The sequence below is a fragment of the Electrona antarctica genome (genome assembly GCF_951216825.1).
Source record: "Electrona antarctica genome assembly, chromosome: 6".
In the NCBI taxonomy this organism is placed as follows: Eukaryota; Metazoa; Chordata; class Actinopteri; order Myctophiformes; family Myctophidae; genus Electrona; species Electrona antarctica.
The window spans coordinates 53,467,325-53,539,413 of NC_136811.1; the positions used below are offsets into that span (position 1 = coordinate 53,467,325).

The 72,089-nt window shown below is 39.7% G+C and overlaps 1 protein-coding gene and 1 long non-coding RNA gene across 2 annotated transcripts; both read right to left on the reverse strand.

Annotated features, from left to right (window-relative positions):
* Positions 1-27,489: 27,489 nt before the first annotated feature.
* LOC306924423 lies at positions 27,490-27,885 on the reverse strand. Its single transcript, XR_013790159.1, has 3 exons — positions 27,816-27,885; positions 27,639-27,716; positions 27,490-27,553 (listed from the first exon to the last, which is right to left on the reverse strand). It is a non-coding gene; the product is annotated as an uncharacterized lncRNA (long non-coding RNA).
* A 10,152-nt stretch (positions 27,886-38,037) lies between these two features.
* LOC306925152 (uncharacterized protein) lies at positions 38,038-55,006 on the reverse strand (the record flags this gene model as incomplete). Its single annotated transcript, XM_079503834.1, has 4 exons — positions 54,972-55,006; positions 51,379-51,458; positions 49,727-51,121; positions 38,038-38,042 (listed from the first exon to the last, which is right to left on the reverse strand). The coding sequence occupies exons 2-4, from the start codon at positions 51,443-51,445 to the stop codon at positions 38,038-38,040; spliced, it is 1,467 nt and encodes a 488-aa protein (XP_079359960.1). The 5' UTR covers positions 51,446-51,458; positions 54,972-55,006.
* Positions 55,007-72,089: the final 17,083 nt, after the last annotated feature.

The following is a 72,089-nucleotide window of genomic DNA, read 5'->3' on the forward strand; positions in this document are numbered from 1 at the left end:
CTGCGGAGGAGGGCAACCAAAGCAAGTGAAATCTATCCCACAGCCTACTAGGCTACAATGAGTGAGTAATGAGTTTGTGACACGATGTGCTGCGCGCCCGCAGATCTGCCCTTCATGCAACGAACGTTGGTTCTATAAACGGCAGATCGCATGGGGCTATTGGGGCTGCTGCAGCCCCATGCGCGTTGTGGATCTGTCGTTTCATGGATCATGGAACGAACGTACCGGTATGCTGTTAGCTTGTTGCTAACGGGACCCCCCTCCCCCTCTCTCTCCTTAGAGAGAGACGCTCTCTCTCTCTCTCCCGTTGAAGCCTTGGATTTTTACAGTCTATGGTTGGATCACTGCAGTGTTGCACTGTTAGGATTTGATTTTATATGAAATAGCCTATCATACATTTTATTTTATTTTTATGTTATTATTTGCATCTGAACTTGTCAGTAGCCTAACTGTAGGCCTTTACCACAGTACTGTGGTAGTCTATCTCAGTTGAAGTTATATACCAGTATGTTTGTGACCAGATTTGACTGAGGGACTACCATTGTATTATTATTTTTTTCATGTCTGAAAGCAGGGAATCATATAGCTTCAAATGACAATGACATTGGTTGTTCAAGTTAAATTGATGTGTTGATGTTATTATGGTATTCACCATAGGCAATATGCCAATAATGGAAAAACAGTTAAAATGACCATTGAGCACCTGCAACTGCACTGTTTAATATTTCATGAGGACTTGGTTTCAATAGGCTACATGAGCCCAATACATTTTACTGGGTTCTAACTGACCCAAAATGTGATTTGTTCATTATGATCAGTTTGAAAAGTAGAAATAAAGGCCTCCTTCTTATAGCTGCCTCCTTCCAATAATAGTCCGGTATCGGAATCGGTTGAGACAAATATGTTGTCCTAAAAGAGGATTTACGGTATATACTCCTTAATACCATTGCAGTCACTGCATTGTTATGGCAAGGCACATTGTGTGGCTAGCTGCACTGCTAAATTGCTAGCAGAAAGTAGACAGTAGGCCTAGAGCTAATACTAACAACTGACACTGAACTGGGCCATACTAAACACATTGTCATAGTAGCTAATTCAAATACAAAACGAAATCATTAAACACACATTCTGACTCTTTTCTGTTGACAAAACTTACAAAGCAGTTTTCAAAAATAATAAAACAATAAACTGTGCAGGAACCCACATTGCATTACTTCACACTTTGATTGATTGATTGAAGAATTTATTAACAGTTTGCAGAATTACAGTACATTTCAAGCACAAACTCAATACAAAGGCTGTTAACTGTGAGTGGACGACCCAATTAAGCATTACACTTGTTTCCAATAGGGTCCACCATGTTCAAATCATCAAAACATTTAGAGACGTACAAATAGACACTTCTATAGACAGAACAGGAATTCATCATAAAACAGTCATTAAATCAACACAAAACGTCATCATCTTTACATCAAACTGAAGCTAAGTGAATTATCTTCATCATGGAATTATTTGTGTTGCAAATACAGTGGTTTTGAGGTCATAACTAACCTGGAATACAGGACACAGGAATGAACAACAGAAACGTGTCGTCTCTTTGGCAAGATCCATTAGATAATGGCGTCTTGCAGGAAATCACGTCAGTACACTGTGGTTCCCCCAGCATGTAACAGACGGACACTGCCCCCTACTGTCCCCACAGTACTAGTACACAAACTAGTACTGCAGTGAGGGAGATGTCACTCTAAAGAAATAAGTTTCATGTCCAATTGAAAAACAAGGCCTACATGTTGTCAATAGTTTAACCAATATGCCTACTTCTACAATACATTATATATCTGATAAAAAATGAACACTCATACATTTTGTCATGCATTCATGACGAGCAGGTGTGTAAATGCAGCCTAACACAGCATTATATTTTGGATTTAAATATTTGAACGTACACGTGTAAGTAACACACACATAGCTTAATATAGAGTAATCTTGCACAAACATGTGAATTGCCCACATTACCATTTGCACATGAACATACTGGTTTATCAATATGCTGTTGTAAATATGTATATATCTTTTATATTGATGCATTTGAATCTACTTAGGCCTATAAAGAATATCTGACCTGCATGATTTCCTTGCTCTTTCAAGGATTTCATCGCTGGGTGGGGGGCAGGGAGGGAGGCAGGGAGGCGAGGGGGGCAGGGAGGGAGGCAGGGGGGGGCAGGGAGGTGGGCAGGGAGGGGGGCAGGGAGGGAGGCAGGGAGGGGGGCAGGGGGGGAGGGAGGCAGGGGGGGAGGGCGGGCAGGCACAGAAGGGTAACAAGACAACTCACCCCTTTTCTGTTTTCCTCCCGGAATTTTCCCCAGTGAGGGGTGGGAGAGGCTGGACAGTAGACGGCTGGACTTTGAATTTCTCTAACTATAAACTTTCACGACAGCAGACAGCCTAAGTACAAATATATTTATGAAAAGGCTACAACAGTGAAGTAGTAGAAGTAGAAGTTGTTGTAGGCTATGTGGGGATTATCTGACGAGGTACCATTTGAGTGGGAAAAACCTTACATAATCTAAATTATACTAAATTGTTTATAGGGTCAATATAAGTAAAATAATATAGCCTTTCCATAGGAGTATCTTTTTATATTTTTCCAAAAAGAATACAAACAGCCAATAGCATATTACAAAGTTATCCCCCTCACTGGGGAAAATTCCGGGAGGAACAACGGGCAAGCACCGGGGTGAGTTGTCCAGTATTCCACAGAAGCAGGCACAGACAGACAGACATGCACCGAAGCAGAGAGACAGACAGAAGCTTCTATTGTTGTGAATGAATGTGCAACACTGCAAAGGTGAGTGAAATTACTTTGAATAGTGTTATTATCCATCCACAATGTGACCATTAACAGGTGATCATCATCGTTTAACCTATGTGCATTTTAACCTGCTAGTGAAAGAACGTGTTTCTTCCGCCATTTACATTCGAAAGGCCTTGAAATGAAACACAGTCAGAACCCTATTGGAAGGAATTCCATACCTGAGTGCTGCTCATTCCTTCAGAACAATAGCAGCTGGTGTTCTATGGAGGAACAACAGCTTGCTGCACTATGTGAGGAGACTCTTCAATGAGCTCCATTCATTCTTTTATAATTCAAAACATTTTCAGAGGTAAACATGACCTTTAGTCTTCATAACTGTTACGGCCCTTTAAAATTGGCTCGAACAGCAAGGACCATAACATAATCAGGACACAAAGCCAGGTCAAAAGTTTACCAAAAATATAACCAATTTATTTAAAATTGAAATCGGGCATTAAATAGCACTGAACACTTAACCCCAACCAAGTCAGGAATGTAACACACAAGGAAACACTGAATAAATATAGGGTTAAAGTAATAAATGCCGAAAACAATAATAAAGATAAACTCAAGACCTAACTAGGCATCCTACAAACAAACATATGGGCTAGCAAACTAATACATGAGGGAGCCTGGGGAGCTATGCACTATGTGCATGTCGGAGTCCCCAGACTCCCCATAAACTACCAAAACAAAATAAGAACTAAACTAAACAGAAACCAAACGGTAAACAAATACTCACTACCAGCCCAGTAACTGAAAGTAAAGAAAGCGCAACAGAACACAGGGGAACACAACTTTTCAGGTTGGGTGTTTGGGAGACAAATGATCTGCTCTCCACAGCTCGTCTTTATAGCCTGCTCCTAATCATACAACAAGGCACAGCTGACACAGGGTGTGGCAGCCAGAGCCATCAGGTGATTGACAGGTGTCTGTCTCTTTAGACCAGCAGAGGTCAGCAATGTCTTATGTCACAGGCACTATACAACAGAAGAAAGACAACATTAGTGAACCAACAGATAAACAACATAGAGTCTTATGTGCAAGCACCTAACACCCCCACACTAAGTTATTAAATGCTGGTGAAACCCATCATTTGATATACATTTTCCTAGACTAATCAAAATCTCCAAAGAAACAAAACAAACATCTTTGCTACATAAGAATGTCACTTTCCAAAATACTCTCAAAATGTATGTTACTATACTTAACCATTACTAATTACATGTATGTCCGGTTTCAAGAAAGAGTAACGTTAATGAACAGAATAGACAGATGCTAGAGTATAATAAAGTATAGGTAGAGAGAGTGTATAGTGTACCAGCACACACCATGCTTTGATGCCATGTGTGCATAATGTGCAAGCACCCAACACCCCCACCCTATGTTATTTGGTTTCCAAGTGCTTCACCCCCCCTGGGTCAAACACCTGCACCCTTAAATTGGACTTCTGGTCTGCCTGAAAGACTGGCAAGCCACAAGATGAGTCAACCCGAGAGAGAGCACAAACAACAACACCTGTTGGTGTAATTTGGACCCACTCCAATTGCTCCCCCACCAGATTTAGAAAGAAAACAGCAGGAGCAATGGATTCCTTTGGTTTCTCATGAGCCAGATTCAAGATGCCACGCCTATCCCGACGTGGTGCTATAATTTGCCTAACCACACCCCAGTCATCCTGACCGGATGCATCAAGTGGAGACCATTTTTGCATGACCAGGTTGTCAGTTAGACAATCCCCCTTTGACATGCACTCCACCTCAGTAGAGCCGTCAACCAGCTCTGTCACCGCCACCTTCTCCTCAGACATGAGCTTCACTTTAGACAGGGCCACGCCTCCTGACTCACCGGACAGGGACACCTCTGTCTCACATGGGGTACTGGCCTGCTGCGTCTCCACCGAAACCACGTCGGCCCCACCCACAACAGCACCATTAGTCCCACCCCCATCTAGATCTACAAGAAAGCTCTCACTCAAGTCAATTTCATCATAATAGCTTACCAGCTTCTCATCAGAACAGTTTACCTCAAAAGAGGCAAAAACAGTTGGAACAGTCACCCCCACCTCATGTTCACTTTGTGCCATAGGGACTGGCACCACCTCAGGGGTCACCAACAACGTTCCACCAGGTACATTAACCTCAGTACATGTTTCTCCTGGAAATATTGGAACCACCCTCTCAAAAGAAACACCAGGTTGAGGAGCCAGACCAAACTCTAATTCAGTCAAACAAATGGCCTTTGTGTACTCCTCCCTAAGCCGCACTAATTCAAGTTTAGCATTCTCTCTGCTTCTCTCGAGATTACTACGCATCCTTTTGAGCTCCAACTCCTTCAGCCGAACGAGATTCTCCATAGACAGTTCAACCACAAACTTTGATGATTCAGGACTAGAAGGACCAGGAAGCACCCCCTTATCACTCAAGCCCACCCACAACACCTGTTTGAGAACTCGCTTTCTCTCTTGTGCACTCACAGGTATCTTGTAGTGATCTGCAATTAAACCCAAATGCGCTTTGGCACAGTGATGAAAAACCTCTAATGTAGGGTCTCTCACAAAACCATCAAGTTTGAACTCCATGATTATTCACCTCCAAAACAAAGAAGTCAACCTTCACAAGAACAGGCTATACCTGCACAGACCAACTTAAGGTCAACCAAAACAAAAGGTTACTGAAATATAAGATAACTAGGTTACCCCAACACGAAAACAGTACACCTTAGACTACAGTAGAAACTTGGGGGAAAAAAACAAAATGGGATGTCACTCAACAGGTCACTGCATACACTTAAAGGGTTACAAAACCACACAACCGCACCTGACAAACTCCCTCTCAAACTAGAGACTCTTACTGCCACTAGAGCTCTGCTAGTTATCAGTTTTACGACCAACTGTTTACACTACACAAACATAAGCATATTTTGCAAAATCTCCCAATTAAATTATGTTTGTGCAAAATTAGCTTTTGACGAGCCCCCAATTAATAAATTAATAAATTAATAAACATAAGACATTGCTGACCTCTGCTGGTCTAAAGAGACAGACACCTGTCTCTTTAGACCAGCAGAGGTCAGCAATGTCTTATGTCACAGGCACTATACAACAGAAGAAAGACAACATTAGTGAACCAACAGATAAACAACATAGAGTCTTATGTGCAAGCACCTAACAATAACACACAAGGACACATGTGTGTGGTCACAGTTAACTAAAACTTCCCAAATATGTAAACCAAATAACATATTCACTACAATATCTAACTAAAGTCAAGTTTTATTCTTTGGCCATTTATTATATGAGCCATTCTACCGAATTCGTTCAAATTGCAGTCCCACAATGTAAATTTTTTTTTAAACAATTAAGTAGACCTTACATGTACGTACAAATATCATCTTATCTATTTAATCACAATACATTAAAACAAAAGTAGTAGTAGTTTTCTACCAAACACTCTCCAACTGGTGACTTTATAGACCTGGTTCAGACTTTGCATTTCAAATGTTCAATACATCTTAGGTGTCGATGGGCTGGTTCTGCATTTGCATCCTGGATGATCAAAAGTGGAATCTCATAATGCAGTTAAATGTCCCCAAATTGAACAATCACTACCTCTAATAGGGGGAAAGAAATAAGGCTGTCTAATATTAATCATTTGTTTTGTAACCATGTTAATACTAAAAGGAACAACTCAAGAGTCTCCATCAATAGCACAATTGAACAAGGACATTTAACTTTATGTACTTTTGTAGATCGGCTATTTTCAAATGGCCAAAATGTATATAGGGCAAGTGATACATGCATATGTTTTGTAATAATAATCATCATGTAACTAGTAACAAAAGTTATCAAATAAATGTAGTGGAGTAAAAGTACAATAGGCATATTTGCCTCTGAGATGTAGTGAAGTAGACATAAAAGTACTCGCTTCACACAGGTGTGATTGTATACTTATGTTTTAAATATTGTGTATACCTTATATTCATTGCCATGTAGGCCTATACTGTCCTTTTTTTTGCCATGTCCTATATTATCTGTACTGCAATTGCTGTTATTAATATTTTGCATTGTTTTTATTTAGACTATTTGAGTACTATAGACGACTAACAGTTTAAGTCCAAATTTTATTCTGACCCCTCCAGGAAAAGGCCTTGTTGTCCTGACCCCTTATCCATCATTTATACGTTATGGATAATTAGTGTGGACTTAACTGTTATTCGTCTATAGTACGAGCGGAACACACAAAGCCAGGCGTTGGTCTCAAAAAAGAAACCACAGCCAACAAGAAATGGGGAAAGAATTCGCACACGAATGTTGCTGTGTTTTGGATCCCTGGCATCAAAGCTGCTCTGTAAAGACACATACAGTATATCTAAGTTACATTGAATTGCAATAAATGTAGCAATAATAGCAAAAAACATGTCAGGTTAATAGTTTTTTATTGTGGGTAAGTAAAAACAAGAAATAATACAATGCATCAATTACAGTCCAAGTACCAAGGAAACAATAAGAACATATTTGTTGAGTGGCTGACCAAGCAACCAAATATTCTGTGATCCCAATACTATGTCCAAAAGGAGACGTTTATATACACTCAAAACTGTGTTGAAAATAACATTATGATTAGTATATATGTAACTAGCATGTAGTATGATTGTAACTTCAAAAAGCAAAACATGAAGCCTATACAACAAATCTAATAATAGCCTAAATAAGGACAAATATTAAAAAAATGTGCACAAAAAAAAGGTTGCACAATTATTTTATGTAGGCTAAACGATAAGAAATAACCCATTTAGGACTGAGACCAATTCTAAAAATGCCTTTTACATCCTGACATAGGTTTGCTGAAAACCTTAAAATATTTATTCAAAAATGACACAATGTTGCTATATACTGTACATAGCAACAACTACCCCAAAAGGGGTTCCCGTCCTGTAAGGTATAGTTACAAAAGGGGTTCCCGTCCTTAATTGGATAAAGAACAGTCTAAATTAATTCCATTTCACTGCGTGTGTGCATTTAGGAACACCAGCTGCCTGACTTTTGTTGGATTAATCCGATCCAATCTATCTGAAATCTCTAAAAATCAGCTCCTCTGAGTTGCCAAAGAGACTCTCTGATACTACTAAAAATAAGAGTTCATTCAAACAATATGTTAAGTTTACTTGCAATTAATCACCACATCTGGAAACATTTGTTTCATCGCCATCCTCTTAATCTAAAATCAGCATGCTCATATACATGTAATGTGTTTAAAACAATAATAAATCTTAATAAACAATTGCTTTAAAATACCATATGGATCATCATGATAGACACATTACACAATTACTTAGGTTTCTCTCCAGTGTGGATTCTCTTGTGTTTTTTAAGGTTTGACATTTGAGAGAAGTGTTTTCCACACTGATCACATCCATAGGGTTTCTCTCCAGTGTGGATTATCTGGTGTGTTTTAAGGTGTGTAATTTGAGAGAAGTGTTTTCCACACTGATCACATCCATAGGGTTTTTCTCCAGTGTGAATTATCTTGTGTGTTTTAAGGCTGTTCATCTGAGAGAAGTGTTGTCCACACTGATCACATCCATATGGCTTCTCCCCAGTGTGGATTCTCTTGTGTGTTTGAAGGTTTGACATTCGAGAGAAGTGTTTTCCACACTGATCACATCCATAGGGTTTTTCTCCAGTGTGAATTCTCTTGTGTGTTTTAAGGCTGTTCATTTGAGAGAAGTGTTGTCCACACTGATCACATCCATAGGGTTTCTCTCCAGTGTGGATTCTCTTGTGTTTTTGAAGTGTTGACATTTGAGAAAAGTGTTGTCCACACTGATCACATCCATAGGGTTTCTCTCCAGTGTGGATTCTCTTGTGTTTTTGAAGGCTGGACAAATCAGAGAAGTGTTGCCCACACTGATCACATCCATAGGGTTTCTCTCCAGTGTGAATTCTCTGGTGTGTTTTAAGGCTGTTCATGTGAGTGAAGTGTTGTCCACACTGATCACATCCATAGGGTTTCTCTCCAGTGTGAATTCTCTGGTGTGTTTTAAGGTGTGCAATTTGAGAGAAGTGTTTTCCACACTGATCACATCCATAGGGTTTTTCTCCAGTGTGAATTCTCTTGTGTTTTTGAAGGCCGGACGAATCAGAGAAGTGTTGTCCACACTGATCACATCCATAGGGTTTCTCTCCAGTGTGAATTCTCTGGTGTGTTTTAAGGCTGACCATGTGAGAGAAGTGTTGTCCACACTGATGACATCCATAGGGTTTTTCTCCAGTGTGAATTCTCTGGTGTGTTTTAAGGCTGTTCATGTGAGTGAAGTGTTGTCCACACTGATCACATCCATAGGGTTTCTCTCCAGTGTGAATTCTCTGGTGTGTTTTAAGGCTGACCATGTGAGAGAAGTGTTGTCCACACTGATGACATCCATAGGGTTTCTCTCCAGTGTGAATTCTCTGGTGTGTTTTAAGGCTTTTCATGTGAGTGAAGTGTTGTCCACACTGATCACATCCATAGGGTTTCTCTCCAGTGTGGATTCTCTTGTGTTCTTGAAGGTGTGACATTTGAGAGAAGTGTTGTCCACACTGATCACATCCATAGGGTTTCTCTCCAGTGTGGATTATCTTGTGTTTTTGAAGGTTTGACATTTGAGAGAAGTGTTTCCCACACAGATCACATCCGAAGGGTTTCTCTCCAGTGTGGATTTTCTTGTGTTTTTGAAGACTGGCAATGTGAGAGAAGTGTTGTCCACACTGATCACATCCATAGGGTTTTTCCCCAGTGTGAATTCTCTGGTGCGTTTTAAGGTTGTTCATGTGAGAGAAGTGTTGTCCATTCACGTCCAACACTGAATTAGAATCAGACAAAGGCAAAGGAAATATTGTTTAGAGGTAGGCACTACTTCATAGACTTAAAAATAGCAAAACTAGCTAATTATCACAATTCATATTTTACCAGATATTTATAATTTGTTTCTACAATCTACATTGTTGTGCATTTTAGAAAAAACAGGTTGTCTTTTAAAGCAATACTAATGTTAAATCAAAACAAATGCACATGACTAGATAAAACACACCCTTATGACATGCTGTAGCCTATATACCCATATAGAAACAGTAAGTAACTTACAGAGGTCTTGGTGATCATTGGGTCCTCCCTGTTGAGCAGAATTGTTCCTGGTGTCAAGAGAGTTCATCTTCACCTGAAGCCTGGAGTCTACAGTCAGATGTGATCAGAAATGGTTGATATCCTGGAAGAGTTGTGGATAACTGACAACTACAAACTCTTCTTATACTAGAGAGCCTGAGTTGGAAACATTAACTGCTTGGTATTGATTGGCCAAAGAGGAGAACAATAGAACCATCTATCCACCAATCACAACCGAACTAGCCTGGGCACCATTTCATTTAGGTATATGATCCTGTCGGGAGCGGATGATAGTCGACAGGCAGGAGCAACAGGCGGCAACTTCCTTTTCCCTCAAACCGATTTTTCTCAATAAAAGCTACAGGCTACTAGAGCTTTTATTGTTTGAGGGAAAGAGAAGTTGCCGCCTGTTGTTCCTGCCTGTCGCCTACAAAACAATACTACAACATGACGTAACGATATCATCCGCTCCCGACAGGATCATACAGACTTTTGAAACAGAGACCAGGCTTTCCTCCGAGGTGGTGGAAAGCCTGGTGAGGCGAGGTTACAACCGAACAAACTGCTGCATGTGCGCCACCCCTCTCTAGCTCCTCCCTCAGGTCATGTTCTATGCAACATTCTAGAGATTAACTGCTAACTGTGAGATTTCTTTGTACGATTCATGTTTAATGAATCTAACTATATCCAAATTATGATACATTGACGTGATACATCCTATTAGTATGTGAATGTGACTAAAGTCAAAGCAGGAGTGAGCATAAATCTAAAAGAACAGAATCAAAGCATATCGAAAACGTGATTATTATCACAATTATTCGATAGTAAATTTCAACAAGGCAATTCAATATAAATGTTACAGGTCCCAGGTTTGGGTACCCGAGGTGCAGTTTATAGATTACCCTGGAATACAGGACACAGGAATGAACAGAAACGTGTCGTCTCTTTGGCAAGATCCATTAGATAATTTATTTACTCAAACTGTTTTCTGTCTTTCTTTTTCTATTTTCAATGTTCATATTTTGTCTTTTCAACAATAATCATACAATATAACATTCATGTTGTCATTGCAATACATTCACATTCCATAACACCATTCTTATTCTACAGCATAACCCATATTATCTCTTTTTACTTTACAGTATAATACTACCGTAAATCCTCCAATAAAGGCCTCCTTTCTATTAATTACCGGGCCCCTATTAATCACCGGGGATGTTTTTTTTGTGTTTTGTTTTTTTCAAGTGCCATATCTGTTACCTTCACTGCTCTGGCTGGCTGTGCCTGTCACGTCAGTGTCCACTGTCCAGATGCCGGTGGCCGCGGTGCTCGGCTCGCGCACAATACATTACAACTACACGCCAATGGCGGCCAAAAAGCACTGTTCATGGCCACCGACAATAAAACTACCGGTAATGAGCGCAGCAGTCTAACTGCGGAGGAGGGCAACCAAAGCAAGTGAAATCTATCCCACAGCCTACTAGGCTACAATGAGTGAGTAATGAGTTTGTGACACGATGTGCTGCGCGCCCGCAGATCTGCCCTTCATGCAACGAACGTTGGTTCTATAAACGGCAGAGCGCATGGGGCTATTGGGGCTGCTGCAGCCCCATGCGCGTTGTGGATCTGTCGTTTTATGGATCATGGAACGAACGTACCGGTATGCTGTTAGCTTGTTGCTAACGGGACCCCCCTCCCTCCCTCTCTCTCTCGTTAGAGAGACGCTCTCTCTAACACGTCTCTCTCTCTCTAACACGCGTTAGAGAGAGACGTCTCTCTCTCCCCCGTTGAAGCCTTGTATTTTTACAGTCTATGGTTGGATCACTGCAGTGTTGCACTGTTAGGATTTGATATTATATGAAATAGCCTATCATACATTTTATTTTATTTTTATGTTATTATTTGCATCTGAACTTGTCAGTAGCCTAACTGTAGGCCTTTACCACAGTACTGTGTAGGCCTTTACCACAGTACTGTGGTAGTCTATCTCAGTTGAAGTTATATACCGGTATATTTGTGACCAGATTTGACTGAGAGACTGCCATTGTATTTTTATTTTTTTTCATGTCTGAAAGCAGGGAATCATATAGCTTCAAATGACAATGACATTGGTTGTTCAAGTTAAATTGATGTGATTATGGTATTCACCATAGGCAATATGCCAATAATGGAAAAACAGTTAAAATGACCATTGAGCAACTGCACTGTTTAATATTTCATGAGGACTTGGTTTCAATAGGCTACATGAGCCCAATACATTGTATTGGGTTCTAACTGACCCAAAATGTGATTTGTTCATTATGATCAGTTTGAAAAGTAGAAATAAAGGCCTCCTTCTTATAGCTGCCTCCTTCCAATAATAGTCCGGTATCGGGATCGGTTGAGACAAATAATAGCCCGGGTTCCTAAAAGAGGATTTGCGGTATATACTCTTAAATACCATTGCAGTCACTGCATTGTTATGGCAAGGCACATTGTGTGGCTAGCTGCACTGCTAAATTGCTAGCAGAAAGTAGGCCTAGAGCTAATACTAACAACTGACACTGAACTGGGCCATACTAAACACATTTTCATTGTAGCTAATTCAAATACAAAACGAAATCATTAAACACACATTCTGACTCTTTTCTGTTGACAAAACTTACAAAGCTGTTTCAAAAATAATAAAACAATAAACTGTGCAGGAACCCACATTGCATTACTTCACACAGTCATTAAATCAACACAAAACGTCATCATCTTTACATCAAACTGAAGCTAAGTGAATTATCTTCATCATGGAATTATTTGTGTTGCAAATACAGTGGTTTTGAGGTCATAACAAACCTGGAATACAGGACACAGGAATGAACAACAGAAACGTGTCGTCTCTTTGGCAAGATCCATTAGATAATGGCGTCTTGCAGGAAATCACGTCAGTACACTGTGGTTCCCCCAGCATGTAACAGACGGCACTGCCCCCTACTGTCCATAGTGGCTATTATTCAAAACATGTATGTCACAGTATTAAACATGATCACATTAATCATCAATACTATAAAAAATAAAACGAATTACACAAATAAACAATCACTCTTTTGTTGGTGCCACATAAACATAACGATAAGTTACATTTTTAATATAACAAAAACAAGTGCAGATGAGAAAGAAAGTGGGAATAATCAAAGGCAGTGGGAAACAGAACAGTCTTTAATTGTGATTTAAAATAAATATGAGTGGCAGCATACCTGCTGTTTTCTGAGACTTTGTTCCAGATATGTGGTACATTAAAATAAACCTTAAAAACCTTAAAGTAGTATAGTTCATAACAAAAATAACTAATTTTCTTCCAAAACACTCTCCATTGGGACTCCTACTGGCGACTTAGACCTGGTCAGACTTTGCATTTCAATACATCTTAGGTGTCGATGGGCTGATTCTGCATTTGCATCCTGGATGATCAAAAGTGGAATCTCATAATGCTGTTAAATGTCACCAAAGAAAACAATCACTACCTCTAATAGGGGGAAAAAATAAGGCTGTCTAATATTAATCATTTGTTTTGTAACCATGTTATTACTAAAAGGAACATGTGGACAATTGAACAAGGACATTTAACTTCATGTACTTTCCTATTTTCAAATGGCCAAAATGTATATAGGGCTGAAGTGATACATGTGTTTGTTTTGTAATAATAATCATCATGTAACTAGTAACAAAAGTTATCAAATAAGTATGGCAAGCCATAGGCCTATTTGATGTCTATTGAGATGTAGTGGAGTAGAAGTAAAAGTACTCACTTCACACAGGTGTGATTTTATACTTGTGTTTTAACTATGTGTGTGTGTATACCTTAATCTTCAATGCCATGTATACTGTACTTATTTTGACATGTCCTATATTATCTGTACTGCAATTGCTGTACCTTAATAACATCAGGTATAACATCTTAGATAAATGCTATGGCAATATTAAAAACGCCTATACAGCCAAGGCTAAACCTCCCTGTGTAATGCAGATCATAATGTTGTTCATTTAATTCCCACATATAAGTCCACAGGTTAAAACTATTTATGTGTGGAACAACGATGGCATCGAAACGTTGAAGGGATGTTTTTGTTGCACTGACTGGAGCCTCTTCCATAGCTTAGACCTGGAGGAGACTACAGATACTATGACAGAGTATATTAAATTCTGTAAAGATAATGTGTTGACTAAAAAGACTATAGCTATGTACCCCAATAATAAACCCCAATTCATTTCAAGGGAAATTAAATAATGCATAGTTAAGAAACAAAGGGCATTCAAGAGCGGGGATCTTGTAACTATGAAGAATATTCAGAAGGAGATTAACCATAACATAAGGGAGGCTAAACAGAAGGAGAAGTAGACGTTTGAGGTCTACTGCTCCTCTTCTAATTCCAAAACAATGTGGGAATCTATGAAGGCCATGACTAACATGGCCTAAGAAGGTGTTGGGACGAAAACTGGTATTATATGTTTATGTTCTAAAATAATGTATGTGGACTCATATATTGTCACCATTGACTCTGTGTCATCACTATATTTGGAGCAGGGCCTTATTGAGGCTCAGCTAGAAGTGCATGAGTTCCAGCATATAATATTGTGAAATAATAATTGATGTTAGTGTTCTATCGAGCAGTCTTGGAAAGCCTGGTCAGGTTTGGCATCACAGTTTGGTTCGGTAATCTCTCAGTGCAACTGAGGTCCAAATTGTTCAGATTGGTGCAGACTGCAGGGAAGATCATAGGGGTAAGACAACTCCCCTCTCTGCAGGCTATTTATGAGAAGGCTACACTAAAACAGGCTAAACAAAATTGTCAGTGATGTTACCCATGTTTTAAATGGCGAGTTTGTACTTCTGCCCTCTGGGAGAAGGTACAAAGAACCAAAGTGGAAGTACGTCATATTTAAAAAATCGTGTACCAACATCAACTAAGATGTTGAACGAGGCTCTGAAACAGCAGTAACTGTAAGGCTAGAGTATCCACATCATGTGTGCAATTGTGTAATGTTGTGTCTCCTCTGTAATGTATTTGTGTTTGTCATTGATGTTTTATGTGTGGCTGTAGCTGGGGTGAAAGCCCAAGACAAATTTCTTGGGCTTATGAAGTTTACCTTGAACTTGACCTTAATTAATATGTTTCATTGTTTTGATGATGACTATTTGAGTACTATAACAGTTTAAGTTCAAACTTTATTCTGACCCCTCCACGGAAAGGCCTCGTTGTCCTGACCCCTTATCCATCATTTATACATTATGGATAATTACCAGGTAATCTACCAGGTAACGATTGTACCGTGTAGGGTTCTCTTCTCGTGCTTCTCCCTCTTCTGCTGTAGCCTGCTGATGATGGAGGCATGGGACCTCAGCTGCAGCGCGGCTGAGGTGTTGATAGGTCTGATCGGCCTCCTCGTCCTGATGCTGGAAGAACTTATTGAACCTGGGGTCCAACGCTGCTGCCTCACGGAGCAGATGATTGTGGACGTTGTGGAACCTGGTAGCCATCTCCTGGACCATGGTGTCCACCATCTTCTTCACGGGGTCTCTGAGGTTCCCAGCTCGCTCTTTGTTCGCAGTGAGTTTCTGCAGACTTCTTCTGACGATGTACATATTTGAGGCACTATCATAACTGAGAGAAAGAGAAAGAAAGTTAGTCATCTTAATAAAACAACTAATAATATAAATAGACAGGTTTGTGAAAATTAGGCCTTCAAAATCACAGTATTAGTATTGGTACATGATGATGCAATGATACCATTTAGAAACATACTGTTGTTCACTCATCTGAACTCTGACTTGGTCAAAGTGCTTTAAGATGTCACAGGCCAGTTGCACGTCCTCCCACTCCTCTGCAGATGGGGTGGGCAGTCCATGATCCACAAAGTCCAGGGTGCAGATGACAGCTTCTCTGTTTGCCAGTACCCACGACAACATGCAATACACAGGATTCCACCCAGTTGGACAATACTGCTTGAGTCGCGGTTCTGGCACGCCCAACTGTTCTTGTGTGGCCTTCAGTTTCCCAGCCGCAACGGTGTTGTCGTGCACAGACTCAACAATGGCTTTCACCATGTCCACTGTGGGCTGAACGGCAGCAATGCCATTGGTTGCGATGAGGTTCAGTGCATCATCCAGCCTTCTTTGCTCCAGTGGGTCAATGGGCCTTGACACAACATGTGTCAGCCCGGCTCCTCTTGCCCTGGGCCTCGTAGCAGTATCTCCTGGTGTAGCCCCGGCTGGAGCGGCAGTGCCTTCACAGGGAGTTGGAGCAGCGGTTCCGCTGGCTGCTGGAGCAGTGCTGCTCATGGCACGTTCCTCCACAGGCTCTTGTCTCGCCTGTGTCCGTCGCAGCACAGTTGGATGTTTGGCTCTTAGATGCCTATACAGGTTAGATGTGGACCCTTTGCTGGAAATCCGTTCTTTGCATATTTTGCATGATGCAGCGCCTGGCGGAAGTTGTTTAAAGTGTGTCCAGGCAGAACTTTTCTTCCTTGACTGTGTCCTCATGCTGACGTGTCTTCTTGCAACTACCAGAGCTCACACAGATGACAGAGTACCGAAGTGAAGAACTTGACTGACCTCCCGGTATTTAAACACACCGGTCTAGCTACTCAAGAAGGGAATTATCATATGGAGTGGCCTGCACAATGGCTTGTTAGCATCACCGTTGTGTTAATGAGTAGCATTTACATCTCTGGCATGGTAGGTGTTTGACACAATGGCCAATGTACTGTGAAAAAACTAGTACTGCAGTGAGGGAGATGTCACTCTAAAGAAATACGTTTTCAAAAACAATTGAAAAACAATGTGTAGGCCTACATGTTGGCAATAGTTTAACCAATAGGCCTACTTCTGATGTTAAAGTACAATAAGACAAAATATTTAAAATCACAAGACCTGCATTTTATTGATTGTACACTTGTAATGTCACCACCATGCTGTGTTGGTCCAGCCCATACTACACCATCACTGCATCAGTAAATATGTTTGCCTAATTGTGACATTCTTCTCATATATCATACGCTAAAACATTACATCATGTAATGTAACACACAGTAGGACTTATGTAGGCTAAATATATGCCAAATCATGGGTTAAATAGGCCTACAGAATTTGATTGTGATTTATATATCTGATAAAAATGAACACTCGTACATTTTGTCATGCATTTTTATGTATGCATTCATGACAAGCAGGTGTGTAAATGCAGCCTAACACAGCATTATATTTTGGATTTAAATATTTGAACGTACACGTGTAAGTAACACACAAAGCAGAGCAATCTTGCACAAACATGTGAATGACCCATATCACCATTTGCACAGAGTGTACATACTGGTTTATCAATATGATGTTGTAAATATGTATATATCTTTTATATTGATGCATTTGAATCTACTTAGGCCTATATAAAGAATATCTGACCTGCATGATGTCCTTGCTCTTTCAAGGATTTCATCCAACTTTGAACCTGGGAGGGGGGCTGGGAGGGGGGCAGGGAGGGGAGGCAGGGAGGGGGGCAGGGGGGAGGCTGGGAGGGAAGCTGCTCTGTAAAGACACATACAGTATATCTAAGTTACATTGAATTGCAATAAATGTCGCAATAATATCAATAACACATGTCAGGTTAATAGTTTTTTATTGTGGGTAAGTAAAAACAAGAAATAATACAATGCATCAATTACAGTCCAAGTACCAAGGAAACAATAAGAACATATTTGTTGAGTGGTTGACCAAGCAACCAAATATTCTGTGATCCCAATACTATGTCCAAAAGGAGACGTTTATATACACTCAAAACTGTGTTGAAAATAACATTATGATTAGTATATATGTAACTAGCATGTAGTATGATTGTAACTTCAAAAAGCAAAACATGAAGCCTACAAAAAACAAAAATGCATCTAATAATAGCCTAAATAAGGACAAATATTAAAAAAATGTGCACAAAAAAAAGGTTGCACTGAATTATTTTATGTAGGCTAAACGATAAGGACATGTACAAAATAACCCATTTAGGACTGAGGCCAATTCTAAAAATGCCTTTTACATCCTGACATAGGTTTGCTGAAAACCTTAACATATTTATTCAAAAATGACAATGTTGCTACTACCCCAAAAGGGGTTCCCGTCCTGTAAGGTATAGTTACAAAAGGGGTTCCCGTCCTTAATTGGATAAAGAACAGATGAATGAATGAATTCCATTTCACTGCATGTGTGCATTTAGGAACACCAGCTGACTGACTTTTGTTGGATTCATCCTCTCTGAAATCTCTAAAATCAGCTCCTCTGAGTTGCCAAAGAGACTCTCTGATGCTACTAAAAAGAGTTCATTCAAACAATGTTAAGTTTACTTGCAATTATTCATCATCATCTGGAAACATTTGTTTCATCGCCATCCTCTTAATAAATCAGCATGCTCATATACATGTAATGTGTTTAAAACAATAATACATCTTAATAAACAATTGCTTTAAAATACCATATGGATCATCATGATAGACACATTACTTAGGTTTCTCTCCAGTATGAATTATCTGGTGTGTTTTAAGGTTGGTCTTGTGAGAGAAGTGTTGTCCACACTGATCACATCCATAGGCTCTCTCTCCAGTGTGAATTCTCTGGTGTGTTTTAAGGTTTGACATTTGAGAGAAGTGTTTTCCACACTGATCACATCCATAGGGTTTTTCTATAGTGTGAATTATCTTGTGTTTTTGAAGGCTGGACGAAACAGAGAAGTGTTGTCCACACTGATCACATCCATAGGGTTTCTCTCCAGTGTGGATTCTCTTGTGTTTTTGAAGGTTTGACATTTGAGAGAAGTGTTTCCCACACTGATCACATCCATAGGGTTTCTCTCCAGTGTGGATTTTCTTGTGTTTTTGAAGGCTGGCAATGTGAGAGAAGTGTTGTCCACACTGATCACATCCATAGGGCTTTTCTCCAGTGTGAATTATCTGGTGTGTTGTAAGGCTGTTCATGTGAGTGAAGTGTTGTCCACACTGATCACATCCATAGGGTTATTCTCCAGTGTGAATTCTCTTGTGTTTTTGAAGGCTGGACGAATCAGAGAAGTGTTGTCCACACTGATCACATCCATAGGGTTTCTCTCCAGTGTGGATTTTATTGTGTTTTTGAATTCTGGCAATGTGAGAGAAGTGTTGTCCACAATGATCACATCCATAGGGTTTCTCTCCAGTGTGGATTTGCTTGTGTTTTTGAAGGCTGGCAATGTGAGAGAAGTGTTGTCCACAATGATCACATCCATAGGGTTTCTCTCCAGTGTGGATTATCTTGTGTTTTTGAAGGTTTGACATTCGAGAGAAGTGTTTCCCACACTGATCACATCCATAGGGTTTCTCTCCAGTGTGGATGTTCTTGTGTTTTTGAAGGCTGGACGACTGAGAGAAGTGTTGTCAACACTGATCACATCCATAGGGTTTTTCTCCAGTGTGAATTCTCTGGTGTGTTTTAAGGCTGGCAATGTGAGAGAAGTGTTGTCCACACTGATCACATCCATAGGCTCTCTCTCCAGTGTGAATTCTCTGGTGTGTTTTAAGGTGTGCCATTTGAGAGAAGTGTTTCCCCACACTGATCACATCCACAGGGTTTTTCCCCAGTGTGAATTCTCTGGTGTTTTTGAAGGCTGTCCATGCGAGAGAAGTGTTTCCCACACTGATCACATCCATAGGGTTTTTCCCCAGTGTGAATTATCTGGTGTGTTTTAAGGTGTGCCATTTGAGAGAAGTGTTTCCCACACTGATCACATCCATAGGGTTTGTTTCCAGTGTGGATGTTCTTGTGTTTTTGAAGGCTGGACGACTGAGAGAAGTGTTGTCCACACTGATCACATCCATAGGGTTTTTCTCCAGTGTGAATTATCTTGTGTGTTTTAAGGCTGTTCATCTGAGAGAAGTGTTGTCCACACTGATCACATCCATATGGCTTCTCCCCAGTGTGGATTCTCTTGTGTGTTTGAAGGTTTGACATTCGAGAGAAGTGTTTTCCACACTGATCACATCCATAGGGTTTTTCTCCAGTGTGAATTCTCTTGTGTGTTTTAAGGCTGTTCATGTGAGAGAAGTGTTGTCCACACTGATCACATCCATAGGGTTTCTCTCCAGTGTGAATTATCTGGTGTGTTTTAAGGTTGTGCATGTGAGTGAAGTGTTGTCCGCACTGATCACATCCATAGGGTTTCTCTCCAGTGTGGATTCTCTTGTGTTTTTGAAGGCTGGCATTGTGAGAGAAGTGTTGTCCACACTGATCACATCCATAGGGTTTCTCTCCAGTGTGGATTCTCTTGTGTTTTAGAAGGCTGGAAGAATCAGAGAAGTGTTGTCCACAGTGATCACATCCATATGGCTTCTCCCCAGTGTGGATTCTCTTGTGTGTTTGAAGGTTTGACATTCGAGAGAAGTGTTGTCCACACTGATCACATCCATAGGGTTTCTCTCCAGTGTGGATTATCTGGTGTGTTTTAAGGTGTGTAATTTGAGAGAAGTGTTTTCCACACTGATCACATCCATAGGGTTTTTCTCCAGTGTGAATTCTCTTGTGTGTTTTAAGGCTGTACATGTGAGAGAAGTGTTGTTCACACTGATCACATCCATAGGGTTTCTCTCCAGTGTGAATTCTCTGGTGTGTTTTAAGGTTGTGCATGTGAGTGAAGTGTTGTCCGCACTGATCACATCCATAGGGTTATTCTCCAGTGTGAATTCTCTTGTGTTTTTGAAGGCTGGACGAATCAGAGAAGTGTTGTCCACACTGATCACATCCATAGGGTTATTCTCCAGTGTGAATTCTCTTGTGTTTTTGAAGGCTGGACGAATCAGAGAAGTGTTGTCCACACTGATCACATCCATAGGGCTTCTCTCCAGTGTGGATTCTCTTGTGTTTTTGAAGGCTGGACAAATGAGAGAAGTGTTGTCCACACTGATCACATTCATAGGGTTTCTCGCCAGTGTGAATTATCTGGTGCCTTTTAAGGTGTCCCATTTGAGAGAAGTGTTGTCCACACTGATCACATCCATAGGGCTTCTCTCCAGTGTGGATTCTCTTGTGTTTTTGAAGGCTGGACAAATGAGAGAAGTGTTGTCCACACTGATCACATTCATAGGGTTTCTCGCCAGTGTGAATTATCTGGTGCCTTTTAAGGTGTCCCATTTGAGAGAAGTGTTGTCCACACTGATCACATCCATAGGGTTTTTCTCCAGTGTGAATTCTCTGGTGTGTTTTAAGGCTGACCATTTGAGAGAAGTGTTGTCCACACTGATCACATCCATAGGGTTTCTCTCCAGTGTGGATTTTATTGTGTTTTTGAATTCTGGCAATGTGAGAGAAGTGTTGTCCACAATGATCACATCCATAGGGTTTCTCTCCAGTGTGGATTTGCTTGTGTTTTTGAAGGCTGGCAATGTGAGAGAAGTGTTGTCCACAATGATCACATCCATAGGGTTTCTCTCCAGTGTGGATTATCTTGTGTTTTTGAAGGTTTGACATTCGAGAGAAGTGTTTCCCACACTGATCACATCCATAGGGTTTCTCTCCAGTGTGGATGTTCTTGTGTTTTTGAAGGCTGGACGACTGAGAGAAGTGTTGTCAACACTGATCACATCCATAGGGTTTTTCTCCAGTGTGAATTCTCTGGTGTGTTTTAAGGCTGGCAATGTGAGAGAAGTGTTGTCCACACTGATCACATCCATAGGCTCTCTCTCCAGTGTGAATTCTCTGGTGTGTTTTAAGGTGTGCCATTTGAGAGAAGTGTTTCCCACACTGATCACATCCACAGGGTTTTTCCCCAGTGTGAATTCTCTGGTGTTTTTGAAGGCTGTCCATGCGAGAGAAGTGTTTCCCACACTGATCACATCCATAGGGTTTTTCCCCAGTGTGAATTATCTGGTGTGTTTTAAGGTGTGCCATTTGAGAGAAGTGTTTCCCACACTGATCACATCCATAGGGTTTGTTTCCAGTGTGGATGTTCTTGTGTTTTTGAAGGCTGGACGACTGAGAGAAGTGTTGTCCACACTGATCACATCCATAGGGTTTTTCTCCAGTGTGAATTATCTTGTGTGTTTTAAGGCTGTTCATCTGAGAGAAGTGTTGTCCACACTGATCACTTCCATATGGCTTCTCCCCAGTGTGGATTCTCTTGTGTGTTTGAAGGTTTGACATTCGAGAGAAGTGTTTTCCACACTGATCACATCCATAGGGTTTTTCTCCAGTGTGAATTCTCTTGTGTGTTTTAAGGCTGTTCATGTGAGAGAAGTGTTGTCCACACTGATCACATCCATAGGGTTTCTCTCCAGTGTGAATTATCTGGTGTGTTTTAAGGTTGTGCATGTGAGTGAAGTGTTGTCCGCACTGATCACATCCATAGGGTTTCTCTCCAGTGTGGATTCTCTTGTGTTTTTGAAGGCTGGCATTGTGAGAGAAGTGTTGTCCACACTGATCACATCCATAGGGTTTCTCTCCAGTGTGGATTCTCTTGTGTTTTAGAAGGCTGGAAGAATCAGAGAAGTGTTGTCCACAGTGATCACATCCATATGGCTTCTCCCCAGTGTGGATTCTCTTGTGTGTTTGAAGGTTTGACATTCGAGAGAAGTGTTGTCCACACTGATCACATCCATAGGGTTTCTCTCCAGTGTGGATTATCTGGTGTGTTTTAAGGTGTGTAATTTGAGAGAAGTGTTTTCCACACTGATCACATCCATAGGGTTTTTCTCCAGTGTGAATTCTCTTGTGTGTTTTAAGGCTGTACATGTGAGAGAAGTGTTGTTCACACTGATCACATCCATAGGGTTTCTCTCCAGTGTGAATTCTCTGGTGTGTTTTAAGGTTGTGCATGTGAGTGAAGTGTTGTCCGCACTGATCACATCCATAGGGTTTCTCTCCAGTGTGGATTCTCTTGTGTTTTTGAAGGCTGGAAGAATCAAAGAAGTGTTGTCCACAATGATCACATCCATATGGCTTCTCCCCAGTGTGGATTCTCTTGTGTGTTTGAAGGTTTGACATTCGAGAGAAGTGTTGTCCACAATGATCACATCCATATGGCTTCTCCCCAGTGTGGATTCTCTTGTGTGTTTGAAGGTTTGACATTCGAGAGAAGTGTTGTCCACACTGATCACATCCATAGGCTTTCTCGCCAGTGTGAATTATCTGGTGTCTTTTAAGTTTGGACATTGTAGGGAAGTGTTTACCACACTGATCACAGAAGTGGCATTTTTGCTTAGCCAAGCTTCTTTGTTCATTCACATCCAACACTGAATTGGAAACAAAGACAAAGGAAATATTGTTTAGAGGTAGGCACTACTTCATACTTAAAATAGCAAAACTAGCTAATTATCACAATTCATATTTTACCAGATATTTATAATTTGTTTCTACAATCGACATTGTTGTGCATTTTAGAAAACTATACAAAAACAAGGTTGTCTTTTAAATCAATGCTAATATTAAATCAAAAACAAATGCACATGACTAGATAAAACACCATATAGACACAGTAAGTAACTTACAGAGGTCTTGGTGATCATTGGGTCCTCCCTGTTGAGCAGAATTGTTCCTGGTGTCAAGAGAGTTCATCTTCACCTGAAGCCTGGAGTCTACAGTCAGATGTGATCAGAAATGGTTGATATCCTGGAAGAGTTGTGGAGAACTGACAACTACAAACTCTTCTTATACTAAAGAGCCTGAGTTGGAAACATTAACTGGTTGGTATTGATTGGCCAAAGAGGAGAACAATAGAACCAATCACAACGGAACAAACTGCTGCATGTGCACCACTAGGGCTGCACGATTTTGCCTAAAAAAAACCCCTTGATTTTTTGCTCTGAAACCTCGATTTCGGTTTCGATTTTTTTTTCCAGTAAAAGAAATACATTGTCTCAAAATATGTTTTTATTTTTTTAAATGCAAACAAATGTTTTCCTATTGGAATAAAGTCCAAACCTTAAAAGGATCCCTGGCTACAAGACAAATATGCCTTAAAACATTACACTTGCCCTCTATGAATAAAAATAAATAAAAACATCAATATTTTATTTTTCATAAATAGAGAATCTTTCAATCAATAGGGACTGCTCCCATCGCAGGTTGATATATGTCCATGTGTGGTTAGCCTCGGTCCCAGGCTTACTTTTCGATGTGTGGTCCAGCCCTATAGAATGCATATGCTAATAAAAACAACTTAATACTTCCTAAGAATAATATGAGCATCAAAGCAATATTTACATAGTTTTTATTAGCATGTGCACTAGTCCATACATTCCCTGGGGCTGGACCACACATGGACTGGACATGTCATATGACATCCTCAACTTGCAACAGGAGCTGTTTCTATTGAGTGAAAGATAAACAGTGTACACTACCCAACTTTATTTTATGAAAGAAATACAAATATTTAAGGTGTTTTTATTTTTAGTTATAGAGGGCAAGTATAGTTATAGAGGGCAAGTATAGTGTTTTAAGGCATATTTGTCTGGCCAGGGATCCTTTTAAACAAAGAAAGATAAATCCCCTTTGGGATTAAACAAGTGAAAACGTTTACAATATGTCCAAATTAATTCTTAAAAAAAATAGCCAATTTAATGTTTAGGTGCCCGCTCTTCCTGCACCCTTTTGCAATGTGAAATGCCACTGAATCTGTAGCCCTAATCGTTTTCCATTTTGATTCTGTCTCGTCATATGGGCCATGTGAAAAATAATGATGCCACATCTCTTTTCAACTTGTGACAGCTGATGCTTGTACTTGTACTGTGAACTGAAGGCAAACGTTTCTGAACGTCTCATCCTCCATTTTTACGCATGCTGAAAATAGCCGATCTACTAGCTCACAGCGTGTTGTGGAGGCGACACGTCGTGAGCTTGCAGATCAGCTATTTTTTAGCACGCTGATGCAACAGGTCGTACGGCGAAACATAAGACAGTCTTCCCCTTTGTTTTTAGCCGAGGCGACGTACACAGTCAACACTCAACAGAGTCAGACACACATTCAGTATTTAAGTCCGACGTCATTTTGTAGTGCTACGTTACGTCCGGGTCCAAGTGGCACCAGCTCCCGTCCGCATCTCATTGTCAATAGAATATCTAAACGCGTGAATCTTTTTACAATGATTATTAATGTTTTGTACAAGTTTCCATGACAAAAAAAATATATGATGTGGAGACAATAAAGACTATTATTATCATTATTATTGAAGGTGGTAACAGTCCATTTGCTCAGTAAAATATTTCGGGGGCATATTTATAATGTTTGCAGGCTTGAGTATGTTGAATCTAGTTTGCATTAATGAGGATTTAGTTGACACAATTAAATAAAATGGCGATATTATTCCGTGTGGGGCAGACGGCCTGTCACAGCCAGATTTGGGAGAGCAGCGCAGCTTTGTTGTTGCGAGGAAAGCGGTAAAATGAGACTTTCATGGTTGTTTTCGTCTCAGATTTAGTCCGACGGAGCGTCACAGTATAACTCTATGGGGACACAAAAGCGTATATGGGGACACAAAAGTAGGACCCGGAAGTATCTCACGTGCTCGCGCTCACGTCACAGCTAAAATACTGAATTGCTATTGGCTCCTCGATGCAAAATAAACAATGTACACTACCCAACTTTACGATAATAAGGGACAGTAGTTCGGGACACGTTATTGATATTAAAGCTTCATGTTCTCCAGCAGCACCCACTCGCTGCTTAGCTCTGGTCCATAGCCCTAATGCTAGGGTAGAATTAGCATTAGGGCTATGGACCAGAGCTACTCGCCGCTATGCCTGTCCATTCTCCAGGCACTGGAACAAGCCACTCGTGTTGCCGTCTCCCACAGGGACCGACCCTCCACTATGTCGGAACTAAAACCTGTCCCCGTAAAAAGTTGGTGTCTGTGAGAGACGGCAACAACACGAGCGTCCCAACCAACCTGCTCCAGCACCCGGAAAACAAATACAAGTAGAGCTGCGTGTGCAAAGCGCGTGTGAATCCCCTTTTGACAACGTTTACAACGAGTAGTTTCCAAACGACAGACATTGTCTTGCCTATTTTAGCAACTAAATCCTCGTTCCTATCGCTCCCCGTGGCAGACATGCTAACGCTGCTTTCAGCTTTTCTCTCTGCGCGGCAGTGGGAGGAGGAAGTAACTACGGCAGCCCGGCAGCCTGCAGGCGAGTGCGAGAGAGATTTACCGTAAATGCCCTAGTTAAAAGGGAAAAACGATTTTCGATTTTCTTTTTTTGACATCGTCCAAATCCAAAAATCGCGATTTCGATTAAAATTCGATTAATCGTGCAGCCCTAGCACCACCCCTCTCTAGCTCCTCCCCCAGGTCATGTTCTATGCAACATTCTAGAGATTAACTGCTAACTGTGAGATTTTTGTACAATTCATGTTTAATGAATCTAACTATATCCAAATTATGATACATTGATGTATGGACATACGTACATCCTATTAGTCTGATAACTTGACTACATTCAAAGCAGGAGTGAGCATACATCTAAAATAAAATAATGAAACGTGATTATTTAATATCATAATTATTTGATATGTCACCAGATGGAGTCGCTACGTACTCCTAATGTCACAGTGATACTACGCCACTCCCAATTACAGGGTGGGAGACCCGGAATACATATGAAGGTAAGTGTTCAGTTGAGTGAACAATAATTGTCGGTTGCTTCATGGGAATATAACTTTGTATTGACATTTCCTTTAAAACATATATTCACTATTCACAGAGTTACCAATAAAAGGTTATCAAGTCTTCCACTACACAGATAAAAGGGATTTGAATCAATTGCACTAGGATGCAGGGACAGTAGTCCTTGAGTGCAACTCTGCAATATAATCCTTAAACCAATATATCCGTCTTTGGCGGTTAACTAGTTAACACTTTGGTTAGAGCAGTAAAAGTGAGGACCATTATAAAACACCACTTGGGCGTGATCTAGTACAAAACAAATATAAAAACTATAGCAGCATAGCTTGAATTCAAAACAAAAAAGATAAAAAGGAACAGCGGTTCACAGTATGAGGTCCAATCCTGTTAAGGTGATCAGGGCATCCAGGTTGTTGGTAAAACAGTCAGTGTTTGCTCGGTCGGGACACCGTCTGTGTAATATAAACATGTCATGAGGACTTGCATTTGACTTGTAGCAAAGACTGCTATGCTGTCGCAGTATGGACGCAAGCCTACCTCTAAACTCTGGTGTGTAGGCTTACACACACACACACACACACACACACACACACACACACACACACACACGCACACGCACACGCACACGCACACGCACACACGCACACGCACACGCACACACACACACACACACACACATGCACACACATGCACAACGGACACCACGTTAGCCAGGCTCTTGTCAGTGTATTACTGGGTAGAAACACCGTCTGTGTAACAAACGTATCATGAGGACTCACGTCATTCATCAAACACAAACTTTTATGCTGTCACAATACGGACGGAAGCCTACATCAAGACTCTGGTGTGTACACAAACACACACACGGACGCACACATTAGCCGGCTCTTGTTCGCCGCTGCGTCTAACAACGAGACAAGCATTTGCATAAATAACTGGGAGACAATTTAAAGGCTCGTTTGTGCTGTTGCAGTATGAGGCAAGCCTACCTTGGTTTCTCTGAACTGTGTACACACACACACACACACGCTGACAGGGCTGTCTACTAGATCAGAGCTCCACAGTTTCTGACGAAGAAAAAGAATAAAGCATAAATAAACTGGAGGTTGTTGACATAAATCAACCTAGAGACAGGTAACCCTATATTAGTAAAACCAAGAGCTTACCTCGATGCTACGAGCACAAACAAAACGCCACCCAACAGCCTGACTGGAACAGGAAACAACCTGGTTAAAACACCGCCTATTCTCTATGCCTGGCCAGCTACCCTATATGCTGAGCTGTGGGGGTGGTGCTATGAAACGTATTGGTTCTCAGTCCCACTGATTACAGATAGTAAATTTCAACAAGGCAATTCAATATAAACATAACATAAGTTACATTTTAAATATAACAAAAACAATTGCAGATGAGAAAGAAAGTGGAAATAATCAACGGCAGTGGGAAACAATATTTAATTGTGATTTAAAATAAATATGAGTGGCAGCATAGGCCTACCTGCTGTTTTCTGAGACTTTGTTCCAGATATGTGGTACATTAAAATAAACCTTAAAAACCTTAAAGTAGTATAGTTCATAACAAAAAGAACTAATTTTCTTCCAAAACACTCTCCATTGGGACTCCTACTGGCGACTTAGACCTGGTCAGACTTTGCATTTCAATACATCTTAGGTGTCGATGGGCTGGTTCTGCATTTGCATCCTGGATGATCAAAAGTGGAATCTCATAATGCAGTTAAATGTCACCAAAGATAATTCATTGGTTCCCTTTTTCATCCATCATGCACTTTAAAATATCACCATGCACTTTACTTTGTGTTGTATGTTACGTGTTATGTTATGTGTTTATGTACTACGGTTATGTGGGAGCTGCCTTGGAATTTCGTTGTATGCTCAGTGTATGCTTGGTGTGCAATGACAAATAAAAGTCTATTTTATTCTATTCTAAAGAGAACAATCACTACCTCTAATAGGGGGGAAAGAAATAAGGCTGTCTAATATAAAAAATTTGTTTTGTAACCATGTTATTACTAAAAGGAACATGTGGACTCCAGTCTCCATCAATAGCACAATTGAACAAGGACATTTAACTTTATGTACTTTTCTATTTTCAAATGGACAAAATGTATATAGGGCTGAAGTGATACATGTATATGTTTTGTAATAATTATCATCATGTAACTAGTATCAAAAGTTATCAAATAAATGTAGTGGAGTAAAAGTACAATAGGCCTATTTGCCTCTGAGATATAGTGGAGTAGAAGTAAAAGTACTCGCTTCACACAGGTGTGATTTTATACTTATGTTTGAACTATGTGTGTGTGTATACCTTAATCTTCAATGCCATGTATACTGTCCTTATTTTGCCATGTCCTATATTATCTGTACTGCAATTGCTGTACCTTAATAACATCAGGTAGGGTAATAACATCTTAGATAAATGCTATGGCAATATTAAGAACGCCTATACAGCCAAGGCTAAACCTCCCTTGGCCAATGCAGATCATAATGTTGTTAATTTAATTCCCACATATAAGTCACTGCTTAAGAGCAGTAAACCACAGGTTAAAACTATTTATGTGTGGAACAACGATGGCATCGAAACGTTGAAGGGTTGAAAGGTTTTTGTTGCACTGACTGGAGCCTCTTCCATAGCTTAGACCTGGAGGAGACTACAGATACTATGAACAGAGTAGGCCTATATTAAATTCTGTAAATATAATGTGTTGACTAAAAAGACTATAGCTATTTACCCCAATAATAAACCCAAATTCATTTCAAGGGAAATTAAAGAATGCATAGTTGAGAAACAAAGGGCATTCAAGAGCGGGGATCTTGTAACTATGAAGAATATTCAGAAGGAGATTAACCATAAAATAAGGGAGGCTAAACAGAAGGAGAAGGAGAAGTTCGAGGTCTACTGCTCCTCTTCTAATAAAAAAAATGTGGGAATCTATGAAGGCCATGACTAATATGGCTCCAGCTAAGAAGGGCCTTTGTGTTTCAAAGGAAAAGGAAATGGCCAACGAATTAAACAACTTTTATGCAAGGTTTGAAACAGCTGACTTCTTGCATGAACAAAATGCTGCCCTTAGAGTCTGTATCCATACACAGTGATCTGGGAATTACTGTGGATCAACGTGAAGTCCAGAGAATGTTTTCGCACACATGTCCCCGGAAGGCTTCAGGTCCAGACGGGATATGTGGCCGGCTGCTGCATGCATGCAGTCAGAAGCTAGCGGAGGCTTGGTGCCAAAAAACACTGGACTCATGTACTGTTCCGTCCATCTGGAAAGACTCCATTATAATTTCTGTTCCCAAAAAGGCAGGCTGCAAGGAAAATAATGATTACCGCCCAGTCGCTTTGACTTCAGTAGTCATGAAGTGTTTTGAGAAAATCATTATCAGTCTGCTGAAGACAGTGGTAGGCTGTTCATTGGATGATTTTTAGTTTGCTTAAAGGACTAACAGGGGTATAGAGGACGCAGTCTTGGCCTTGGACTATTTTCTTTTGAAACACTTGGACAATAACAAAGCCTATGCACGCCTTCTTCTTGTAGATTTCAGCTCAGCATTTAGCACAATACAGCCACATCTCTTAATAAAGCAGTTGAGGGACCTTAATGTCCATCCTCTTATTATTAGATGGTACTATTCATTTTAACTAAACATACACAAAGCGTCAGCGAATGGCATTATGTCAGAGCGCAGAACCCTGAGTACTGGAGCACCTCAGGGCTGCGTTAGCTCACCTGTCCTTTTTACTCTGTATACAAATTAGTGTAGAAGTGGCAACCCGAACAATTACATCATTAAATTCTCGGATGATACTGCCATCTTAGCCCTTCTGGACAAGTATAGTGATTTAGCTAACTACTTTTAAGCCTACAGAGCTTTGTAAAGTGGTGTGATGACAACCACCTTATTCTTAACATTAAGAAGAAACAGGAGATGGTGTTTGACCCCAAGAGTATTGGTGATCACAGGCATGTGGTCATTCATGACTCGACCATCTCACAGGTCTCCTCATATAAATACTTGGGTATCTGTATTGACAACTCACTAACTTGGAATACACATGTTGACAGCCTCTGTAGTAAATTACAGCAAAGACTGCACTTTCTTCAACGTCTCACTCTCAGGGTTCATGGTGTTGACCAAAAATGTATGTTAGTGTCGAGCAGTCTTGGAAAGCCTGGTCAGGTTTGGCATCACAGTTTGGTTCGGTAATCTCTCCAAATTGTTCAGATTGGTGCAGACTGCAGGGAAGATCATAGGGGTAAGACAACTCCCCTCTCTGCAGGCTATTTATGAGAAGGCTACACTAAAACAGGCTACAAATAATTGTCAGTGATGTTACCCATGTTTTAAATGGCAAGTTTGTACTTCTGCCCTCTGGGAGAAGATAAAGAACCAAAGTGGAAGTACATCATATTTAAAAAATCGTGTACCAGCATCAACTAAGATGTTGAACGAGGCTCTGAAACGGCAGTAACTGTATGGCTAGATTATCCACATCATGTGTGCAATTGTGTACTGTTGTGTCTCCTATGTATTTTTGTTTTGTCATTGATGTTTTATGTGTGGCTGTAGCTGGGGTGAAAGCCCAAGACAAATTTCCCTTGTGGACAATAAAGTTTACCTTGAACTTGACCTTAATTAATATGTTTAATTGTTTTTATGGTGACTATTTGAGTACTATAATAGTTTAAGTCCAAATTTTATTCTGACCCCTCCACGGAAAGGCCTCGTTGTCCTGACCCCTTATCCATCATTTATACATTATGGATAATTAGTGTGGACTTAAACTGTTATTCGTCTATAGTACGAGCGGAACACACAAAGCAATGAACAAGAAATGGGGAAAGAAATCACACTTTTTTTGTTTTGGAACCCTGGCATCAAAGCTACATACAGTATATCTAAGTTACATTGAATTGCAATAAATGTAGCAATAACAGCAATAAATAACACGTGTCAGGTTAATAGTTTTTTATTGTGGGTAAGTAAAAACAAGAAATAATACAATGCATCAATTACAGTCCAAGTACAACCAAATATTCGGTGATCTCAATGTCCAAAAGGAGACGTTTATACACTAAAAACTGTGAAAATAACATTATGATTAGTATATATGTAACTAGCATGTAGTATGATTGTAACTTCAAAAAGCAAAACATGAAGCATATAAAAAACAACAAAAATGCATCTAATAATAGCCTAAATAAGGACAAATAAAAAAAAAATTGCACAAAAAAGGTTGCACTGAATTATTTTATGTAGGCTAAACGATAAGGACATGTACAAAATAACCCATTTAGGACTGAGGCCAATTCTAAAAATGCCTTTTAAATCCTGACAGGTTTTCTGAAAACCTTCAAGTATGTATTAAAAATGACAAAAATGTTGCTATATACTGTACATAGCAACAACTACCCCAAAAGGGGTTCCCATCCTGCAAGGTATAGTTACAAAAGGGGTTACTGTCCTGAATTGGATAAAGAACAGTCTAAAAAAATCAATTTAACTGCGTGTGTGCATTTAGGAACACAAGCTGACTGACTTTTCTTGGATTCATCCGATCCAATCTCTCTGAAATCTCTAAAATCAGCTCCTCTGAGTTGCCAAAGAGACTCTCTGATGGAACCGACGTGGCCACAATGCAGAGCCTCTTCTTCATGAGCGTGCACAGTCTGGGATAGGCCCGGCACCGAGCCTTCCACCACGCCAGTGGGTCTGACTGTATGTCCAAGTAAGTCTCCTCCTCCACGAATGCACTGACCTCGGACATGGCATCAGTCGTTGGGTTGGAATACGTCAAAGCACTAAATTCTTCCAACATCTCCGTGTAGGGTTCTCTTCTCGTGCTTCTCCCTCTTCTGCTGTAGCCTGCTGATGATGGAGGCATGGGACCTCGGCTGCAGCGCGGCTGAGGTGTTGATAGGTCCGATCGGCCTCCTCGTCCTGATGCTGGAAGAACTTATTGAACCTGGGGTCCAACGCTGCTGCCTCACGGAGCAGATGATTGTGGATGTTGTGGAACCTGGTAGCCATCTCCTGGACCATGGTGTCAACAGACAGACAGACAGACAGACAGACAGACAGACAGACAGACAGACAGACAGACAGACAGACAGACAGACAGACAGACAGACAGACAGACAGACAGGCACCAAAGCAGAGAGACAGACAGAAGCTTCTATTGTTGTGAACGAATGTGCAACACTGCAAATGTGAGTGAAATTACTTTGAATAGCGTTGAATATCGTTTAACCTATGTGCATTTTAATCTGCTAGTGAAAGAATGGGTTTCTTCGCCATTTACATTCGAAAGGCCTTGAAATGAAACACAATCACAACCCTATTGGAAGGAATTCCACACCTGAGTGCTGCTCATTCCTTCAGAACAATAGAAGCTGGTGTTCTATGGAGGAACAACAGCTTGCTGCACTATGTGAGGAGACTCTTCAATGAGCTCCATTAATTATTTTATAATTCAAAACAGGTACTGAGGTAAACATGACCTTTAGTCACAAGGACACATGGATGCAGTGTCCCTAAAATACACCGGAGAAGTCAAATCTTTTTCTTCTCAGTTCTCTCACAAATGTACACAATTATACTGTATATTTAAAATGTATTTATATTCACCCATGAACAACGAGGTGCATTGTTAGCATTCGTCTGGTCAGATAAAATGGACAACCATATTCCTACTATAATGACCTTGACCAAGCATTCTCTTCTTGTGTTTGGTCACAGTTAACCAAATAACATATTCACTACAAAATCTAACTAAAGTAAAGTTTTATTCTTTGACCATTTATGTTAGCTGTTCCATTTTTAACTGTGAATACAAATGTTATATGTCTGACCTTTTTTAATCATGTTTCTGACTAAACCTATATTATACAGTATACTTGTCTATAACTCAAAGGTGCATCCCCTTGGAGTTGTCTTGGTTCTGTGAGGTTACATATCTTTAGCCACAATTACCACTCTAACACTGACTTGTCCTTTAAATTCAGTAGATGCTTCTTGTTGGTATATTTCAATTGTTCTAGAGACAGACAGGCAGGCAGACAGACAGAAATTACTTTCAACAAAGTTGTCATTATCCATCCACAATGTGACCAAACATATACGTGTATGTTTTATTCAACAAATCCAGTGTGGTATGATGTCTCTCACCCCAATGTCGTGCAATGTGATTTGAGCTGATGTTAGTGTTCTATCGAGCAGTCTTGGAAAGCCTGGTCAGGTTTGGCATCACAGTTTGGTTCGGTAATCTCTCCAAATTGTTCAGATTGGTGCAGACTGCAGGGAAGATCATAGGGGAAAGACAACTCCCCTCTCTGCAGGCTATTTATGAGAAGGCTACACTAAAACAGGCAAAATAAATCAGTGATGTTACCCATGTTTTAAACGGCAAGTTTGTACTTCTGCCCTCTGGGAGAAGATACAAAGAACCAAAGTGGAAGTACATCATATTTAAAAAATCGTGTACCAGCATCAACTAAAATGTTGAACAAGGCTCTGAAACAGCAGTAACTGTGTAAGGCTAGATTATCCACATCATGTGTGCAATTGTGTAATGTTGTGTCTCCTCTGTAATGTATTTTTGTTTGTCATTGATGTTTTATGTGTGGCTATAGCTGGGGTGAAAGCCCAAGACAAATTTCCCTTGTGGACAATAAAGTTTACCTTGACCTTGATTAATATGTTTCATTGTTTTTATGATGACTATAGACTACTATAGACGAATAACAGTTTAAGTCCACATTTTATTCTGACCCCTCCTGACCCCTTATCCATCATTTATACATTATGGATAATTAGTGTGGACTTAAACTGTTATTCGTCTATAGTACGAGCGGAACCCACAAAGCCAGGCGTTGGTCTCAAAAAAGAAACCACAGCCAACAAGAAATTGGGAAATAAATCACACTTGTGTGATTTGTGACACACACATTTTTTGTTTGGTTCCCTGGCATCAAAGCTACATACAGTATATCTAAGTTACATTGAATTGCAATAAATGTAGCAATAACAGCAATAAATAACATGTGTCAGGTTAATAGTTTTTTATTTTGGGTAAGTAAAAACAAGAAATAATACAATGCATCAATTACAGTCCAAGTACAACCAAAGATTCGGTGATCTCAATGCTATGTCCAAAAGTAGACGTTTATACACGCAAAACTGTGAAAATAACATTATGATTAGTATATATGTAACTAGCATGTAGTATGATTGTAACTTCAAAAAGCAAAACATGAAGCCTATAAAAAACAACAAAAATGCATCTAATAATAGCCTAAATAAGGACAAATATAAAATAAATGTGCACAAAAAAAAGGTTGCACTGAATTATTTTATGTAGGCTAAACGATAAGGACATGTACAAAATAAAAAAATGCCTTTTACATCCTGACATAGGTTTTCTGAAAACCTTAACATATTTATTCAAAAATGACACAATGTTGCTATATACTGTACATAGCAACAACTACCCCAAAAGGGGTTCCCGTCCTGTTATAGTTACAAAAGGGGTTCCCGTCCTTAATTGGATAAAGAAGAGTCTAAATGAATTCCATTTCACTGCGTGTGTGCATTTAGGAACACCAGCTGACTAACTTTTGTTGGATTCATCCTCTCTGAAATCTCTAAAATCAGCTCCTCTGAGTTGCCAAAGAGACTCTCTGATGCTACTAAAAATAAGAGTTCATTCAAACAACATGTTAAGTTTACTTGCAATTAATCATCATCATCTGGAAACATTTGTTTCATCGCCATCCTCTTAATCTAAAATCAGCATGCTCATATACATGTAATGTGTTTAAAACAATAATAAATCTTAATACACAATTGCTTTAAAATACCATATGGATCATCATGATAGACACATTACTTAGGTTTCTCTCCAGTATGAATTATCTGGTGTGTTTTAAGGTTGGTCTTGTGAGAGAAGTGTTGTCCACACTGATCACATCCATAGGCTCTCTCTCCAGTGTGAATTCTCTGGTGTGTTTTAAGGTTTGACATTTGAGAGAAGTGTTTTCCACACTGATCACATCCATAGGGTTTTTCTCCAGTGTGAATTCTCTTGTGTGTTTTAAGGCTGTTCATTTGAGAGAAGTGTTGTCCACACTGATCACATCCATAGGGTTTCTCTCCAGTGTGGATTCTCTTGTGTTTTTGAAGGCTGGACGAATCAGAGAAGTGTTGCCCACACTGATCACATCCATAGGGTTTCTCTCCAGTGTGAATTATCTGGTGTGTTTTAAGGTTTGACATTTGAGAGAAGTGTTTCCCACACTGATCACATCCATAGGGTTTCTCTCCAGTGTGAATTCTCTGGTGTGTTTTAAGATAGCTAATGTCATTGAAGTGCTTTCCACACTGATCACATCCATAGGGTGTCTCTCCAGTGTGGATTATCTTGTGTTTTTTAAGGTCTGACATTTGAGAGAAGTGTTTCCCACACTGATCACATCCATAGGGTTTCTCTCCAGTGTGGATTCTCTTGTGTTGTTGAAGGTTTGACATTTGAGAGAAGTGTTTCCCACACTGATCACATCCATAGGGTTTCTCTCCAGTGTGGATTAACTGGTGTGTTTTAAGGCTGACCATGTGAGAGAAGTGTTGTCCACACTGATCACATCCATAGGGTTTTTCTCCAGTGTGAATTCTCTGGTGTGTTTGAAGGTTGCTAATGTGAGAGAAGTGTTGTCCACACTGATCACATCCATAGGGTTTTTCTCCAGTGTGAATTATCTGGTGTGTTTTAAGGCTGTCCATGCGAGAGAAGTGGTTCCCACACTGATCACATCCATAGGGTTTTTCCCTAGTGTGGATTCTCTTGTGTTTTTGAAGGCTGGAAGAATCAGAGAAGTGTTGTCCACACTGATCACATCCATATGGCTTCTCCCCAGTGTGGATTCTCTTGTGTGTTTGAAGGTTTGACATTCGAGAGAAGTGTTTCCCACACTGATCACATCCATAAGGTTTCTCTCCGGTGTGGATTCTCTTGTGTTTTTGAAGGCTGGACGAATCAGATAAGTGTTTCCCACACTGATCACATCCATAGGGTTTTTCCCCAGTGTGAATTCTCTGGTGCGTTTTAAGGTTGTTCATGTGAGAGAAGTGTTGTCCATTCACATCCAACACTGAATTGGAATCAGACAAAGGCAAAGGAAATATTGTTTAGAGGTAGGCACTACTTCATAGACTTAAAATAGCAAATCTAGCTAATTATCACAATTCATATTTTTACCAGATATTTATAATTTGTTTCTACAATCTACATTGTTGTGCATTTTAGAAAAAGATACAAAAACAAGGTTGTCTTTTAAATCAATGCTAATATGAAATCAAAACAAATGCACATGACAGATAGTCTATAGGTGATAGAAAACACCCATATGACATGCTGTAGCCTATATACCCATATAGACACAGTAAGTAACTTACAGGGGTCTTGGTGATCATTGGGTCCTCCCTGTTGAGCAGAATTGTTCCTGGTGTCAAGAGAGTTCATCTTCACCTGAAGCCTGGAGTCTACAGTCAGATGTGATCAGAAATGGTTGATATCCTGGAAGAGTTGTGGATAACTGACAACTACAAACTCTTCTTATACTAGAGAGCCTGATTTGGAAACATTAACTGCTTGGTATTGATTGGCCAAAGAGGAGAACAATAGAACCATCTATCCACCAATCACAACCGAACTAGCCTGGGCACCATTTCATTTAGGTATATGATCCTGTCGGGAGCAGATGATAGTCGACAGGCAGGAACAACAGGGGGCAACTTCCTTTTCCCTCAAATTGATTTTTCTCAATAAAAGCTACAGGCTACGAGAGCTTTTATTGTTTGAGGGAAAGGGAAGTTGCCGCCTGTTGTTCCTGCCTGTCGCCTACAAAACAATAGTACAACATGACGTAACGATATCATCCGCTCCCGACAGGATCATACAGACTTTTGAAACAGAGACCAGGCTTTCCTCCGAGGTGGTGGAAAGCCTGGTGAGGCGAGGTTACAACCGAACAAACTGCTGCATGTGCGCCACCCCTCTCTAACTCCTCCCTCAGGTCATGTTCTATACAACATTCTAGAGATTAACTGCTAACTGTGAGATTTCTTTGTACGATTCATGTTTAATGAATCTAACTATATCCAAATTATGATACATTGACGTGATATATCCTATTAGTATGTGAATGTGACTAAAGTCAAAGCAGGAGTGAGCATAAATCTAAAAGAACAGAATCAAAGCATATCGAAAACGTGATTATTATCACAATTATTCGATAGTAAATTTCAACAAGGCAATTCAATATAAATGTTACAGGTCCCAGGTTTGGGTACCCGAGGTGCAGTTTATAGATTACCCTGGAATACAGGACACAGGAATTAACAGAAACGTGTCGTCTCTTTGGCAAGATCCATTAGATAATTTATTTACTCAAACTGTTTTCTGTCTTTCTTTCTTTTCTATTTTCCATTGTATTTTCAATGTTCATATTTTGTCTTTTCAACAATAATCATACAATATAACATTCATGTTGTCATTGCAATACATTCACATTCCATAACACCATTCTTATTCTACAGCATAACCCATATTTTCTCTTCACATCTCTTTTTACTTTACAGTATAATACTACCGTAAATCCTCCAATAAAGGCCCCTTTTCTATTAATTACCGGGCCCCTATTAATCACCAGGGATGGCTCCTTTTATGAGCCGGGTTTTTTTGTGTTTTGTTTTTTTCAAGTGCCGTATCTGTTACCTTCGCTGCTCTGGCTGGCTGTGCCTGTCACGTCAGTGTACACTGTCCAGATGCTCTCTCTCTCTCCCCCGTTGAAGCCTTGTATTTTTAACAGTCTATGGTTGGATCACTGCAGTGTTGCACTGTTAGGATTTGATATTATATGAAATAGCCTATCATACATTTTATTTTATTTTTATGTTATTATTTGCATCTGAACTTGTCAGTAGCCTAACTGTAGGCCTTTACCACAGTACTGTGGTAGTCTATCTCAGTTGAAGTTATATACCGGTATATTTGTGACCAGATTTGACTGAGGGACTGCCATTGTATTTTTATTTTTTTCATGTCTGAAAGCAGGGAATCATATAGCTTCAAATGACAATGACATTGGTTGTTCAAGTTAAATTGATGTGTTGATGTTATTATGGTATTCACCATAGGCAATATGCCAATAATGAAAAACAGTTAAAATGACCATTGAGCACCTGCAACTGCACTGTTTAATATTTCATGAGGACTTGGTTTCAATAGGCTACATGAGCCCAATACATTTTACTGGGTGATCAGTTTGAAAAGTAGAAATAAAGGCCTCCTTCTTATAGCTGCCTCCTTCCAATAATAGTCCGGTATCGGGATCGGTTGAGACAAATAATAGCCCGGGTTCCTAAAAGAGGATTTACGGTATATACTCTTAAATACCATTGCAGTCACTGCATTGTTATGGCAAGGCACATTGTGTGGCTAGCTGCACTGCTAAATTGCTAGCAGAAAGTAGACAGCAGGCCTAGAGCTAATACTAACAACCGACACTGAACTGGGCCATACTAAACACATTTTCATAGTAGCTAATTCAAATACAAAACGAAATCATTAAACACACATTCTGACTCTTTTCTGTTGACAAAACTTACAAAGCTGTTTCAAAAATAATAAAACAATAAACTGTGCAGGAACCCACATTGCATTACTTCACACAGTCATTAAATCAACACAAAACGTCATCATCTTTACATCAAACTGAAGCTAAGTGAATTATCTTCATCATGGAATTATTTGTGTTGCAAATACAGTGGTTTTGAGGTCATAACTAACCTGGAATACAGGACACAGGAATGAACAACAGAAACGTGTCGTCTCTTTTGGCAAGATCCATTAGATAATGGCGTCTTGCAGGAAATCACGTCAGTACACTGTGGTTCCCCCAGCATGTAACAGACGGACACTGCCCCCTACTGTCCCCACAGTACTAGTACACAAACTAGTACTGCAGTGAGGGAGATGTCACTCTAAAGAAATAAGTTTCATGTCCAATTGAAAAACAAGGCCTACATGTTGGCAATAGTTTAACCAATATGCCTACTTCTACAATACATTATATATCTGATAAAAAATGAACACTCGTACATTTTGTCATGCATTCATGACGAGCAGGTGTGTAAATGCAGCCTAACACAGCATTATATTTTGGATTTAAATATTTGAACGTACACGTGTAAGTAACACACATAGCTTAATCATAGAGTAATCTTGCACAAACATGTGAATTGCCCACATTACCATTTGCACATGTACATACTGGTTTATCAATATGCTGTTGTAAATATGTATATATCTTTTATATTGATGCATTTCAATCTACTTAGGACTATATAAAGAATATCTGACCTGCATGATTTCCTTGCTCTTTCAAGGATTTCATCCAACTCTGAACCTGGGAGGGAGGCAGGGAGGGAGGCAGGGAGAGAGGGCGGGCAGGCAGGCACAGAAGCCGGCACAGACAGACAGACAGACAGGCACCAAAGCAGAGAGACAGAAGCTTCTATTGTTGTGAACGAATGTGCAACACTGCAAATGTGAGTGAAATTACTTTGAATAGCGTTGAATATCGTTTAACCTATGTGCATTTTAATCTGCTAGTGAAATAATGGGTTTCTTCGCCATTTACATTCGAAAGGCCTTGAAATGAAACACAATCACAACCCTATTGGAAGGAATTCCACACCTGAGTGCTGCTCATTCCTTCAGAACAACAGAAGCTGGTGTTCTATGGAGGAACAACAGCTTGCTGCACTATGTGAGGAGACTCTTCAATGAGCTCCATTAATTCCTTTATAATTCAAAACAGGTACTGAGGTAAACATGACCTTTAGTCACAAGGACACATGGATGCAGTGTCCCTAAAATACACCGGAGAAGTCAAATCCTTTTCTTCTCAGTTCTCTCACAAATGTACACAATTATACTGTATATTTAAAATGTATTTATATTCACCCATGAACAACGAGGTGCATTGTTAGCACTTGTCTGGTCAGATAAAATGGACAACCATATTCCTACTATAATGACCTTGACCAAGCATTCTCTGCTTGTGTTTGGTCACAGTTAACTAAAACTTCCCAAATATGTAAACCAAATAAGATTCACTACAAGATCTAACTAAAGTAAAGTTTTATTCTTTGACCATTTATGTTAGCTGTGCCGTTTTAACTGTGAATACAAATGTTATATGTCTGACCTTTTTTAATCATGTGACCATCGGGTGATCATCATCGTTTAACTATGCATTTCAACCTGCTAGTGGAAGAATGTGTTTCTTCGCTATTTACATTCGAAAGATTCACTACAAGATCTAACTAAAGTAAAGTTTTATTCTTTGACCATTTATGTTAGCTGTGCCGTTTTAACTGTGAATACAAATGTTATATGTCTGACCTTTTTTAATCATGTGACCATCGGGTGATCATCATCGTTTAACTATGCATTTCAACCTGCTAGTGGAAGAATGTGTTTCTTCGCTATTTACATTCGAAAGGCCTTGAAATGAAACACAATCACAACCCTATTGGAAGGAATTCCACACCTGAGTGCTGCTCATTCCTTTAGAACAATAGAAGCTGGTGTTCTATGGAGGAACAACAGCTTGCTGCACTATGTGAGGAGACTCTTCAATGAGCTCCATTCATTCTTTTATAATTCGAAACATTTTCAGAGGTAAACATGACCTTTAGTCTTCATAACACACAAGGACACATGCAGTGTCCCTAAAATAGAGGGTATGCGCATGCTTAAAGTTAATGGCACATCGAGTGGCAAAGCAACAGGCAAAGTGAGTTTAACATTGTTTGATGTTGTTTAATGCAATCAGATAGGACTTTTCTGTGTGGATGTATGGGCTGTCAAGGCCAGGACAGTAGTTTTTTGCCACTCAGTAGGCGTTCCTGCATAACTTCCTGGTTTGATGATGTCACGCGCATACCCTATATATACACCAAAGGAATACTTCAACAGGATTGTCACACACCACCCAGCCTGCACACACTACCTGTCTGTCAGAACCAGACGAGGGTCCAGTACAGAGATTACAACAATTGTGACGTGTGGCCGACTCAGTCACAAGAAAACTATTATATAAAGTGCACCGTTTAAAAAGTGCGGGTGCATATTAACTGTGATACTCAATGTCTGTTTGTAGCCAACTACGCCACCCTTTGATTAAACCACAGAGTAAGGGAACTCTGACACTGTCATTCCAGGTCAACACAGGTTCGAGATTAAAACCAGGTAAAAGATCATAAAATAGCTAAAAACACAGGGAAGGACTGAAACAGAAACAAGATGTTGGGGGGTTACAAAAAATGGATATGGAACTTTATTGAGCTCGTACAGGGGGCACTCTAAAATGGCCATAGAAAAATACAGTTATATTAAAAACGCCCTAAGCCTAAAATCCCTATAAAAAATCCTAACTAACTAAACTAAAAATAAACACTTAACCAAAACAACTTTAAAATACCAGTGCTCACAATGTGCAAATATGCAATTGTGCAACAAAGCATGGAGGAGGTGCGGACTGCGGGGACAGTCGAAGGTTCAATCAGTTTGTCCGTTTCTTCTATACTTCTGGTCACTGAAACGCATAAAAACCCTGGGCACAGTTCATCCGTTTCTCAATGTTCTATTCTAATAATGATGGAGTATACAGGTCGGTCTACACGTTGGCAATACTACTTATCAGGATACTTACAGGCCACCCAGGTATGGGTGGCCTGTAAGTAGGAGTCCCACTCTCCAATGGGACTCCTACTGGTGACTTTATAGACCTGGTTCAGACTTTGCATTTCAAATGTTCAATACATCAATACATCAAGTGGAATCTCATAATGCAGTTAAATGTCCCCAAAGAGAACAATCACTACCTCTAATAGGGGGAAATAAATAAGGCTGTCTAATATTAATTTGTTTTGTAACCATGTTATTACTAAAAGGAACATGTGGACTCAAGAGTCTCCATCAATAGCACAATTGAACAAGGACATTTAACTTTATGTACTTTTGTAGATTGGCTATGCTCAATGTATATGTTTTGTAATAATAATCATGTAACTAGTAACAAAAGTTATCAAATAAATATTTTAACTATTGTGTGTGTATACCATGTATACTGTCCTTATTTTGCCATGTCCTATAGTATCTGTACTGCAATTCATGTACCTTAATTAATATTTGTCATTGTTTGTATGATGACTATTTGAATACTATTGACAAATAACAGTTTAAGTCCAAATGTTATTCTGACCCCTCCACGGAAAGGCCTCGTTGTCCTGACCCCTTATCCATCATTTATACATGATGGATAATTAGTGTGGACTTAAACTGTTATTCGTCTATAGTACGAGCGGAACACACAAAGCCAGGCGTTGGTCTCAAAAAAGAAACCACAGTCAACAAGAAATGGGGAAAGAAATCGCACACGAATGTTGCGGTGTTTTGGATCCCTGGCATCAAAGCTGCTCTGTAAAGACACATACAGTATATCTAAGTTACATTGAATTGCAATAAATGTAGCAATAATAGCAATAAATAACACATGTCAGGTTAATAGTTTTTTATTGTGGGTAAGTAAAACAAGAAATAATACAATGCATCAATTACAGTCCAAGTACCAAGTTCGTCTATAGTACGAGCGGAACACACAAAGCCAGGCGTTGGTCTCAAAAAAGAAACCACAGCCAACAAGAAATGGGGAAAGAAATGTTGCTGTGTTTTGGATACATACAGTATATCTAAGTTACATTGAATTGCAATAAATGTAGCAATAACACATGTCAGGTTAATTGTTTTTTATTGTGGGTAAGTAAAAACAAGAAATAATACAATGCATCAATTACAGTCCAAGTACCAAGGAAACAATAAGAACATATTTGGGCAGAGTGGCTGACCAAGCGACCAAAGATTCTGTGATCCCAATGCTATGTCCAAAAGGAGACGTTTATACACTCAAAACTGTGAAAATAACATTATGATTAGTATATATGTAACTAGCATGTAGTATGATTGTAACTTCAAAAAGCAAAACATGAAGCCTATAAAAAAACAATAAAAATGCATCTAATAATAGCCTAAATAAGGACAAATATTAAAAAAATGTGCACAAAAAAAGGTTGCACTGAATTATTTTATGTAGGCTATAAGGACATGTACAAAATAACCCATTTAGGACTGAGGCCAATTCTAAAAATGCCTTTTACATCCTGACATAGGTTTGCTGAAAACCTTAACATATTTATTCAAAAATGACACAATGTTGCTATATACTGTACATGGCAACAACTACCCCAAAAGGGGTTCCCCATAGGCTTTCTCTCCAGTGTGAATTCTCTGGTGTGTTTTAAGGTTGACCATGTGAGAGAAGTGTTGTCCACACTCATCACATCCATAGGCTCTCTCTCCAGTGTGAATTCTCTGGTGTGTTTTAAGGTGTGCCATTTGAGAGAAGTGTTTTCCACACTGATCACATCCATAGGGTTTTTCTCCAGTGTGAATTCTCTGGTGTGTTTTAAGGTGTGCCATTTGAGAGAAGTGTTTTCCACACTGATCACATCCATAGGCTCTCTCTCCAGTGTGAATTCTCTGGTGTGTTTTAAGGTTGACCATGTGAGAGAAGTGTTGTCCACATTCATCACATCCATAGGCTCTCTCTCCAGTGTGAATTCTCTGGTGTGTTTTAAGGTGTGCCATTTGAGAGAAGTGTTTTCCACACTGATAACATCCATAGGGTTTCTCTCCAGTGTGAATTATCTTGTGTTTTTGAAGGCTGGACGAAATAGAGAAGTGTTGTCCACACTGATCACATCCATAGGGTTTCTCTCCAGTGTGAATTCTATGGTGTGTTTTAAGGCTGTTTATGTGAGAGAAGTGTTGTCCACACTGATCACATCCATAGGGTTTCTCTCCAGTGTGGATTCTCTTGTGTTTTTGAAGGCTGGACGAATCAGAGAAGTGTTGTCCACACTGATCACATCCATAGGGTTTCTCTCCAGTGTGAATTCTCTGGTGTGTTTTAAGGCTGACCATGTGAGAGAAGTGTTGTCCACACTGATCACATCCATAGGGTTTTTCTCCAGTGTGAATTCTCTGGTGTGTTTTAAGGTTGTGCATGTGAATGAAGTGTTGTCCACACTGATCACATCCATAGGGTTTCTCTCCAGTGTGGATTCTCTTGTGTTTTTTAAGTGTTGACATTTGAGAGAAATGTTGTCCACACTCATCACATCCATAGGCTCTCTCTCCAGTGTGAATTCTCTGGTGTGTTTTAAGGTGTGCCATTTGAGAGAAGTGTTGTCCACACTGATCACATCCATAGGGTTTCTCTCCAGTGTGAATTCTCTTGTGTTTTTGAAGGCTGGACGAAATAGAGAAGTGTTGTCCACACTGATCACATCCATAGGGTTTCTCTCCAGTGTGAATTATCTGGTGTGTTTTAAGGCTGACCATGTGAGAGAAGTGTTGTCCACACTGATCACATCCATAGGGTTTTTCTCCAGTGTGAATTATCTGGTGTGTTTTAAGGTTGTGCATGTGAATGAAGTGTTGTCCACACTGATCACATCCATAGGGTTTCTCTCCAGTGTGGATTCTCTTGTGTTTTTTAAGTGTTGACATTTGAGAGAAGTGTTGTCCACACTGATCACATCCATAGGGCTTCTCTCCAGTGTGGATTCTCTTGTGTTTTTGAAGGCTGGCATTGTGATAGAAGTGTGGTCCACACTGATCACATCCATAGGCTTTCTCGCCAGTGTGAATTTTCTGGTGGCTTTTAAGGTGTGCCATTTGAGAGAAGTGTTTACCACACTGATCACATCCATAGGCTTTCTCCCCAGTGTGAATTATCTGGTGTGTTTTAAGTTTGGACACTGTAGGGAAGTGTTTACCACACTGATCACAGAAGTGGCATTTTTGCTTAGCCAAGCTTCTTTGTTCATTCACATCCAACACTGAATTGGAAACAAAGACAAAGGAAATATTTTTTAGAGGTAGGCACTACTTCATAGACTTAAAATAGCAAAACTAGCTAATTATCACAATTCATATTTTTACCAGCCATTTATAATTTGAGATTGTTGTGCATTTTAGAAAAATATACAAAAACAAGGTCGTCTTTAAATTGCTAAATATTAAATCAAAACAAATACACATGACTAGATAAAAACACCCGTATGACATGCTGTATATACCCATAAGACACAGTAAGTAACTTACAGAGGTCTTGGTGATCATTGGGTCCTCCCTGTTGAGCAGAATTGTTCCTGGTGTCAAGAGAGTTCATCTTCACCTGAAGCCTGGAGTCTGCAGTCAGATGTGATCAGAAATGGATGATATACTGCCAACTACAAACTCTTCTTATACTAGAGAGACTGAGTTGGAAACATTTACTGCTTGGTATTGATTGGCCAAAGAGGAGAACAATAGAACCATCTATCCACCAATCACAACGGAACAAACTGCTGCATGTGCGCCACCCCTCTCTAGCCCCTCCCCAGGTCATGTTCTATGCAACATTCTAGAGATTAACTGCTAACTGTGAGATTTCTTTGTACAATTCATGTTTAATGAATCTAACTATATCCCAATTATGATACATTGACGTATGGACATACGTACATCCTATTCGTCTATGTGAACGTGACTACATTCAAAGCAGGAGTGAGCATAAATCTAAAATAAAATAAAAATAATGAAACGCGATTATTTAATATCATAATTATTTGATAGTAAATTTCAACAAGGCAATTCAATATAAACACAACATAAGTTAAATTTTCAATATAACAAAAACAATTGCAGATGAGAAAGAAAGTGGAAATAATCAAAGGCAGTGGGAAACAGAACAGTCTTTAATTGTGATTTTAAGAGTGGCAGCATACCTGCTGTTTTCTGAGACTTTGTTCCAGATATGTGGTACATTAAAAACTAAATGTTGCTGGTTTAAAATAAACCTTAAAGTAGTATAGTTCATAACAAAAATAACGAATTTTCTTCCAAAACACTCTCCATTGGGACTCCTACTGGCGACTTAGACCTGGTCAGACTTTGCATTTCAAAAGGTGTCGATGGGCTGGTTCTGCATTTGCATCCTGGATGATCAAAAGTGGAATCTCATAATGCAGTTAAATGTCACCAAAGAGAACAATCACTACCTCTAATAGGGGGGAAAGAAATAAGGCTGTCTAATATGAATAATTGGTTTTGTAACCATGTTATTACTAAAAGGAACATGTGGACTACAGTCTCCATCAATAGCACAATTGGACAAGGACATTTAACTTCATGTACTTTTCTATTTTCAAATGGACAAAATGTATGTAGGGCTGAAGTGATACATGTATATGTTTTGTAATAATAATCATGTAACTAGTATCAAAAGTTATCAAATAAATGTAGTGGAGTAAAAGTACAATAGGCCTATTTGCCTCTGAGATGTAGTGGAGTAGAAGTAAAAGTACTCGCTTCACACAGGTGTGATTTTATACTTATGTTTTAACTATGTGTGTGTGTATACCTTAATCTTCAATGCCATGTATACTGTCCTTATTTTGCCATGTCCTATATTATCTGTACTGCAATTGCTGTACCTTAATAACATCAGGTAGGGTAATAACATCTTAGATAAATGCGTTAATATTAGGACTGCGCTGCGACATGCTTGCGGTTAAGTTTAGGGGAGGGTATGAGGCTTGTCATTTTCAGTAGGCTCCCAGCATGTCCAGTAGACCTGAATAGACAGATAAGATCGGTTAACGTGTCATCAACGCCAGTAGGCTCCAGATGAGCCGATCGGCTAGATAAGATCGGTGTAATAAGTAACTTACTGGGAATTATCGCTTGATTTTTGGTCGAACCGGCTACTTATTATTAGATGGTATTATTCATTTTTAACTAAACGTACACAAAGGGTTAGTGTGAATGGCACTGTCAGAGCGCAGAACCCGGAGCACATGAGGGCTGCGTTAGCTCACCTGTCCTTTTTAATCTGTATACAAATTAGTGTAACCCGAACAATTGCATCATTCAATTCTCGGATGATACTGCCATCTTAGCCCTTCTGGACAAGGATAGGGATTTAGCTGACTACTTTTTAGAGGTACAGAGCTTTGTAAAGTGGTGTGATGACAACCACCTTATTCTTAACGTTAAGAAGACACAGGAGATGGTGACCCCAAGAGTATTGATCACAGGCCTGTGGTCATTCATGACTCGACCATCTCACAGGTCTCCTCATATAAATACTTGGGTATCTGTATCGACAACTCACTAACTTGAAATACACATGTTGACAGCCTCTGTAGTAAATTACAGCAGAGACTGCACTTCCTTCAACGTCTCAGGGTTCATGGTTTTGACCAAAAATTTATGTTAGTGTTCTATCGAGTAGTCTTGGAAAGCCTGGTCAGGTTTGGCATCACAGTTTGGTTCGGTAATCTCTCCAAATTGTTCAGATTGGTGCAGACTGCAGGGAAGATCATAGGGGTAAGACAACTCCCCTCTCTGCAGGCTATTTATGAGAAGGCTACACTAAAACAGGCACAATACATTGTCAGTGATGTTACCCATGTTGTAAACGGCGAGTTTGTACTTCTGCCCTCTGGGAGAAGATACAAAGAACCAAAGTGGAAGTACATCATATTTAAAAAGTCGTGTACCAGCATCAACTAAGATGTTGAACGAGGCTCTAAATCAGCAGTAACTGTGTAAGGCTAGATTATCCACATCATGTGTGCAATTGTGTAATGTTGTGTCTCCTCTGTAATGTATTTTTGTTTGTCATTGATGTTTTATGTGTGGCTGTAGCAGGGGTGAAAGCCCAAGACAAATTTCGCTTGTGGACAATAAAGTTTACCTTGACCTTAGTTAATGTCTCATTGTTTTTATGATGACTATTTGAGTACTATAGACGAATAACAGTTTAAGTCCAAATTTTATTCTGAACCCTCCATGAAAAGGCCTAGTTGTCCTGACCCCTTATCCATCATTTATACATTATGGATAATTAGTGTGGACTTAAACTGTTATTCGTCTATAGTACGAGCGGAACACACAAAGCCAGGCGTTGGTCTCAAAAAAGAAACCACAGCCAACAAGAAATGGGGAAAGAAATCGCACACGAATGTTGCTGTGTTTTGGATCCCTTGCATCAAAGCTGCTCTGTAAAGACACATACAGGTCAGGTTAATAGTTTTTTATTGTGGGTAAGTATAAACAAGAAATAATACAATGCATCAATTACAGTCCCAGTACCAAGGAAACAATAAGAATATATTGGGCAGAGAGGCTGACCAAGCGACCAAAGATTCTGTGATCTCAATACTATGTCCAAAAGGAGACGTTTATACACTCAAAACTGTGTTGAAAATAACATTATGATTAGTATTTACATAACTATTATGTAGTATGATTGTAACTTCCAAAAGCAAAACATGAAGCCTATAAAAAACAAAAATGCATCTAATGATAGCCTAAATAAGGACAAATGTAAAAATAAATCAATGTGTCCTTAATTGGATAAAGACCAGTCTAAATGAATTCAATTTCACTGCGTGTGCATTTAGGAACACCAGCTGACTGACTTTTGTTGGATTCATCCGATCCAATCTCTCTGATACTACTAAAAATAAGAGTTCAGTCAAACTATGTTAAGTTTACTTGCAATTAATCATCACATCTGGAAACATTTGTTTCATCGCCATCCTCTTAATCTAAAATCAGCATGCTCATATACATGTAATGTGTTTAAAACAATAATAAATCTTAATAAACAATTGCTTTAAAATACCATATGGATCATCATGATAGACACATTACTTAGGTTTCTCTCCAGTGTGGATTCTCTTGTGTTTTTTAAGGTTTGACATTTGAGAGAAGTGTTTTCCACACTGATCACATCCATAGGGTTTCTCTCCAGTGTGGATTATCTGGTGTGTTTTAAGGTGTGTAATTTGAGAGAAGTGTTTTCCACACTGATCACATCCATAGGGTTTTTCTCCAGTGTGAATTATCTTGTGTTTTTTAAGGCTGTTCATCTGAGAGAAGTGTTGTCCACACTGATCACATCCATATGGCTTCTCCCCAGTGTGGATTCTCTTGTGTGTTTGAAGGTTTGACATTCGAGAGAAGTGTTTTCCACACTGATCACATCCATAGGGTTTTTCTCCAGTGTGAATTCTCTTGTGTGTTTTAAGGCTGTTCATGTGAGAGAAGTGTTGTCCACACTGATCACATCCATAGGGTTTCTCTCCAGTGTGAATTCTCTGGTGTGTTTTAAGGTTGTGCATGTGAGTGAAGTGTTGTCCGCACTGATCACATCCATAGGGTTTCTCTCCAGTGTGGATTCTCTTGTGTTTTTGAAGGCTGGCATTGTGAGAGAAGTGTTGTCCACACTGATCACATCCATAGGGTTTCTCTCCAGTGTGGATTCTCTTGTGTTTTTGAAGGCTGGAAGAATCAGAGAAGTGTTGTCCACAATGATCACATCCATATGGCTTCTCCCCAGTGTGGATTCTCTTGTGTGTTTGAAGGTTTGACATTCGAGAGAAGTGTTGTCCACACTGATCACATCCATAGGGTTTCTCTCCAGTGTGGATTATCTGGTGTGTTTTAAGGTGTGTAATTTGAGAGAAGTGTTTTCCACACTGATCACATCCATAGGGTTTTTCTCCAGTGTGAATTCTCTTGTGTGTTTTAAGGCTGTTCATGTGAGAGAAGTGTTGTTCACACTGATCACATCCATAGGGTTTCTCTCCAGTGTGAATTCTCTGGTGTGTTTTAAGGTTGTGCATGTGAGTGAAGTGTTGTCCGCACTGATCACATCCATAGGGTTTCTCTCCAGTGTGGATTCTCTTGTGTTTTTTAAGGTTTGACATTTGAGAGAAGTGTTGGTCACACTGATCACATCCATAGGGTTTCTCTCCAGTGTGAATTCTCTGGTGTGTTTTAAGGTTGTGCATGTGAGTGAAGTGTTGTCCGCACTGATCACATCCATAGGGTTTCTCTCCAGTGTGGATTCTCTTGTGTTTTTGAAGGCTTGACATTTGAGAGAAGTGTTTTCCACACTGATCACATCCATAGGGTTTTTCTCCAGTGTGAATTGTCTTGTGTGTTTGAAGGCTGTTCATGTGAGAGAAGTGTTGTTCACACTGATCACATCCATAGGGTTTCTCTCCAGTGTGAATTCTCTTGTGTGTTTGAAGGCTGTTCATGTGAGAGAAGTGTTGTTCACACTGATCACATCCATAGGGTTTCTCTCCAGTGTGAATTCTCTGGTGTGTTTTAAGGTTGTGCATGTGAGTGAAGTGTTTACCACACTGATCACAGAAGTGGCATTTTTGCTTAGCCAAGCTTCTTTGTTCATTCACATCCAACACTGAATTGGAAACAAAGACAAAGGAAATATTGTTTAGAGGTAGGCACTACTTCATAGACTTAAAATAGCAAAACTAGCTAATTATCACAATTCATATTTTACCAGATATTTATAATTTGTTTCTACAATCGACATTGTTGTGCATTTTAGAAAACTATACAAAAACAAGGTTGTCTTTTAAATCAATGCTAATATTAAATCAAAAACAAATGCACATGACTAGATAAAACACCATATAGACACAGTAAGTAACTTACAGAGGTCTTGGTGATCATTGGGTCCTCCCTGTTGAGCAGAATTGTTCCTGGTGTCAAGAGAGTTCATCTTCACCTGAAGCCTACAGTCAGATGTGATCAGAAATGGTTGATATCCTGGAAGAGTTGTGGAGAACTGACAACTACAAACTCTTCTTATACTAAAGAGCCTGAGTTGGAAACATTAAGTGCTTTGTATTGATTGGCCAAAGAGGAGAACAATAGAACTAATAGAACCAATCACAACGGAACAAACTGCTGCATGTGCACCACTAGGGCTGCACGATTTTGCTCTGAAACCTCGATTTCGATTTCGATTTCTGATTTTTTTCAGTAAAAGAAATACATTGTCTTAAAATATGTTTTTAAATGCAAACAAATGTTTTCCTATTGGAATAAAGTCCAAACCTTAAAAGGATCCCTGGCTACAAGACAAATATGCCTTAAAACATTACACTTGCCCTCTATGAATAAAAATAAATAAAAACATCAATATTTTATTTCTTTCATAAATAGAGAATCTTTCAATCAATAGGGACTGCTCCCATCGCAGGTTGATATATGTCCATGTGTGGTTAGCCTCGGTCCCAGGCTTAATTTTCGATGTGTGGTCCAGCCCTATAGAATGCATATGCTAATAAAAACAACTTAATACTTCCTAAGAATAATATGAGCATCAAAGCAATATTTACATACTTTTTATTAGCATGTGCACTAGTCCATACATTCCCTGGGGCTGGACCACACATGGACTGGACATGTCATATGACATCCTCAACTTGCAACAGGAGCTGTTCCTATTGAGTGAAAGATAAACAGTGTACACTACCCAACTTTATTTTATGAAAGAAATACAAATATTTAAGGTGTTTTTATTTTTAGTTATAGAGGGCAAGTATAGTGTTTTAAGGCATATTTGTCTGGCCAGGGATCCTTTTAAACAAAGAAAGATAAATCCCCTTTGGGATTAAACAAGTGAAAACGTTTACAATATGTCCAAATTAATTCTTTAAAAAAAAAAGCCAATTTAATGTTTAGGTGCCGGCTCTTCCTGCACCCTTTTGCAATGTGAAATGCCACTGAATCTGTAGCCCTAATCGTTTTCCATTTTGATTCTGTCTCGTCATATGGGCCATGTGAAAAATAATGATGCCACATCTCTTTTCAACTTGTGACAGCTGATGCTTGTACTGTGAACTGAAGGCAAACGTTTCTGAACGTCTCATCCTCCATTTTTACGCATGCTGAAAATAACCGATCTACTAGCTCACAGCGTGTTGTGGAGGAGACACGTCGTGAGCTTGCAGATCAGCTATTTTTTAGCACGCTGATGCAACAGGTCGTACGGCGAAACATAAGACAGTCTTCCCCTTTGTTTTTAGCCGAGGCGACGTACACAGTCAACACTCAACAGAGTCAGACACACATTGCTATTGGCTCCTCGATGCAAAATAAACAATGTACACTACCCAACTTTACGATAATAAGGGACAGTAGTTCGGGACACGTTATTGATATTAAAGCTTCATGTTCTCCAGCAGCACCCACTCGCTGCTTAGCTCTGGTCCATAGCCCTAATGCTAGGGTAGAATTAGCATTAGGGCTATGGACCAGAGCTACTCGCCGCTATGCCTGTCCATTCTCCAGGCACTGGAACAAGCCACTCGTGTTGCCGTCTCCCACAGGGACCGACCCTCCACTATGTCGGAACTAAAACCTGTCCCCGTAAAAAGTCGGTGTCTGTGAGAGACGGCAACAACACGAGCGTCCCAACCAACCTGCTCCAGCACCCGGAAAACAAATACAAGTACAGCTGCGTGTGCAAAGCGCGTGTGAATCCCCTTTTTACAACGTTTACAACGAGTAGTTTCCAAACGACAGACATTGTCTTGCCTATTTTAGCAACTAAGTCCTCGTTCCTATCGCTCCCCGTGGCAGACATGCTAACGCTGCTTTCAGCTTTTCTCTCTGCGTGGCAGTGGGAGGAGGAAGTAACTACGGTAGCCCGGCAGCCTGCAGGCGAGTGCGATTTACCGTAAATGCCCTAGTTAAAGGGAAAAACGATTTTCGATTTTCTTTTTTTGACATCGTCCAAATCCAAATATCGCGATTTCGATTAAAATTCGATTAATCGTGCAGCCCTAGCACCACCCCTCTCTAGCTCCTCCCCCGGGTCATGTTCTATGCAACATTCTAGAGATTAACTGCTAACTGTGAGATCTTTGTACAATTCATGTTTAATGAATCTAACTATATCCAAATTATGATACATTGATGTATGGACATACGTACATCCTATTAGTCTGAGAACTTGACTACATTCAAAGCAGGAGTGAGCATAAATCTAAAATAAAAAAACAATGAAACGCGATTATTTAATATCCTAATTATTTTATATGTCACCAGATGGAGTCGCTACGTACTCCTAATGTCACAGTGATACTACGCCACTCCCAATTACAGGGTGGGAGACCCGGAATACATATGAAGGTAAGTGTTCAGTTGAGTGAACAATAATTGTCGGTTGCTTCATGGGAATATAACTTTGTATTGACATTTCCTTTAAAACATATATTCACTATTCACAGAGTTACCAATAAAAGGTTATCAAGTCTTCCACTACACAGATAAAAGGGATTTGAATCAATTGCACTAGGATGCACTCAGTTCCTATGTCCATAGACACACTTTGGTTAGAGCAGTAAAAGTGAGGACCATTATAAAACACCACTTGGGCGTGATCTAGTACAAAACAAATATAAAAACTATAGCAGCATAGACTTGAATTCAAAACAAAAAAGATAAAAAGAACAGCGGTTCACAGTATGAGGTCCAATCCTGTTAAGGTGATCAGGGCATCCAGGTTGTTGGTAAAACAGTCAGTGTTTGCTCGGTCGGGACACCGTCTGTGTAATATAAACATGTCATGAGGACTTGCATTTGACTTGTAGCAAAGACTGCTATGCTGTCGCAGTATGGACGCAAGCCTACCTCTAAACTCTGGTGTGTAGGCTTACACACACACACACACACACACACACACATGCACAACGGACACCACGTTAGCCAGGCTCTTGTCAGTGTATTAGCCTACTGGGTAGAAACACCGTCTGTGTAACAAACGTATCATGAGGACTCACGTCATTCATCAAACACAAACTTTTATGCTGTCACAATACGGACGGAAGCCTACCTCAAGACTCTGGTGTGTACACAAACACACACACGGACGCACACATTAGCCGGCTCTTTTTCGCCGCTGCGTCTAACAACGAGACAAGCATTTGCATAAATAACTGGGAGACAATTTAAATTGCTCGTTTGTGCTGTTGCAGTATGAGGCAAGCCTACCTTGGTTTCTCTGAACTGTGTAGCCTACACACACACACACACACACACACACACACACACACACACACACACACACACACACGCTGACAGGGCTGTCTACTAGATCAGAGCTCCACAGTTTCTGACGAAGAAAAAGAATAAAGCATAAATAAACTGGAGGTTCATTGTTCATTGTTCATTGTTCATTGTTGACATAAATCAACCTAGAGACAGGTAACCCTATATTAGTAAAACCAAGAGCTTACCTCGATGCTACGAGCACAAACAAAACGCCACCCAACAGCCTGACTGGAACAGGAAACAACCTGGGTAAAACACCGCCTATTCTCTATGCCTGGCCAGCTACCCTATATGCTGAGCTGTGGGGGTGGTGCTATGAAACGTATTGGTTCTCAGTCCCACTGATTACAGATAGTACATTTCAACAAGGCAATTCAATATAAACATAACATAAGTTACATTTTAAATATAACAAAAACAATTGCAGATGAGAAAGAAAGTGGAAATAATCAACGGCAGTGGGAAACAATATTTAATTGTGATTTAAAATAAATATGAGTGGCAGCATAGGCCTACCTGCTGTTTTCTGAGACTTTGTTCCAGATATGTGGTACATTAAAATAAACGTTAAAAACCTTAAAGTAGTATAGTTCATAACAAAAATAACTAATTTTCTTCCAAAACACTCTCCATTGGGACTCCTACTGGCGACTTAGACCTGGTCAGACTTTGCATTTCAATACATCTTAGGTGTCGATGGGCTGGTTCTGCATTTGCATCCTGGATGATCAAAAGTGGAATCTCATAATGCAGTTAAATGTCACCAAAGATAATTCATTGGTTCCCTTTTTCATCCATCATGCACTTTAAAATATCACCATGCACTTTACTTTGTGTTGTATGTTACGTGTTATGTTATGTGTTTATGTACTACGGTTATGTGGGAGCTGCCTTGGAATTTCGTTGTATGCTCAGTGTATGCTTGGTGTGCAATGACAAATAAAAGTCTATTCTATTCTATTCTAAAGAGAACAATCACTACCTCTAATAGGGGGGAAAGAAATAAGGCTGTCTAATATGAATAATTTGTTTTGTAACCATGTTATTACTAAAAGGAACATGTGGACTCCAGTCTCCATCAATAGCACAATTGAACAAGGACATTTAACTTTATGTACTTTTCTATTTTCAAATGGACAAAATGTATATAGGGCTGAAGTGATACATGTATATGTTTTGTAATAATAATCATCATGTAACTAGTATCAAAAGTTATCAAATAAATGTAGTGGAGTAAAAGTACAATAGGCCTATTTGCCTCTGAGATATAGTGGAGTAGAAGTAAAAGTACTCGCTTCACACAGGTGTGATTTTATACTTATGTTTTAACTATGTGTGTGTGTATACCTTAATCTTCAATGCCATGTATACTGTCCTTATTTTGCCATGTCCTATATTATCTGTACTGCAATTGCTGTACCTTAATAACATCAGGTAGGGTAATAACATCTTAGATAAATGCTATGGCAATATTAAGAACGCCTATACAGCCAAGGCTAAACCTCCCTTGGCCAATGCAGATCATAATGTTGTTCATTTAATTCCCACATATAAGTCACTGCTTAAGAGCAGTAAACCACAGGTTAAAACTATTTATGTGTGGAACAACGATGGCATCGAAACGTTGAAGGGATGTTTTTGTTGCACTGACTGGAGCCTCTTCCATAGCTTAGACCTGGAGGAGACTACAGATACTATGAACATAGTAGGCCTATATTAAATTCTGTAAATATAATGTGTTGACTAAAAAGACTATAGCTATTTACCCCAATAATAAACCCAAATTCATTTCAAGGGAAATTAAAGAATGCATAGTTGAGAAACAAAGGGCATTCAAGAGCGGGGACCTTGTAACTATGAAGAATATTCAGAAGGAGATTAACCATAACATAAGGGAGGCTAAACAGAAGGAGAAGTAGACGTTTGAGGTCTACTGCTCCTCTTCTAATAAAAAAAATGTGGGAATCTATGAAGGCCATGACTAATATGGCTCCAGCTAAGAAGGGCCTTTGTGTTTCAAAGGAAAAGGAAATGGCCAACGAATTAAACAACTTTTATGCAAGGTTTGAAACAGCTGACTTCTTGCATGAACAAAATGCTGCCCTTAGAGTCTGTATCCATACACAGTGATCTGGGAATTACTGTGGATCAACGTGAAGTCCAGAGAATGTTTTCGCACACATGTCCCCGGAAGGCTTCAGGTCCAGACGGGATATGTGGCCGGCTGCTGCATTCATGCAGTCAGAAGCTAGCGGAGGCTTGGTGCCAAAAAACACTGGACTCATGTACTGTTCCGTCCATCTGGAAAGACTCCATTATAATTCCTGTTCCCAAAAAGGCAGGCTGCAAGGAAAATAATGATTACCGCCCAGTCGCTTTGACTTCAGTAGTCATGAAGTGTTTTGAGAAAATCATTATCAGTCTGCTGAAGACAGTGGTAGGCTGTTCATTGGATGATTTTTAGTTTGCTTAAAGGACTAACAGGGGTATAGAGGACGCAGTCTTGGCCTTGGACTATTTTCTTTTGAAACACTTGGACAATAACAAAGCCTATGCACGCCTTCTTCTTGTAGATTTCAGCTCAGCATTTAGCACAATACAGCCACATCTCTTAATAAAGCAGTTGAGGGACCTTAATGTCCATCCTCTTATTATTAGATGGTACTATTCATTTTAACTAAACATACACAAAGGGTCAGCGAATGGCATTATGTCAGAGCGCAGAACCCTGAGTACTGGAGCACCTCAGGGCTGCGTTAGCTCACCTGTCCTTTTTACTCTGTATACAAATTAGTGTAGAAGTGGCAACCCGAACAATTACATCATTAAATTCTCGGATGATACTGCCATCTTAGCCCTTCTGGACAAGTATAGTGATTTAGCTAACTACTTTTAGGCCTACAGAGCTTTGTAAAGTGGTGTGATGACAACCACCTTATTCTTAACATTAAGAAGAAACAGGAGATGGTGTTTGACCCCAAGAGTATTGGTGATCACAGGCATGTGGTCATTCATGACTCGACCATCTCACAGGTCTCTTCATATAAATACTTGGGTATCTGTATTGACAACTCACTAACTTGGAATACACATGTTTACAGCCTCTGTAGTAAATTACAGCAAAGACTGCACTTTCTTCAACGTCTCAGGGTTCATGGTGTTGACCAAAAATGTATGTTAGTGTCGAGCAGTCTTGGAAAGCCTGGTCAGGTTTGGCATCACAGTTTGGTTCGGTAATCTCTCCAAATTGTTCAGATTGGTGCAGACTGCAGGGAAGATCATAGGGGTAAGACAACTCCCCTCTCTGCAGGCTATTTATGAGAAGGCTACACTAAAACAGGCTACAAATAATTGTCAGTGATGTTACCCATGTTTTAAATGGCAAGTTTGTACTTCTGCCCTCTGGGAGAAGATAAAGAACCAAAGTGGAAGTACATCATATTTAAAAAATCGTGTACCAGCATCAACTAAGATGTTGAACGAGGCTCTGAAACGGCAGTAACTGTATGGCTAGATTATCCACATCATGTGTGCAATTGTGTACTGTTGTGTCTCCTATGTATTTTTGTTTTGTCATTGATGTTTTATGTGTGGCTGTAGCTGGGGTGAAAGCCCAAGACAAATTTCCCTTGTGGACAATAAAGTTTACCTTGAACTTGACCTTAATTAATATGTTTAATTGTTTTTATGGTGACTATTTGAGTACTATAATAGTTTAAGTCCAAATTTTATTCTGACCCCTCCACGGAAAGGCCTCGTTGTCCTGACCCCTTATCCATCATTTATACATTATGGATAATTAGTGTGGACTTAAACTGTTCGTCTATAGTACGAGCGGAACACACAAAGCAATGAACAAGAAATGGGGAAAGAAATCACACTTATTTTGTTTTGGAACCCTGGCATCAAAGCTACATACAGTATATCTAAGTTACATTGAATTGCAATAAATGTAGCAATAACAGCAATAAATAACACGTGTCAGGTTAATAGTTTTTTATTGTGGGTAAGTAAAAACAAGAAATAATACAATGCATCAATTACAGTCCAAGTACAACCAAATATTCGGTGATCTCAATGCTATGTCCAAAAGGAGACGTTTATACACTAAAAACTGTGAAAATAACATCATGATTAGTATATATGTAACTAGCATGTAGTATGATTGTAACTTCAAAAAGCAAAACATGAAGCATATAAAAAACAACAAAAATGCATCTAATAATAGCCTAAATAAGGACAAATAAAAAAAAATGTGCACAAAAAAAGGTTGCACTGAATTATTTTATGTAGGCTAAACGATAAGGACATGTACAAAATAACCCATTTAGGACTGAGGCCAATTCTAAAAATGCCTTTTAAATCCTGACAGGTTTTCTGAAAACCTTCAAGTATGTATTAAAAATGACAAAAATGTTGCTATATACTGTACATAGCAACAACTACCCCAAAAGGGGTTCCCATCCTGCAAGGTATAGTTACAAAAGGGGTTACTGTCCTTAATTGGATAAAGAACAGTCTAAAAAAATCAATTTAACTGCGTGTGTGCATTTAGGAACACAAGCTGACTGACTTTTCTTGGATTCATCCGATCCAATCTCTCTGAAATCTCTAAAATCAGCTCCTCTGAGTTGCCAAAGAGACTCTCTGATGGAACCGACGTGGCCACAATGCAGAGCCTCTTCTTCATGAGCGTGCACAGTCTGGGATAGGCCCGGCACCGAGCCTTCCACCACGCCAGTGGGTCTGACTGTATGTCCAAGTAAGTCTCCTCCTCCACGAATGCACTGACCTCGGACATGGCATCAGTCGTTGGGTTGGAATACGTCAAAGCACTAAATTCTTCCAACATCTCTACCAGGTAACGATTGTACCGTGTAGGGTTCTCTTCTCGTGCTTCTCCCTCTTCTGCTGTAGCCTGCTGATGATGGAGGCATGGGACCTCGGCTGCAGCGCGGCTGAGGTGTTGATAGGTCCGATCGGCCTCCTCGTCCTGATGCTGGAAGAACTTATTGAACCTGGGGTCCAACGCTGCTGCCTCACGGAGCAGATGATTGTGGATGTTGTGGAACATGGTAGCCATCTCCTGGACCATGGTGTCAACAGACAGACAGACAGACAGACAGACAGACAGACATGCACCAAAGCAGAGAGACAGACAGAAGCTTCTATTGTTGTGAACGAATGTGCAACACTGCAAATGTGAGTGAAATTACTTTGAATAGCGTTGAATATCGTTTAACCTATGTGCATTTTAATCTGCTAGTGAAATAATGGGTTTCTTCGCCATTTACATTCGAAAGGCCTTGAAATGAAACACAATCACAACCCTATTGGAAGGAATTCCACACCTGAGTGCTGCTCATTCCTTCAGAACAATAGAAGCTGGTGTTCTATGGAGGAACAACAGCTTGCTGCACTATGTGAGGAGACTCTTCAATGAGCTCCATTCATTCTTTTATAATTCAAAACAGGTACTGAGGTAAACATGACCTTTAGTCACAAGGACACATGGATGCAGTGTCCCTAAAATACACCGGAGAAGTCAAATCCTTTTCTTCTCAGTTCTCTCACAAATGTACACAATTATACTGTATATTTAAAATGTATTTATATTCACCCATGAACAACGAGGTGCATTGTTAGCATTCGTCTGGTCAGATAAAATGGACAACCATATTCCTACTATAATGACCTTGACCAAGCATTCTCTTCTTGTGTTTGGTCACAGTTAACCAAATAACATATTCACTACAAGATCTAACTAAAGTAAAGTTTTATTCTTTGACCATTTATGTTAGCTGTTCCATTTTAACTGTGAATACAAATGTTATATGTCTGACCTTTTTTAATCATGTTTCTGACTAAACCTATATTATACAGTATACTTGTCTTTAACTCAAAGGTGCATCCCCTTGGAGTTGTCTTGGTTCTGTGAGGTTATATATCTTTAGCCACAATTACCACTCTAACACTGACTTGTCCTTTAAATTCAGTAGATGCTTCTTGTTGGTATATTTCAATTGTTCTAGAGACAGACAGGCAGGCAGACAGACAGAAATTACTTTCAACAAAGTTGTCATTATCCATCCACAATGTGACCAAACATATACGTGTATGTTTTATTCAACAAATCCAGTGTGGTATGATGTCTCCCACCCCAATGTCGTGCAATGTGATTTGAGCTGATCTTAGTGTTCTATCGAGCAGTCTTGGAAAGCCTGGTCAGGTTTGACATCACAGTTTGGTTGGTAATCTCTCCAAATTGTTCAGATTGGTGCAGACTCCAGGGAAGATCATAGGGGAAAGACAACTCCCCTCTCTGCAGGCTATTTATGAGAAGGCTACACTAAAACAGGCTAAATAAATCAGTGATGTAACCCATGTTTTAAACGGCAAGTTTGTACTTCTGCCCTCTGGGAGAAGATACAAAGAACCAAAGTGGAAGTACATAATATTTAAAAAATCGTGTACCAGCATCAACTAAAATGTTGAACAAGGCTCTGAAACAGCAGTAACTGTGTAAGGCTAGATTATCCACATCATGTGTGCAATTGTGTAATGTTGTGTCTCCTCTGTAATGTATTTTTGTTTGTCATTGAGGTTTTATGTGTGGCTATAGCTGGGGTGAAAGCCCAAGAAAAATTTCCCTTGTGGACAATAAAGTTTACCTTGACCTTGACCTTAATTAATATGTTTCATTGTTTTTATGATGACTATAGACTACTATAGACGAATAACAGTTTAAGTCCAAATTTTATTCTGACCCCTCCTGACCCCTTATCCATCATTTATACATTATGGATAATTAGTGTGGACTTAAACTGTTATTCGTCTATAGTACGAGCGGAACCCACAAAGCCAGGCGTTGGTCTCAAAAAAGAAACCACAGCCAACAAGAAATTGGGAAATAAATCACACTTGTGTGATTTGTGACACACATTTTTTGTTTTGGATCCCTGGCATAAAAGCTACATACAGTATATCTAAGTTACATTGAATTGCAATAAATGTAGCAATAACAGCAATAAATAACATGTGTCAGGTTAATAGTTTTTTATTGTGGGTAAGTAAAAACAAGAAATAATACAATGCATCAATTACAGTCCAAGTACAACCAAAGATTCGGTGATCTCAATGCTATGTCCAAAAGGAGACGTTTATACACGCAAAACTGTGAAAATAACATTATGATTAGTATATATGTAACTAGCATGTAGTATGATTGTAACTTCAAAAAGCAAAACATGAAGCCTATAAAAAAACAACAAAAATGCATCTAATAATAGCCTAAATAAGGACAAATATAAAATAAATGTGCACAAAAAAAAGGTTGCACTGAATTATTTTAAGTAGGCTAAACGATAAGGACATGTACAAAATAACCGATTTAGGACTGGGCCAATTCTAAAAATGCCTTTTACATCCTGACATAGGTTTTCTGAAAACCTTAACATATTTATTCAAAAATGACACAATGTTGCTATATACTGTACATAGCAACAACTACCCCAAAACGGGTTCCCGTCCTGTAAGGTATAGTTACAAAAGGGGTTCCCGTCCTTAATTGGATAAATAAGAGTCTAAATGAATTCCATTTCACTGCGTGTGTGCATTTAGGAACACCAGCTGACTAACTTTTGTTGGATTCATCCTCTCTGAAATCTCTAAAATCAGCTCCTCTGAGTTGCCAAAGAGACTCTCTGATGCTACTAAAAATAAGAGTTCATTCAAACAACATGTTAAGTTTACTTGCAATTAATCATCATCATCTGGAAACATTTGTTTCATCGCCATCCTCTTAATCTAAAATCAGAATGCTCATATACATGTAATGTGTTTAAAACAATAATAAATCTTAATAAACAATTGCTTTAAAATACCATATGGATCATCATGATAGACACATTACTTAGGTTTCTCTCCAGTATGAATTCTCTGGTGTGTTTTAAGGTTGGTCTTGTGAGAGAAGTGTTGTCCACACTGATCACATCCATAGGCTTTCTCTCCAGTGTGAATTCTCTGGTGTGTTTTAAGGTTTGACATTTGAGAGAAGTGTTTTCCACACTGATCACATCCATAGGGTTTTTCTCCAGTGTGAATTATCTTGTGTGTTTTAAGGCTGTTCATTTGAGAGAAGTGTTGTCCACACTCATCACATCCATAGGGTTTCTCTCCAGTGTGGATTCTCTTGTGTTTTTGAAGGCTGGACGAATCAGAGAAGTGTTGCCCACACTGATCACATCCATAGGGTTTCTCTCCAGTGTGAATTCTCTGGTGTCTTTTAAGGGTGACCATGTGAGAGAAGTGTTGTCCACACTGATCACATCCATAGGGTTTCTCTACAGTGTGAATTATCTGGTGTGTTTTAAGGTTTGACATTTGAGAGAAGTGTTTCCCACACTGATCACATCCATAGGGTTTCTCTCCAGTGTGAATTATCTGGTGTGTTTTAAGGCTGACCATGTGAGAGAAGTGTTGTCCACACTGATCTCATCCCTAGGGTTTTTCTCCAGTGTGAATTCTCTGGTGTGTTTTAAGGCTGTGCATGCTAGTGAAGTGTTGTCCACACTGATCACATCAATAGGGTTTCTCTCCAGTGTGGATTCTCTTGTGTTTTTGAAGGTGTGGCATTTGAGAGAAGTGTTGTCCACAATGATCACATCCATAGGGTTTCTCTCCAGTGTGGATTATCTTGTGTTGTTGAAGGTTTGACATTTGAGAGAAGTGTTTCCTACACTGATCACATCCATAGGGTTTCTCTCCAGTGTGGATTCTCTTGTGTTGTTGAAGGTTTGACATTTGAGAGAAGTGTTTCCCACACTGATCACATCCATAGGGTTTCTCTCCAGTGTGGATTAACTGGTGTGTTTTAAGGCTGTCCATGTGAGAGAAGTGTTGTCCACACTGATCACATCCATAGGGTTTTTCTCCAGTGTGAATTATCTGGTGTGTTTGAAGGTTGCTAATGTGAGAGAAGTGTTGTCCACACTGATCACATCCATAGGGTTTTTCGCCAGTGTGAATTATCTGGTGTGTTTTAAGGCTGTCCATGCGAGAGAAGTGGTTCCCACACTGATCACATCCATAGGGTTTTTCCCTAGTGTGGATTCTCTTGTGTTTTTGAAGGCTGGGGAAGAATCAGAGAAGTGTTGTCCACACTGATCACATCCATATGGCTTCTCCCCAGTGTGGATTCTCTTGTGTGTTTGAAGGTTTGACATTCGAGAGAAGTGTTTCCCACACTGATCACATCCATAAGGTTTCTCTCCGGTGTGGATTCTCTTGTGTTTTTGAAGGCTGGACAAATCATCTAAGTGTTTCCCACACTGATCACATCCATAGGGTTTTTCCCCAGTGTGAATTATCTGGTGCGTTTTAAGGTTGTTCATGTGAGAGAAGTGTTGTCCATTCACATCCAACACTGAATTGGAATCAGACAAAGGCAAAGGAAATATTGTTTAGAGGTAGGCACTACTTCATAGACTTAAAATAGCAAATCTAGCTAATTATCACAATTAACATTTTTACCAGATATTTATAATTTGTTTCTACAATCTACATTGTTGTGCATTTTAGAAAACGATACAAAAACAAGGTTGTGTTATGGCAGGAATGAGGTCTCATCATTCGTGATCAGCAGACAGAGGCGAAGGCACGACACAGCATCAAGGCGTATCGTCATCATCGTTCTTTATTCATTGTTCCGATCATCTCAGTACAGCAGAATGGTTAAAACCCTTAGAAGGTGAAAGACGCCAATTGGCGTCTTCATCAGAATTCCGTAAATGATCAATGACGCCAATTGGCGTCTTCGCCGTTTTTGATTAATCTAAACATATTAATATGCTCCGAAGCGCTGTTTAAATTCCTGAGCTTATATTCCAACTACATTACCCAGAAAACCCGTGTCACGTGACACACGTGTACGTGTTGCCATTGGAAGCTGGTCCCACCCCCTGTAAACAGTGGGGGCAGAGGGAGTCTTCATAGTTTTCATTGTTTTGCCTGTTTACCCGTCTCGCCCGAGCGATTTTCTAGCAGAAAAAGTTGAAAGCAGTACTATTTATTACAATTTACAATTACAATTTAGGCATTTAGCAGACGCTCTTAATCCAGAGCGACTTACATTAAGCAATAACAAAAAGCATGGCATACATCACATGTATAAAAAGTAGTTATCATGAATCATGCGTAAACTAAGAACGTAACAGTGGAGTATCTATGTAAACTATACATACTATACTATATAATATATTATACATGTGTACTATAAAGTGCTATGACTACATAAAGTGCAATTCTAGAGCTGTCTACATAACAAGCTATAAGTCTGTTTAAAATACTATCTAAGTCTACATAATGTGCTATCTAAGGGGCTAGGCTAGGGCAAGTGCTACGGGCCATGGTGGAGTCTGAAGAGGTGGGTTTTCAGACTACGGCGGAAGATTGGGAGTGAGGCTGCAGTTCTGACTGCAATGGGAAGTGCATTCCATAGTTTTGGAGCCAGAAGGGAGAAGAGTTTGGGACGTGTGGAGCGTTGTCCCGGCGTTTTTAGTGAAGGTACCTCCAGCTTCCCTGCGTTGGCTGATCTGAGTGAGCGGGAGGGTTTGTAGGGTACGATCATACTTGTGAGATATGGGGGGGGTTTTGTGGTAGTAGTATTGATCCATACGCGTCCCAGTCGCCTTCTCCAGGCGGAGTAGCCCTGGTCCAGTGCTTACAGCGAGACTCGCTGCTCCCTCCCTCCTTTTTTCATTGTCTCCCCATCGTCGTCCGATGAGCTATACCGGGAAACCATTGAAGAAGACGATCAACCCGGAATGTTTTGAGGTAATCTTATTGTAGAAAATGCCCTTCTATAGTGATCAGAAATCATAAGATGATCGCTACAAATAGATGCTTGGATAATTACTACTACTAGTCAGATCATGACGCCAGAATGACTCACCACGATGGCCCCCAGCCATTAGCCAGCACCAAAGGTGCTGGCTAATGGTGTCGATCGGTTGGTCGGTGCAGTACAAATGTATCGTAGCAGGCATGCACGCATGGCAGTACAAGTATTTTATATTGTAGCGTGCCTTATAGGCGATCTGATCTTTAGAGTAATGTTCGCTCCTTTTATTTACTGTCTACAAAGACGGAGAACCAACATGCATCGTTTACTGAAGCAACGCGTGGTGATGATGACCTTGCTACAAGGATCGGAGGGGGGACGGGGAGTGAAGCTAACAGTAGCGTATTATATAAGATCTGTATGACGTTTCATTGACGTCTGAGCTTGCATGATAATCGCATTCATTGAATATTGTATACTATCATGATTGTACATTGTTTAGTGTGTCTCCGTGTGATGATGATGACGACGATGATGTCAGATAGCCTACGTCCCCCCCCCCCCCCCCCCCCAACTGGCTATTGGCCGGGCTGACTACAGCTAAATGTTTATTTTTATATATTTAGAACTGGCATCAGATGAGGAGGAGGAGGAGGAGGATGATGATGATGATGATGATGATGATGATGATGATGATGATGATGATGAAGACGAAGAGTCAAGACTGCGATGGAGTTCTCCGACACTGAACCGGATGCATTCATTCATTTCAGTTGTTGTTTTTTTAATTTAGCCTACACACACCGTCAAGAACAACTGGAATGCAGTGGTTTGGGGACACTGGGGAGTTTGGGGACAACTGTTTTGTATGTAGGCCTATTTATTTTCTGTAATATTTATTATAATTGTATTATGTTAGTAGTCATAACAAATAAAAGACGCTTTTACAATGAGTTAGACCTGTCATGGCTATTTTGTTCACTATTCTGAGGTTTATGGTTTGACTAAGCGAGTTTCAACTGTGATTTACTCTGTAACGGTAGATGGTAAGAACCCAATTTTTTGTTATAATACAGTATACATTCAAGTCTATATTTTGATACATATCATGGGCACAAAGTCATATCAAAACAATGTCCTTGGATGTGTTTTTTATCAAAACTGTTTCTTCACAACAGGTTTTTGAGATACATGCATGAATACACAAGGTACTGGTAAGACTATGTAAACATGGTATATATCAAAATGTGCGTTAGAATGTCTAATTTTACCCCAAAAAAGAATTGAGTTTATATGATGTTCCATTTCAGAGCTAGGGGGACTTTTAGCTGGATAGGTCAGATTGATCATGACTGACCATGCTATTTATAGATGGCAAAATATCTACAGTGGTACATGTGAGAAACTTTTTATTTTATTTTAATTGAACTAGACAACTCACCCTTTAAAATGAGATATTGCATGGCTATGTACGCCCAGCAGAAAAAAAGTTATTTAGAAAATAAAACTTCAACCGGGCATAACTTTTTTTGTTGTCCTAGAAACACTACCCAGTGTAAATGCAGGCTCTTTTAAATGGCTTCCAACACAAAAACTAAACATTTTATCAACTCAGTTCATTTTTTTCCTGGAAGCAGACAAGCCAAGCTTTCTGTGAAGGTCTTTCGTTGTCACACATTCATAACAGAGAATTTTCAATAAATCATTCAAAAACGCCATTCTGCCATAGAGAAGTCTAAAAACTATATAGAAATCCTTGAAACTCTCAAAGAGTTAACAGTCCAGCAGCACTCTCCCACCACTCTCCCCATCAATGACATACAACCCCCTTTTTTGTCAAGCAAGCCCCAGTATACAGGAAATAGATAGTCAATAACAGGTGGTCATACAACATCTCCGTTCATGGTGTTTGCTGACAGACAGGAAACTACTCTAAATGGGATATTTACACAAATACATGTATGACTCCAGCTGTCAGATTGACATTGACAGCTGTGGTTAGTAGTTGTTTGGGAGAGGAAGACAGTCTCAGTCTCCTTTCTTGTCTTAACAGAGATGCTATACAAAATGTTCATATAAGGATCTGCGCTAAAGATAAGGGTGACACAAAAATAAGTATACCTTTGCTGACAGCATGGAGGAGTCAAGTCAGCTGTTAGATTGACAGCTGCATGAATTAGACTGAGCACATTGGTGAGCAAAGAGAAGATAAATACACAATAATGCATATATTTGGCACTGTAGTTGGCATTCTAAATCTCCCATTACAATCCACAGTGTTTTGTTTTTGTAAATTAATGATAAAATATTAATTTATATGCCACAGGAGATTTATAGAATGACAAATATTGATGAATAAAACTGTATTGCTAGATTCATGTTTGATGACAGTGGTCAGATAAAGAAGGCTTCGCTATTTATTCATTTTTTCTTCACTTCTAAGAATTTTTAAAAATTACACATCTAGAATCAAGAAAAAACACATCTATAGTTAAATTAGAAGATAGTGAACACATCTAGTTAAATTTAGGAAGATTTTAGAAAAGGTAGTGATTCCTTGCTCCGTTCCCAATACTATTTGTTGGTAAAGTGTAATTCCACACTACACGTACCTTTAATAGTTAGTTAAGAATAAAATTAACTGAAATGATTAAACTTACAATTAAGGTAGGATTTACATTCAAATGGAAAGAATTAAAATGGATTCTATTAGGATAGAATGTAAACACTTCAACAATAAAATAGAATTAAAATAATTGAAATGGATTATATTAGGATAGAATTTAAACACTCAACAATTAAAATAATGTAATACTTTAAAACTTTAACCTGGTAAAACTTTAACATTAGGATATTCTCCATTGAAACAAAACTATGGCCACTGTTAGTCCACCTCTCAGGCTGTTTTTCACACCCGAAAATAAATAAATAAACAGACTGACAGCGAAAGGCTATTTTCTACTTTTTAACACACAAATAAACTCCCCTTTCCTTCCTCCCCTCCTGCCAGCTGGACAGAGAAAGAGAGAGAAAGGAAAGCTGTAAATCAGACATTTATTTTTTCCAATATCGAATTAACTCAAATTAAACTGTTACTGATGTGAACAAGGTGAGGTCTCTTTGTCTTATATTATCTCCATTCAATGTACTATTTAATTTTCGTAAGCTAACTAGATTCGATTTTTTTCAGATCTCAGCCCGAAGATAAATCTGTATTCTATTACTTAAGTTAGCCCACGGAGATAAGGACCTATTTTGAAAGCTCACTGGAACGATTTAACTGCAGATCTTACTATTCGAAAATAGGTTTTTTGTCCATTCATACATCACGTGGAATTTTAACGATGAGGGAATGTTACCACTCGCATAAATTCTTGACATGGAATTAGAATTACCGTGGGCTACCTAGTAAAACCAGACTAATTGACAGGAGACAAACTAATATTAGACTTTTAACCTTGTGCCATGCCATCTTAAATGATCGATTTCACATTATTGATTTAACACCTTGAAACACTAACTTTTGAATAGTTACTTTAGATCCATATTAATTTATTTGCAAAACTATAAATGTATTCCTTTTAACTAACCCACACATAGGCTGTACCAATGACCCCTCCCCGTCTTGCCATTTTGGGGACGGGGTGTGTAGGAGAAATGAGGAGTTGCATCAGTACAGTATGTGTGTGGAAATTATTCCAATATCTTATCATCCTATTTTAGGATTTTCTAACATTGTTGTCCTTGCCTACACTTTTACAAATTTTAGATTGGATTCTAGTTAGATTAAAATTTAGATTAGATTCTTAGTAGTTTATCAAAACTTTTGTAGTTCACTACTTGCACATGTAGTAAGACTAAAATAGATTAAATCACATAGGGTAAATTACAAACTAAAGATCTAGTTATTTTCAATTGTATTTACCCTTTCGTAGTTTGTTTTTTCTTTAGCCAAAATTGATTTGCTGGCCTGCTTTACGGCAACGCCATGCCTCCTGGTTTAAGGGGCACTCACGGATCATATGGCCTTCCTTGAAGCAGTAAAAACACGTCTTCTGTCCCAGGCAGCGTGCATAATGTCTGTGTCGATTTCTTCTGTCTTGTTTTTCCTGGCGTCTCGCGTCCACCCTGGCAACATCAACCCTAGCCCGGGCCTGCCATCCTGGTGGTGGTCCTGGTGGTCCTCTGGCAGCATCAACCCTGGCTCGGGCATGCCAGTATGATGGTGGTCCTGGTCGTCTAACTCGCTGGCTGTGGTACGGCCTTGGGTTGCCAGGCTGGCTATGCCAGGCTCCCCAAGGTTGTGGGTGGTGTCTTGCAGCCCAGACGGGTGGTCTGGTGATTACTTGATGTGGTGTCCTGGCTGTTGGTCGTGGGGTAGGCTCGATGTCGTCTGGCACATCAAGTGACAGTGCCTCGAAGCCACCCAGTAGATTGGTCATTCTTGGTTCCGTCGGTTTGGTCATTTGAAAGTCTCTGTTGTGAATGTGGTTGATGTGGTCGTTGTAGTAGCTGTCATTTAGTAGTTGTGTGTCTCTCCTTTGGTCGTTGTAGTAGCTGTTCTGGTCTTCTTCGTTGACAGGAACGGTGTTGGCTTGGTCGTTGGTTGTGTTGGCTTGGTCCTGGTCGTTGGTTGTTTTGGAGTGCAAAGTGTAGTTGGCGTGTAGGCCTGTGAGCTGCATTACCGCGGTTTCAAGTTTCTGTTGTAGTAGAGTTACACGTGACTGTGCGTCGTCCATTAGTTTCTTCTGGTCCTCTAGTTGGTGTAGGAGTACCATCTCTCTTTGCTGTGCGTCGCTCATTTCTTGTCGAAGTCTCTTTCGGCTCTGCTTTGCCCCCATCTTTAAGATTCGTTTTTTACCGAGTACTCATCTATGGTGAAGACGAGATATTGATCCTGTTCACGGCGTCATTTGTTATGGCAGGAATGAGGTCTCATCATTCGTGATCAGCAGACAGAGGCGAAGGCACGACACAGCATCAAGGCGTCCGGCATATCGTCATCATCGTTCTTTATTCATTGTTCCGATCATCTCAGTACAGCAGAATGGTTAACAGTCCAGCAGCACTCTCCCACCACTCTCCCCATCAATGACATACAACCCCCTTTTATTGTCAAGCAAGCCCCAGTATACAGGAAATAGATAGTCAATAACAGGTGGTCATACAACATCTCCGTTCATGGTGTTTGCTGACAGACAGGAAACTACTCTAAATGGGATATTTACACAAATACATGTATGACTCCAGCTGTCAGATTGACATTGACAGCTGTGGTTAGTAGTTGTTTGGGAGAGGAAGACAGTCTCAGTCTCCTTTCTTGTCTTAACAGAGATGCTATACAAAATGTTCATATAAGGATCTGTGCTAAAGATAAGGGTGACACACAAATAAGTATACCTTTGCTGACAGCATGGAGGAGTCAAGTCAGCTGTTAGATTGACAGCTGCATGAATTAGACTGAGCACATTGGTGAGCAAAGAGAAGATAAATACACAATAATGCATATATTTGGCACTGTAGTTGGCATTCTAAATCTTCCATTACAGTTGTCTTTTAAATCAATGCTAATGCACAGTAAGTAACTTACAGAGGTCTTGGTGATCATTGGGTCCTCCCTGTTGAGCAGAATTGTTCCTGGTGTCAAGAGAGTTCATCTTCACCTGAAGCCTGGAGTCTACAGTCAGATGTGATCAGAAATGGTTGATATCCTGGAAGAGTTGTGGATAACTGACAACTACAAACTCTTCTTATACTAGAGAGCCTGAGTTGGAAACATTAACTGCTTGGTATTGATTGGCCAAAGAGGAGAACAATAGAACCATCTATCCACCAATCACAACCGAACTAGCCTGGGCACTATTTCATTTAGGTATATGATCCTGTCGGGAGCAGATGATAGTCGACAGGCAGGAACAACAGGGGGCAACTTCCTTTTCCCTCAAATTGATTTTTCTCAATAAAAGCTACAGGCTACGAGAGCTTTTATTGTTTGAGGGAAAGGGAAGTTGCCGCCTGTTGTTCCTGCCTGTCGCCTACAAAACAATACTACAACATGACGTAACGATATCATCCGCTCCCGACAGGATCATACAGACTTTTGAAACAGAGACCAGGCTTTCCTCCGAGGTGGTGGAAAGCCTGGTGAGGTGAGGTTACAACCGAACAAACTGCTGCATGTGCGCCACCCCTCTCTAGCTCCTCCCTCAGGTCATGTTCTATACAACATTCTAGAGATGAACTGCTAACTGTGAGATTTCTTTGTACGATTCATGTTTAATGAATCTAACTATATCCAAATTATGATACATTGACGTGATACATCCTATTAGTATGTGAATGTGACTAAAGTCAAAGCAGGAGTGAGCATAAATCTAAAAGAACAGAATCAAAGCATATCGAAAACGTGATTATTATCACAATTATTCGATAGTAAATTTCAATAAGGCAATTCAATATAAAT